Genomic DNA, 64,667 nt, shown 5'->3' with positions numbered 1-64,667 from the left:
CATAAACCATTCGTCACTTGTCTCTAAGGTTGAAAATGGTATGCTCGGAACTTTGTGAGAAAAATAAAATAAAATGTCTGTTCACATGGATTTATTCCAAGTATAATTTCTTGTTGGTGTGTGTGTGTGCGTGTGTGTGTGTGTGTGGGTATTTTCAAAACCTGAACATTTGAGCTGGAGTTCTCTTAAAGAGCCTTGAATACTGTTGCACGCAGAAATCTTACCCAGGTCTCCAAATGCTACTAACCACCTGTGCACGTGTGTCTTTCTAAACAAGACAAAGTTGATCAGCCAAGCATGGGTGGCAAGGATGCCACCGAAGTGTTTTACCATTGTAGAGCCCTTTTGTGTAGGGATAAGTGTCGGTTTGTAGCTTCATATCATGAGCTTTTAATGAAAAGACTGGCTACAGTGCCTTCTCATAACCCTATTCCTGGCCCTACCTCACCTTAACCCAAACCCAAATTAAGCCTCAACCTCACCTTAAAAACATGTCCTCTCTGTAAAATGTAATTATTTATGCAAAATGAGCCTGCCGTGTATTAGGTGTGCTGTGTATGGAAGAAAATGGAAGAACTTTTGAAATCTTTTTCAGCACCACAAATCATCTTCCATTCAAACAATCTAAACACCACATTGTAATCTGGCATGCAAGCAGTTTACATTAAAATGATTGTGTGCTAGAGTTAATAGTTTTTAACTTAATCAAATTAGGTCTACATTAAGCAGGGCAACTTGAGTGTTAACCAGTATTAATGTGAAAAAGAAAGCACGCTTTCTATCAATTTTAAGGTTTTACGTATCAGGACATAATAAAAAAAAATCATCTGGTGCTGAACAGGTTCCAAAATTATTTAAACATAACCGGAGATTGGCAACAACACTGTCTCATCATTTATGTAACAAAACCAAAACTACAACACAGAAACTGTGTGCTTGAAAATTATGCACACCCTGTAATTCAATAGCTTGCAGAACCACCTTTGGCGGAAATAACATGAAGTAATTGCTTTCTGTATAAGTCTCTCACATTGTTGTGGAGGGATTTTCTTCACAATGTTGCTTCATTTAATTGAAGTTTGCATTGTATGCACAATTCTCTCGAGGTCCCTCCCCAGCATTTCAGTCATGGTTGAGGTTTGCACTTTGTCTGGTTCATTGCAGAAACTTCATTCTTTCCTTTGTTTTTTCAGCCATTCAGTTGTAGATTTGTTGCTGTGCTTGGGCTCATTGTCTTGTTGCATGACCCAATTTCAAGCAAGCTTCAGCTGTTGGAGAGATGGCCTCATTTTTGACTCTAGAATACTTTGATACACAGAGGGGTTCAAGCTGACTGCAAGGTGCCCAGGCCCTGTGGCTGTAAAACAAACCCAAATAATCACCCCTCCACCAACGTGCTTGTATGAAGTGTTTGTGTCAATATGCAGTGTCTGGTTTGTGTTGTATTGTTGTTGGACCTGCTAGGGACCAGATGATTTTTTTTATTATGTTCTGATATTTAAACCTCAGGACTGAAAGAGAGGGTACTTTCTTTATCACATGACTGTATTTTTACACTCATGTTGGTCAAAATTTTGAGACTGCGGGAAATCAACCAGATTACGAAAATCCAGTTATCACTTTATTGAACCTGTGATTAATAATGGATCTAAACCAAGATGAAAAATGAGAGATAACTTCTCAGTTCATGGCTGCAGATTGATTTCAGATTTTACGGAAAGCCAGTAAATAAAATAATCTAAGCAAATTATGTAAGGCAAAAATGGGTGTCACGTGATCTTTTATTCACTAATACAAATTATATTTGCCCCTTTCTGCTTTACTGCTTTCTCCTTTTGTTTTGGCTCCTTGCCTTCCCTGCAAATTTGCCTGGAGCTGGAGCGACTGCAGCAGCCAAAGGAATTACAGCAACAGCTCCTTTATCCAGCAGCACCCCCAAGGAGCGTGAGATCATAACCTATATGTGTCTGTGTGTATCCCAGTGAATTAGATGAAGAGACTGTAATCACACCTCATTCATTATCTGCGGGCAAGTGTGAAATAAAGTGGACATTATGGCGTAATCCTGTGTCACCCTGTAATTCATGCTGAGTGGTCCAGTCACAATTTAACTTAATATATGGAGAGAGATCTGACAAGGGAGGCAACAAAAGAGCAATAAAGGGGAAGAGAAGGCGAGCAATCAAAGAAGAATTCTTCTAGGAGACCGGAGTCCTTCAGGCGTTCACACGCTTAATACCCTTGGTGTGTGTGTGTGTGTGTGTGTGTGTGTGTGTGTGTGTGTGTGTGTGTGTGTGTGTGTGTGTGTGTGTGTGTGTGTGTGTGTGTGTGTGTGTGTGTGTAAACACCCTTTCACAGGTGCCTGCTGTAAGGGGCTTTGACCGCAGGCTTGAGTTTCCAAAACATGGACTTACGCTAATGTGCGAGGGAGGTTATGCATATTCCTGCCAGCCCTTCACCATTTTGTAAGCATCTTCTCCACCAGTCACTATTGTGAATTATTGTAATAGAAACACAACTGTGTGTATGTGTGTGTGTTATTGTGAAAGTAGTCAGACAAGATGGCCTTGAAGCAGAGATAATATTCAGAGGAGCAAATGCTCCAGGTTTGTTTTAGGGCACAGCAGCTACTGAACAACATACTCACATGCATACACACACACACACACACACACACACACACACACACACACTGGGTAAACACCTCAGCTTAATTATAACTGAATGTGTAAAGGGTGTAGCACTAAGGCCTCTTTTATCTCTGTGTATCTATATAAATGGTCAATTGTAAAAGTAAATTGCTCTGTTTGAAGTGGATAACTGCTGTAATAGGTGATAAGATACATATTATCATAATGGTGCATAGCATTATCAGAATGACGGTGCTTATTTAGAGGCTTGGAGTTGTAAATGTTTGATGTTTAAATAAATTGTCAAACATATCAATTATAAGTCAGGTTATACAACGTTTTGTTACTCACTTCCACCTTTGGCTCTGCAGTTTATCTGAGCTCAGTCTCACCATCAGACCTCCCAGTGAATAAAAGTATGAGTCAAAGGTTTGGACGCAACTATTTATTTTAGGGTTTTCTACTACTTCAACTTTCTACATTGTATAAAAACATTGAGCATGCTGAAAGTGTAAAAAGCTTTTTAGATTGGTGTTAAGTGGCTTGAAGTGTGCTAAGAAAATATCACCCGCAACATTACACCAGCAACAGCAGCAGCAGCCTGAACAAGTGATAGAAGACAGGGTGGACCCATGTTTTCATTTTGTTTAGGCCAAATACTGACCCTAACATCCTCTGGTGTCTTCAGAGATGCTCTCCTGTATACCTTGGCTGTAACAAATGATTATCTACTTAGACACTGTTCCCTTCCCATCAGCTTGAAGTAGTCTGGCCATTCTCCACTGACATCAATAAGGGATTTTCACCCAGAGAACTGCCTTAAGCACTTACTTTTTCCTTAACACCTTTGCCCAACTCATCTCAGTCCACCATCACCTGGGTTTAGGTTAGGTGAAAGTCCAGCAAAGTCCATCTTCCCACTATTGCACCTCCTTCGCCACACTTTATGATGGAAACCACATATGGAAATACCACCAATTCTCTCTCTCTGTCTCATCTGAACACAGTGGTTAGAACCAAATAAGGACCAACTGGTCTCATTTCTATTTTTTGTGTTGTCTCTTGTTCTTATTGGTCTCTTATTGGACTGCTTTCTTTGCAAGTTTGACCACAGAGGCCTGAAGATGTAGTGTCCTCTTAACAACTGATGTTATATGTGTCTGCCAATTAAACTCTAGGGCCAATCTGAGGCGCCATTAAATGCTAATATGACACTGTAGTTAACTTAATTTCTGTAATAGAGGTAATTCTTTTTTCTTTTCTTTTTTTTTGTATTTCTCATGTTTAAAATGATGATGGGCTGCTGTTCTGTTTACGTAGTTGCTGTTCTTGTCATAATTTGGATTGCAACACAACTCACGGTGTCAACCAGAATTGCTGAAACACAATCTCAAATTCTCAATGATCTAAATTAATATAGTGAATAAGTTCATTTTTTGGCAAAAATGTTAACCAGCTTTCATCTAGTTAGACATAACTTGCAGCTCTTTGCAAAACTCTAAGAACATATTCAGTCACTAAAACACATTTTCGCACAGTGATTCATTTGCAGTGCCGAAGGAGGCAGAATTTAAACGGCTCATTAATTAAACACAACAGCTCATAATTCTTCACACTTGTTGCTAACAATGTGATGACACCAATATAAGCCAGTTCAGAGTGCTTAGGCTGGAAGGGTGCGTTGAAAGTTGGTACCAACAGTGGATGGAGAGGCAGAGGAGGAAGACGAGGAAGAGCAAGAAGATCGAGAACTGTAATTTCAGATGAAATTTGAGCAAGTGCTGTGATAATGTGCGGTAATGTTTTTTTTTCTGTTTGTAATGACAGACCACATGAAAAGAAACTGAAGAAAAGTAGAGCATGAGACAATTGATAAGGATCAGTCAATTGAGTGTATTTGATAAGCATAATCTGGCCGCTTATACATTCTCCTAATTTTTATAGAAACAGCAAGAGTGTACTTAATTTTTCACAGGACTGCACAGAGTCCAAGAAACTTTGTTTTTCACATGACTATATATTGTGTGATTTTATTTATTTATTTATGAGTGTGTTTCAATATACTGTATCTTTGCATTTAATTAATTGACTGAGTACAACAAAATAAACAAACATATTAAAGCTGTGTTCCAACAAAGCGACCCAGCCAGCTTTAACAAAATCAGGGCTCTCCAACTGGCACATGTACTGTCCTGTTTCCACATATTATTCAGACATGTAATGGATTGATGTCATATTACGTTGCATAAAGCGTAGTCTCATAATCCCTTTATCTTCACTGAAGTGCACATGTGCACACACAAATATAGTAAGAAAGAGACGGGCAAATGACCAGACTAAATAGTTTACTCCTCTCAGACTGCTGAGATTTGGAAGAGACATGCGTATTCACACACAGAGAAGGAAGGCGATACAAGTACACCATTCTAACAGGATAAACTATGACAGACCACACATACTGTACACTGTACATGCATGCAGACATGGTGGGAGAGAGCAAGCAACAGAAACAGTTCGTTAACACTCCCTGTTTGAACAGGTGTCTGCCTCACCAGCATGTTTGTGTGTGTGTGTGTGCGTGTGTGGAGACTGAGGTGGGAGAGCTGTCACTCATCACCAAGTGCTAAGTCATCTACTCTAAAACTCATGTGTCCAAATGGTGCATTCTAACTAAAGGATTTTGGTGTTTATGTTGCGGTTGTTTCATATCTGTTAAAAAGAGCAACAATGGAAGCATGTCAAGCACTGTTACATCAAAAGACTGCCTATCATTGCTCTGACCTACAGGAAGTCTGCACATGTAAGTAAAATATCAGTTTATAAGTTCACAGCTTCTTCCAGGTGCAGTCATGCAACTCCGTCACATTCAATAACGCAACATTTTACCCTGCTTGATCAATAACAAAGTTGTAGATGCTAGCTGTTTTGATATGACTAAATTCAACTGATGCTATGTTGTGCTGTCAAACTGACACTTCTAAACAGATCTCAAGAAACACGTCAATAGATAATATATGAGCCGTATTTTGGTATTGGTAAGTGTCCATGAGTTATTCACATGAATGAATGCGCTCACATGCCTTCGTGCTTGAACAAGCATAAATTATGTGAAACCACATGAAGTATCAACAAGATGAATTAATAATAAATCATGCACGCATCAGTGCAAAAACAAATGAATTAATGCAACAAATAAGGCATTTCAAACATTATGATTTATGAGTTATAAAACATGTTTATTTCGTTCTTTTAGTTGTCTATGTTTCATGAGAAAACGGAGCAGAACTGGTGGGGAATTTGTGTTCTTTTGAATTCCAAACATAATCATGATCCCCTTAAGATAACGAAAGTTTATATTCATATACATTTAATATAAGTGTTAATATTCAACAAACAAATTCAGTCAAATGAAACTCAAAAGGAAATATTATCTAAATAATCTACTTTTGGACATTCTTCAAAAGCACTTTTCTCATTTTCTTTGTTGTTTGTATTGTCTCAGTATTGCCAACCCATTTCAATAATGCTGAATCATTTATTAATCAGTCCTAAAAGTATCTCAGGGATGTAGAAGTCATGCAAATGTCATGGTTAGTTTTTTTAAGTTTGACAGGATACACAGTCACTGCCATTACTCCAGATTGTTTTTTTTCTTGCCCGCTGCATGAACTGCAGACTTGACATTGAAGAAATGAACATTAATATGATGCATGACTCATGACTGACATACCCTTGTTGCATTAATAAATATGCCTGTCTTGCAGCACAACATGCATGACTTATGGTTATTTATTGATTTTTTTTTTTTTTTTACATGGATGTCATTTATGGTAATTTAAATTTACATTAAAACTGTTTCTTCTTGCAAATATTAACCAAAAATCATAACCATAATCCATCTTTGAGGTCTTCACTGTCTTTCCTTTTTTTAGTTAGCTGCTAAATTCTAAACCTTCACTCTTCCAGCAGTTTGTATCCAGCCTGTGTGTTCACAAGTTCAAGTTGCGCTTTCAGTCTTGCAGGTCAAAGTTGAAATGTGCACCTGTGCTCAAGACAAAACAACTGTACCTGCCTTGAATGAAAAGTAAATACCAGCAAACACACACAAACTCACCGTGTGTTTCTGACAGCACAGCTGTGGCTCCAGGCATCGCCTCCTTTTGATCCACCCCATCCTTTGCTTTCTGTTCCACAGGGAAACAAACACTTTGGATCTTTTATAAAGAATAAAAAACGACAATTGTTACTTTTTGACTGAATTTACGAGAACATTTTAAAGCCTGGGGTGTCAAACATACCACCCAAAGGCCAGAAATGTCCGATTTGGCCCACCAGATGGCTGCACAAAGTGTGAAAACTTCAGGGTGGGGTGATGGTGGGGGGGGTTACTTTTGCACCATGAAGAATTGTATCACAAGTTGTTAAGAATACATCATGAGAGCATTACAGTTACTTATGAGTTCTTACTGATAAGGACATTACAAAGGGCTGCCAAACCACATTAAAGTGCATGGAGCACTGTCACCATGTTCTCCTTTTTGTTTTGTTAATGGATGCTTCATTTATTGGTGTTCATGCAAAGGCTTCCAGCCCACTTGGCATAAAAGTGGGCTGTGTGTGGTCCATAAACTAATAAGGCTAACAAAGCGTCACACCTTAGTATTAAGTTATTCTCTTGCGGTGTACACACACACACACACACACACACACACACACACACACACACACACACACACACACACACACACACACACACACACACACACACACACACACACAAAAAGAAAAAAAAAATAATCAGAAACATTTAAAGAAAGTTGGGCTCTCCACCTTTTAATAGCAGTGAATAGAGCCCTTCTGCTGGGTCTTTATTTCACAAGTGCAATTCAGTGCCAGAAACAATCAGACATCAATCTATAAGAATGACAGCTTCCATTTAAGTGTGGGTACAGATGCAGAAGTAGGCTCTTGAGAGTCTTTTGGATACAGTATAATATACACAGCCTTTGCTGTTGAATGCAAACAATGAAACTCTGTTGTTTACAAGCTGAAAACAGACTGTTAGTGACAGCTGATGCACACAAAGGCCTGTTTTTTGTTTTTGTTTTTTTTTTTAAGCTGTCCTTGTCTCCTGTGCCAAAGGGGTTAACTGTGACTAATCACAGAAGTAGGGAAAAAGTAACATTTTATGGACATAAAATATGATTTAAGGAATCAAAATCAAGAAAAATTAATTAAACACTTAACTCAGATACCTGGGAGTATCTAAAAATTGGTAGTTTTCTGCCTTATTACATCATAGATAACTGTCTTAAACATGGGCATTTGAAAAACAAAAAGTAGGTTAATCATATTTATTTACTTTGCCTGCAAAGCAAAAGGGAAGCCTCAATCAGTTTAAACTAAGATGTTCTTTCTTAATCTGAAGTCGTCAATGTTTCAAGTTTAATTATATATAAAACCAAAAAAACTAGACTTTCTCTCAACTTGAGTTGCGGTGTTGACCAAGTTTGATTTTTTGTCTAAAGATTTCTGGACAGTGACACATTTCAGGAAATAAATGTAGATATTCTCTATTCAAGTTGATTCCTTAAAGATACCAAATTAAGGACTGAATGCTCCATCTGTCATGAGGGATCTGGATAAGGAGTCAGCTATTTGCAAACTCAAACTTTGGATGGGAAAAAATAAAAATCTGGTCCTGGGACAGTAAAGCTACAAAACTACAATAGTTAACAAAGTAACACTACTGCCCTCTGCTGGCTACTTTTACAGCTTAAAACTTCTTACAGCTTCAGCTTGAAAAAAACGGAGGTCAACTAGTTCTATAATGCTGCATCAATGTGTTGTCCTATGACTTAAACCATATCTATTCTTGAATGGTAAAGAAATATATCTACTCAAACTGCCTTCGAGGACATCTTTCTTATCTGCCATGTCTGACAGGGATTGGGACAGCTGAAGTGGATTTTAGTCAGATACTATGTGCACATTAATTTCGCAGGAAGAGCCGAGAGTGGATTAAACTAAGAAGACACCTACATCTCAGCCTCCATTTTTTGTGTTCTCCTCTTGCTGTGCTGGTGCTTGGTGAGTCCATACTTGAAGAACTCATAGACTGACCAGCTGATGGCTGTTGAGGGCATCTGGTAGATGACCCTCGCTTGGACTCCCTTGAAGAAGCCCCGCAGGCCGCCCAGCCTGTATACTGTCCGGAAGGCATGGGCCAGGCCTGAGATATGTCTGTGGGCTCCTTGACCAGAAGACAGGGAGCTGAGAGTGAGAGACTCCTGGGTGTTGAGCAGGGTCTTGCAGACATCCAGAGGTGTGGTGGCCGCGGCTGCAATCGCTCCGGCCAAAGCCCCGGACAACATGTGCGATGAGGGATTGTACTGTCTGTGTGGGTTTAACAGCTCCTGAAGGTACTCGTAGGTCATGAAGTGGAGAGCCTGGAAGGGCACGTTCATGGTGAGCTGGGTGGTGTAGCTGCGGTAGAATGCAGAAGGGCCCTCTTTCTGCCACACTGCACGTACACAGTCCAACACGCCACGATAGGGCGAGTTATACATCTGCATTCGCTGCTTCACAACTGAGGGAGACATGGGTAGATGTATTGATGCAGGACACGGCCAAAAGTGTCCAAGTGCAAAGGTGGAAGAACATGGAAGAAAAAAAAAATTAGTAAACCATCACCTGCAGTAAAGCCGTCCTTAGAATAAAGAATAAACACATAGAAAGATATAGCATGTCTTTGCTCAAACAGCTGCACTCCATCTAACAGCTGCACACGAGGACTCAGACCAGTGTCCTTCTACTGACATGTTTGGGCAGGTGGACCAGAGACAGCTGTGAAAGTAAGTATGTGAGGCTACAATGTTGAGGCCGACATGTGAAGATAGTTGGCCCAGGTGTGACACCTGTAGGTTTCTTCACTGAAACCCAAAACTACTGTTTTGAAGAAAAAAAAAAAAATGTGCATCTTTTTTCTGTGGCACTGCACGGCAAAATGCTGCCCTTACCTTCAGCTGGGTTCATGGCTGCATCGTGAAGCAGTGTGGCCACACACCCAGCTGCTCCTGAAACAAACACACCTCGGAAGTCACTACACATTCAGATAATTACAGCGAATCAGGAAACTAGAAGAGACTGCAGAAGAGAATCTTTCACTTGCAACAGAACCCATTTGACCTCGGCACAGCCTACGCAGTCTTTTTTCTTTTTTTTTTAAAGTCAAGTTCAAAACAGCAATTCACAGCAGAATTTCTGGAAATTCAATGAACTGTTGGTGTAAAGCGAAGGATATTTCTGACCACGTCTGGAACCTAAGCAAAGAGAGACACCTAGTGGATAAACCCTGTTTGTTGTGGATTGAAAATCAAAATCCTAAGCTTAACAGAAGAGGACAAATAGGGAAAAAGAGTGGATGAGATGGGAGAAAGCGGACTTACCCAGCCTCCCACTAAACTGAAACAGAAGAAAAAGAGAGGGTAGGGAGAACAAGGAATAATAAATGGCTGACAACAAGAGCAAAGTGAATCTGATTTTTTTTTTAAGCTGTGGTGGTTTTGCTATACTTCAGTCACTATTTAACTTTCCTTGAAGCCAGTGAGAAGCCAGCAGCTGTCCCTGGCTTTTCTTTACAGTGTACAACTGTAGCTATGAAAAGCGTTATCCGATTTGATGTCCTGCCAGGGGGTTTTCTGGACTGGTCAGGCAACACAGAGATTAGGCTGATTCAGCAGCTTCACAGAGGAGGGCATTTGGCAACAGGATTTGAGCTGGGAAAGTCCTAAATATCAACCTGCTGTAGTGATCTCATGGTTAAGATTGCTATACATGATCTAGTCATTTAAAATATAAACTGTGTATGGGTGTTTTATGGTACCATTAGCCAAATGGCTGTTAGCCCCTGGATGAATCACATCACTTAGAGTCTTTTTGATTTTCTCATAGCTGGCAAAATAGAGGGCATGGGCAGGTCCTGCCCCAATGGCTGTTGCATTCAGGCCTCTCAATGGCCGCCAGATTCCCTCTGTGGCTACAATCCGGCGAAGAGCATCCATCACATTCCTGTAACGGGCCGCGGGGTCGGGCTGGAGACTCTGCATTCGTGTCTGGAAAAAAGAGGACACTGGAATGTAAAAAAATAATCAGCAGAGTGTGCCCATCTTACCCACTATTAGAACTAAGTACTACATTTGCTCTATTTGACCTGATTTTGAGCTAAAAATAGGATGTAATGCATAATTTAACTTGTTCCATATGTTTGCCTATCAAGACAATGAAGAGGGCTCGGAATAGAATGCATTGTGAATCATGGGTTAAATGAGGGAAATGAGGTATTTGGCATTGTGTGGGGTGTATCTTGGTGTACATGCATAAATGAATACAAGGAAGTGTGCAATTACAAGCTCCAGGGTCACAAAGGGACATAAGCTGACTTCCTCTAAGCTTCTTTTCCCACTGACCCTGAAGCACACCTCTCTTTTCCTCCTAGCACACGCTCAAACACACACATAGGGGTGAATGATATAGATTATATATATATATATATGCACACTAAAAGACAAGTGCAAGCGATTGGTGTATCAGTCACCTGGTATTTGATATTTAGAGAGGGTTGCATGGGTGGACTGTATGAGTATGTCTGTCTCTAAGGAACCAGCAGCAACATAATCCCCTAAATACCAAACTTCCAGCTGAATGGACAAACTTAAACCCCACTGTGTGCATGCACGCCCTAAAAATTGCAGGCACGACCTTGTGTCAATCTATGCTACAGCTGTGGGACAATGGTATGAGCATAGTGTACACAAAGTCACTGCGCACATTTGCACTATTTGCATGAGAGTGGCTTTAATATCACTACACAGCTCCTCATTCAATCATGGTCATGATACATACACGTGTGGTGTCCGCACCAGCTGTAGGTGTGCTCTGTTTATCTATAGTCCATGGTTATATAACAATGACCTTTTTAATGTAATGCTGTAAATACTTCCTCTATTCTTTAAGTTAAAAAAAAAAGGAAAAAAAAAGGAACTGTTATGGGTTTTATATTTTTATTGACTAGAGAGTCAAACACTGCAAAGAGTAGACTCTGACAGACTTACAATTAGAGCACACTTCTTTAGAGCCGTAACAAATTACTGGGATTTACGATACAAGAATGACTAAACGCCAGCCTATTCAGAACTATATTTACACAACATCCTCGTAAGAGAAAAGCTCATCGTGCAGGAAGCTTATCGAGGAGGAAACTACTTCTTTTGCCACAGCTACTCTGCACAAATAAAAATATAATGCTAAATGAATTTAAATGGTAGCCAGGATTTGGTGTGCAGGTATTCCCTGATTGCACTTTGCCATTCCCGAAATCTCCTGTGCGGCTTGCCTGGAAAGATGGTGAGCTACACAAGTTATGTAGCAGAAACTTTACACAAATTTAAAAAATTGGCATTGTCCAGATTCAGGCCTGCAACCGGCATACGTGCACTACAGGTGTAAGAGACATGGATAAAGCAAGAGTGCAGATTTTCAGCCTGACAAGCACAGCTGACCGCTCTAAACCTCCCTGTCACTTGCCCTATCTCTGTGGTCTTCTTCCTGTTATACAATTACACAGTAATAATCACCAGGGCACGGCTGCAACCACTGACCTCCGCGGGGTTAAAAGGACACGCCACCCTACAAACTTTAGGACGCACAAAATTAAAAACTCCGGTCCACTAAAGATGCATGATTCATGTAATAAAAAAAAAAACTTTGCAAAGTTATGGTGGGTGAGGCAGTTTCTCTGCTGCTCCATGCTACTTCTACGTTGGGATTTTGGGAAAGTAGCAACAGCTGCTCCACTGTGGGGCGGAGGGGGGAAATTGCCTCCAATCTTGTAATAGTCGGAGCCGGAAGGGCGGACGTTGCAAGAAAAAACAACTTGTTTTTGTAAACAGGGAATACACATTTCCCCCATTGTTAGTTTTGGAATTATTAGGCAGTTTAATTTAGTAAAGCATTTTTGTATTTGCTCGCACAAAAGGTGCACAGTTACGTAACGCTGCATCCGCTCAAACTCTTGACAGCAGACTGATTTGGTAATGAAGTTATTAGTTATATGTAGCTACTCCTCTTTGGATTGAACGGCAGCTAAACAGCTACCTGGCACACAATGATATTCGCACGCGGGCTGACGCTGTAATAGCATGCTAAGAAGTAAGCTAATAAAGCTGTTAAACGCTAACTGAGCCGACTGACCTTGTCCTCATAGCAGCCAGCTCTGCAGCGTGTTTGGGTTAGCGAGCAAGCTAATAAGCTATGCTAACATACGTGCACGATAGCTACATGAATAACAACACCAGACCGTGGCAGAGACCACCCAGACGAAGCATTTAACATTCACAGAACGCGGTGGGTCCGCTGGTTAGCCAGTGAGCCGCGCTACCTTAACACAGTCGATGGGGAACATGAGGCAGTGCTCCATGATCCCGGCCACAGCTCCAGCCAACATGTGGGTGCTAGTGGAGGCTCCCTGTGGCAAACCCTCATAGTCCGGTTCACAGTCCTCTGATTGTGCATCTTGGGCACTGCGGAGTAAATCAACAGTCTGTAGTTCGGTTTCCCCTCCGATCCGGGGTGTCAGGCTTGCCACAATACTTTCCGAAACTCCCCAAAATCTGCCCCCCAGCCATCGAACTTCTGCCCCGGCAGAGGCTCCTGCAACCCCGGGATCATTGCCTGTAGTCTCCGCTGTCATCCGACGCCTCCTCACAAATCCATCTGCTTCCATGAGAAACAAGGGGATGTGTTAAGTCTTGTGGCTCGCGTGCGCGGCTGATCGTAGACCTCAGCCTTAAACTTTTACATTCCCCTGGGGAGCTTTCACGGTTTCTTCCCTGCTACACCATTCCCTCCCCTCCTCTACCCCTGACAGCCGCGGGAGCCAGGCTAGGGAGGCCGTGACGGACAAACACAGCGAGTCCTACCACAGGCCGCGACGAAGTAACAATCTCTGATTGGTTACAATAGCCAAGTCCTCCTCACACCATTGGGTGGTATGCATGTCCCTCTTGATTGCATTTTGGGGAGCGTTTCAAATCCGGTCATGTGGCATTTGACTTGAGGCATTGCTACATGGTGGCTCATCTGTGAAAGCCATCAAAAAGACCCGAAGGTCACTTTAGGTCAGCCTAAAAATGTCTTTTAGTAGCTGAGAAGGAAACAAGACGCGTGCGATTATAAGATGAATGGGTCAGATTCACTGTTTGGCAGTTTTTGTTGTCACTCATGTGGCGCTATTCAAGTGTCATTTGTGACGTGTCTAAAATCCAAACTGCAATCAATGTTCATGTGCTCAGCCCACTAATGCATACGATCGGTGTCAAAGTTTATAACTGATTCGCTCATTACAATGCAGTGCTCTGTTGGAAAACTTTATAGTGACAAAGCGACATGCCACTTTGGTGGATGTCACTTTGACATTTAACACCCACCCAAATTGTTGCAGACTAGACACATCCCCCTATGGAAATGACCGTCCTGAGTCATGGCCCTTCCTGCCAAAACTGCTTAAACCCCCCCAGATCTCAGTGTGATTGAGTATCCAAGGGATAAACCCAAAGCACAGAGGCCACATCCTGCAACCTACAGGACCCAGTGGATCAACAAATGTGCCTGTGCTCGACCCCACAATAATACACAGTGGTTTCATGTTCTTTGGCTGATCCATAGGTGATTATTATTTAGAAGTGGCAGGTCAGCCACAATCAAATAGTGAAACTGAGTTTAACTGTAAGTAGATTTTCCAGTAAGTAACATTATTTTATATGAGTTAGTGTTCATATAGGAAGCTGGTCCTAATGATGAAGTTCACGCACGTTTTGATTGTAACCACTGAATTTAAATTGTTGTTTATTTGGCATACAAATGCAAATATCCTCTGAATTATGATGTAACACATTTTACATCATTGATTGTGGAGGAAAGTTTTTAAAAGCTACATGTTTAATGTTTTTCCAGTTTTTATTTTGAAAAAGATAAAAACTTAATACTGATATTTCTACTTCTTCTGCAGACTAGAGTGTGACAAGCAAGGGATTTTTACCTGCTTTCAAGCCATTTTGCAAACACTACACTTTTATCTTATTTATTTATTTGAGCCTTCAGATTTTGTGTTACTTAAAAAAAATTAAATGTGAGGCTTGTAATTATTGAGAAGATCTTTTTATTATATGAATATATTATTTAGAGAATAATGTAAGAAGATCACTTGCCTATAATAAATTGGTATTCAGTAAATGTTGACTTATTGTAGGATGTTGTAGTTAAGTGTTCACAGTAGATGTATCATTTTTCCACGGCACACTGAGAAGGCTCTGCCTGTTGTGCCACAGTTATTCAAATCTATTCATTCACTATAAAATGAAGCATTTTTCATAACCACACTACACCTGACTTTAGTTAGCTTTTTTTTGGTCACATGACAAAAAATTGATAAGAAATCCATTCGGTTTTTCTTATTTAATGAGAATATCTCTCAATTGACACTGAACTTCACCATGAATGCTAAAAGTCTGTAATTTGTTACATCAAGAAAAAGAATCTTATATACTCATTTTACACCCTTTATGGACTGCTGTTGGAGTAGTTTATGATTAAATTATTGCAAATGCTGAGAGGCTTAACATCTTCACTAGTGAACCTCTCCGCCTGGAGGCACAGGATTGCTTTTTTCCAGAAAATGGGCTAATTGTGTTTTGGTGCGGAGCTGTTATAACATAATTGCATTTTCTCCTTTATTGCCGGGGAGAGCCTCCAAAGGCAGTAGTGTTGAATTTCTGCCGACAAAGGGGAATGAAGTGTTAATTTCTGCTTACAAGAAGAAAATCTCTTGCCTCGATCTTCTGATCTAGTTATGGTTGATTGGATGATTTACCACAGACGTTCCTTAAAGGAAAACCAAGAAGACAACATATCAGGATCATTTCTCTTCCCTGAAACTAATGCTACTCTAATACACCAGGGGAGAGGCATGTTAGGTCTATCGGGAAACTCTAGATCACCATAACACCTCATTTCATTTCCTCTACCAAGAGAGTGCACAATCTATATAGACGTCAGGAATTATTTTACACTGTCTAAGCAAAACAGTCAAAAATCAAAATTACATGGACAAGATGAGAAGATAACTTGCTTATATTCTGCTGTGTTTAGATGTTTTTGTACAGATTAACACCCTCCCTTCCATAGAGCCAAGCAGACGAGCTGCTTCTCCTGCTCCACCTACTCCCTGGATGGTTCCACAGCATGGCTCCTTATCTCATTAATACAAGGTGAGTGAACCACTAGGCCAACATGACATCTTCAACAGCAGCACTAGGAAACCATTCTGTGTTAAGAGCTCATCTTAAAGCTCTTAAGGTAGGCCCTTACAGTGAGATGAGCCACAAACCAGACAAGAATGAAGAACACTTCTCGATTATTGTACTTTTTTTAATTCATTTATGTAATTAAACTTTTTTTTTGCATAAACGTCTTTCAGCCTTGTGGGTAAAATTATTCTCTTCACATGCATACTTTAAAAAGATCTGATATTTGCAGATATCCAAATTCTGCCTGTCAATAGGCATTAATTTAGAGATTATTATTATAGCTATTAAATCCTTTATTTAAACAGGTTGTCTCATTGAGATTGAGATCTCTTTTTCAAGAGAGACCTGTGCACAAAAAAAAAACATATACAAAATTGAAACAGACACATAATAAAGCAACACAACATGATCACAAATTAAGAAAAACAAGCAAGAGTAATTTAAAATGTTCCAGTGAAATCAGAGAATGCAGCTTCATAGTTTGTTTTGTTTTGTTTTTGTAGCTCATTCCATTTATAGGCAGCCAAGTATTTGAAACCATTTTTTCCACGTTCAGTGAGAATAAAAGGTAATGCTAATGAAAATAAAGTGTCCTGTGACCTGGCATTGTAAGTGGCGTCTTTAAATCCAAGCAAGCAGCAGAGGTAAGCAGGCAGTCTTTGCAGAATAGCTTTGCAAATAAACATCACGCAATGCTGCTCTCTTTTGCTGCTCTCGGTTCGGTAGGAGGACCCACCCCACTTTTCAGTGTACACACAGTTTGATTGACGTTCCTGACTCACTGTGGCATTAGTGTTTGCGGGAACACGTCAGCTCGTGAACTTGATATTAATGGAACAACTCTGCCCCCAACTGTTCACCTTCAGAATAACAGCATGAGGCGCTTGGTTGTCACTTTTCCCACCGTCTTTTTGACGAAGCTACGAGCTTCGTGTCATTTTGTGTCTCTAAATTGGATAAATATCCGATTTACAATTTGCTTTGAGTTGCCAGCAGCAGGGCAGAAGAAAGACGTGACCACCGAGTATAGACACTACCACACTGTAAAGCTTGAACTTGTTGCAGTGTAAACTGAAACAGCCCATAAATATCTCAGCGCTGATGTACAGTATGTGGTAGAAATGCCACATTTGTTATCTAGCACAGCCGATGTGCCATTTCACTACCTCTGTAGTCAAGAGATCAAAACTGGACCACTTCCACTGCACTTTATGAACACGCAGGCTACATTATATAACTTCTATGTGTCTGCCATATTTCTGGATCTGTTTCCAGAACTCAAGAGGTCAATGGGATGCAGTCTGGGCCCCAGAAGGAAAACCCGGATCTACTTTACAATAAAAGAGGGAGGGATTGAAGTGGAAGAACACTCCAAACTCTTGCCATGGCTGCAGCAGCGTGGATTAACCGAGGGCGAAGCGCTGTCACTCTTGCGGGGACAGTGACTGGCTCCAGATCGAGTCACACTGCTTTAAAATCCAATTATGATGCATTGATCATCGGCGGAGGTGAGATCTGTGGCCTATTGTTAAAAAAAAAAAAAAAAAAAAATGCAGAGAGCGAGCTATGCTGTAAAAATGGGCGACGCATTTTGCAAAATCGATAGAACGTTTCAGCAAAGTTTGCTGAAGAGAAATATAAATTCCCGGGATTCTCCGTAATAAAAGCCTTCAAAGAGAAGTGAGTTGGCTCAAAGTTTAATTTTAATTGTTCAGCTATGGAATCATTCGACTGGAAGGCAAAGATTTCTGCAGAGCGCAGTGCATGTACAAAATATTTAAAAACTTTTAATTACAGCACAATTATACTGATTTAGTATCTTAAACAGTTTCGGGTAAGCAAACTGGAATATTTTTATATTTCTTTGCAGGACACAATGGACTTGTGGCAGTGAGTTTATGTACTTGTCTTTAAACATCCCCCTTTACAATAAGCTAAAACCAAAGGGTTCAGCAACACGGTCAAGGTGATGTGTGCTTTGTGTGCGTGTAGGCTGCCTATCTTCAGAAGGGAGGACTGAAGGCAGCGGTGCTGGAACGCAGACATGTGCTGGGAGGTGCAGCTGTTTCAGAGGAGATCTTCCCTGGTAGGATGGACTTTATTGGGAAAAAAATCCTGGCTCAAATCAAGTTAATAGTTATTACATGTTTGTAGTGTTATACACTGTCCGGTGAGTTTTATTCTTCTAAGAGAAAAGACACTCTGTATGCAGGCTTCCGTTTCTCCAGGTGCTCCTACTTGCTCAGTTTGTTGAGGCCGCACATATACAGAGACCTGGAGCTCAAGGTACACAAATCCAGCTCACAAAGAAACATTTTAGACAAATTTAGATGATATCAGGGCTGGGCCTTGTTGCAGTTTTATTTCTTTCATTTTGCATTGTCTTTTTCTAAAAATTCAGAAACATGGGCTGAAGGTGTATATGAGAGATCCCCATGCGTTCACCCCCATGCTGGAGGAAGGGGTGAGAGGTGCTCCCCCGCGGTCTCTGACTCTGGGCTCAGATCTCTCCACCAACCAGATGGAGATCGGCAAGTTCTCACAGAAGGATGCTAAGGTGATTTAAGTATTAAGATAGCTGATAAATAGCTGTCTGCACTGAGGCTGACTCAGCATCTTACACGTATGCGTTTTAAGCTCTTGTTACATTAGTATGAACTAAAAAAAGTTGTTTACTTCTTTTTGATGCAATCCCACATACCTATGCTCACCCACATCTTCATCTATTTTTTGACATATATACAGGCTTATCCTGAATTTGTTGCACACCTTGAGAAGCTAGCAGATGCTATCCACCCTCTTCTGGATGCTCCACCTGTAGATATTCCAGGTATCACTTCTGGATCCCTGAGGAGGAGGCTGGCTGCAGCCAAAACACTGATACCTATTTTCCAATGCGGTGGGTTGGTGGAATTTTAAAATATTTTTTATTTTACAATATGAGATTATTCTGCAAGTATTTAATTTGCATACGACAGTAACTGAGTCATGGTTATTTTTGGGCTTTTAATTTAAAGGTCTGAAACTGGGCAGAAATGTTCCAGACTTTTATGAAATCATAACTGCTCCAATAATGAAGGTTGGTGACAGATTACACAAAAGTCATTAGTTGCTGTTATTTATAGATTACATGGCTAACTTGTGTTTTGCGTGAAAGATTCTCACTCAGTGGTTCGATTCAGAGCCACTGAGAGCCACGCTGGCTACTGATGGTGTGATAGGAGCCATGACCAGTCCCAGTAACCCTGGCAGTGGGTGAGACACATGTTACAGCATCCTATGGCATGCAAACACTCATGATTTTAGATGCAACTGGGCATATTTAAAACTGAGTTAATGTTTTTGACTTGCAGGTATGTACTCTTGCACCATGTGATGGGAGAGGTGGAGAAGGAGAAAGGTGCTTGGGGTTATGTAGAAGGAGGTATGGGGGGGTTGTCTCAGGCTATTGCTAATGCTGCTCAATCTTATGGTGTAGACATCTTTACTGAGAAGGTAATCATATTGATTTGGTGCTGTTTATTTCATGGATTCATGGAAATTATATTCTAGCATCCCCAATTTTATGTATGTATAACATTAATCCTTGGCAGGGTGTAGAGCAGATCCTGGTTGGTTCAGATGGTGCTGCTAAGGGGGTGGTGTTCAAGGACGGCACAGAAATCCACAGTAAAGTTGTTTTATCAAGTGCTACCCCATATGTCACCTTCAAGAACCTGACACCACAGGTAGCCAAGAAAACTGAACACCACATGTAAGCAAACTGGATCATGTCATTTATTCTGGCCTCTGTTTATCTCTGCAGTCTGCCCTTTCTCCAGAATTCATCAAAGCAGTAGATCAGATCGATTACACTTCACCTGTTACCAAGATCAATGGTGAGTCTGTCACGCCAACTGTAAATAAACTAGAAACTGAATGTTAAAACTGCCAATATAATATAAACATAATCAGCCCAAAATATAATAGAGATCATTTTCTCTTTAAAGCTCCTGTGGAGCATGGTAAGCTTCAAAAGAAGCCGAATTTTAAAGAATCTCCTCCTAAGACTCATATCCATTGGCCTCATTGTCTTATAGGCATTTTTTCACCCATATATATATATATATATATATATATATATATATATATATATATATATATATAGAGAGAGAGAGAGAGAGAGAGAGAGAGAGAGAGAGAGAGAGAGAGAGAGGTGAAAACCTTCATCCTTCAATCATATTTGGAGAAATGGTCTGTTTTATGTGTTTTTAACAACTCTTTGAATCATACATTTAAATCATGAAGAAATGGGGAGGTGTAGCAGCATAACACTTACTGCAGCATCTTATGTTATTAAGATTAGGTCGCTCCCTAAACTCTTGATAATTTTGCATGTTGTGATCTGTTTTGTTTTTTTTACAGTGGCTGTAGACAAGTTGCCAAACTTCTTAGCATCTCCCACACCAGGTGATAAACCTGGACCACACCATCAGTGCTCAATTCATCTAAACTGTGAAAGCGTGGATGTGCTGGAGACGGCATATAAAGAGGCCAAAAATGGACGTCCCTCAGCAAAGTAAACATGTCTCCGCACTAAGTGATCATTTAAACATGTCAGATTTGTGCATACTAAATCATACTGCTGCTTATCTGACCAACCATATGCAAAAGATGCTGCTGAAAGAAGTGTTTGTTCTGGAAAATCCAGGTTCAGTTAATGTTCAAGCACAGACTTAGACTACACACAAGTACTAGTCACACATTTCTTACTGAACTAGAAAATGCAGGGCAAAGGTTTAGGTGCTTGTTAATGTAGATAAGGGATTAACTGTCCAGTTGCAAAAGGTTGAATGAATTATAGCGAGCAGTGAAATGTTGCGCACTTAAACCATAAAACCTTAGAGATCATTAGTATATGTAATACAATAAAATGTCCTTTCTCATGTTTCTTTGTGGTATGTATTTTCTCCAGATAATTTTCCAGCTTACTTACATAGGTAGTTCATATACAGTATCCTTATCTCATAGATAATACTTACCCTTCAATCAACATGTGTGTCTCTCCACTGGACGTTCAATCTTTATCTTGGAGTGTCTGTACATAAATTAACGTGTACTGAGTACTTGAGGCTAAAAGAATTCACAATCAGCACTTACTTTATCACCTAAATTTATCTTTAAAAAATTAATTTTTTTACGTGTTTTATTTAAAATTTCTTGTCAACCCATCATCTCATTACATCACGTTCCTCTGTTTTTGTAGACCTATGGTGGAAATGACCATTCCCTCTGTGCTGGATCCTACTCTGGCTCCACCTGGCTGCCACGTTGTGTCACTTTTTACCCAGTTCACCCCCTACCACATAGAAGAGAGGGAGTGGACGGACCAGGACCGGGAGGCCTTTGCAGACAGTGGTAAGAAATATAAATAGTCCAGGACTTCTTATAGTTTTGGGTGTGCCAAATGTCTTCATCGCTAGTAAATTTAGTTCTAGCTTACTATGATATGCTTGCATGTCAGAAAATGACATGGAAGTTTACTGACTATTTTAATGGAACCATGAATCATATTTACATGTTGAGTGGTGAAAATTAGGAGGTATAGTTTTCAAAATTAGTAAAGTATTCAAATGAATTGCACTGTTTAAATGTACTGTATCTTGATTAACATGTTTGAGTGAAAAGCATGTGTGTTTCTGCCTCTTCAGTGTTTGACTGGGTGGAGGAATATGCCCCTGGGTTTAAAAAATCTGTGGTGGGCAGGGACATCCTGGCCCCGCCTGACCTGGAGAGGATCTTTGGGCTCACTGGAGGGGTACATACTGTACAGTGCTGACACTGAAACACTCTGCAGCACTTTGAATGTTGACAAGCACCTTATTTGCTTCACACAGTGAGCTGTTCACCAGATGAGGAAGTCATTTGCATCCTTTTCTATGCTCAGTCATTAACTGCCTAATTTGGGACAGAACTGTTGTATCAGCAGTTAATGGTTACAGACAGTTTTACTATAACATGAGCCAAAATCAAAGTTCACTTTAGCTGTGTGACACTTACTCGCTGAACTGCATTTGCTTCTTGTTTCCTTTGTATTAAGAAAGCAGTAATTAAACAAAGGCAGACTACTTTTCTACTAATAACATCATCACAAAAAACAAAAGGGAAATTTTAAACATTTGGTCTTGTTTTTACAGAATATCTTCCATGGATCAATGTCACTGGACCAGCTCTACCTAACACGACCTTTGCCCTCTCTCTCAGATTACCGCTCACCAATTAAAGGGCTCTATTTGTGTGGCAGTGGCTGTCATCCAGGTTTGCTTTTAATGCTCAGCTGAATGCAGAATTGTAACTAAGGCTGATTGTTGTGTAGTGCAGTAATAATAATAATGTTAGCTGGTGTTGGAGAGCACACTAAATGAACATTTGAACTTCAGATGCACTCTTGCCTTCACTGCTGATGATAAATGATAGCTGGAGATGGCTCTGGCTAATTTTTTTCAATCAATATGTTTGATCATTTTTAGGTGGGGGTGTGATGGGTTCCCCTGGCTGGAATGCGGCACGTACCGTCATTGCTGACCTGAAACATCACTGAGACACACTATCAGTGTGTGGTTTGCTCACCTGTGGGCTGTCCTTCTTCAGTGTGTGACTGGTGTGAAGAATAAATGCCAAATCACAGCTAAAACCAACTACTTATTTGATTGATTGTCTCTACCCTGTATTATGTTTTAATAGTTTCATTGACTAACCTAATAATACAAAAGATATGGGATGAAAGAGACAAGTAGAGTGCAATAAAACAGGCCTGGACAGGCCAGCCATGTGAAAAGTTTCCCAGTGGAAAAACACAAAATCAACATCAACCTTAGATCCAGTGGAAAATTACTGAGACCAACAAAACAAGTTGAAGGCAAATGTATTTTTAGAAAAACTAATGCTTGTGTTAATCAAATGAACTAAAACTGTGACTTGAGAGAAATGATGCACAAAGGAACATTTTATTCTATTTCAGTAAATTAAAATTAATTGAAGTCATTATGTTTGATTTTCTTTAAACCGTGAATGATTATTAGTTTCAAATGTATTAGCAAATGTATTTGTAAATGTATTAGCACTATTAGGGTCATTGTCACTACTGGTATCACGAGGTGATACCTGGACCCTACAGAGGTTGCACAGGTAGTGCAACTCCTCCAGGATGTCATATCAAGACGTGCCATAGCCAGAAGATTAGCTGTCTCTCCCAGCACATTATTAGGAGCATGGAGGAGATTCCAGGAGACAGGCAGTTACTCTAGGAGAGATAGACAGGGCCGTAGAAGGTCCTTAACCAAACAGCAGAACAGTTATCTGCTCCTTTGTGGAAGAAGGAACAGGATGAGCACTGCCAGGATCCTACAAAATGATCTACAGAAAGTCACTGGTTTGAATTTCTCTAACCAAACAATCAGAAACAGATTTCATAAGGGTGGTCTGACCTAAATCCAAACTAATACCTCTGGGACATTATGTTTTGGTTCATCCATCACCACCGGGTTGCAGATAGCTCATTGATGCCCTGGTACAGGTCTGGGAGGAGATCCTACAGGACACCATCCGTCATCTCATTGGAGCATGCCCGGACATCCTTGTTGAGTTGATTTTCAAGTTGCCTTTGAATTCAGCCCTCTATAGGTCGATAATTTTCATCTCCATCTAACAATGTGGCATCCTTTCATTCCTAACACATTACCCAGTCCACATCAGTATAGATAACCAGCATGATTTTGTTTTCTATTGAAATGTGAGGTAATGTGTTTCTTTAACTTTTTTTGAGCAGTGTATTTGTCAAAAATGTACCTTGAAGCATGTACATTTTACACATGTATACACACATACATATATTATTATATTTTAATAATTCCACTTTTTCTATTGTGACAAATGCCCTGTCCTGTCCAGAAATGAACAGTAAATAACTCACAGAATGACCTGATGGATTTTAATTTTAATCATTTACTATGTATCTTTTATTGATAAAGTCAAACAGTATAGAATAGAATAGAATGCCTTTATTGTCATTATACAGGATGTACAATGAGATTGGAGGGCCACTCCTGTTCAGTGCCATGTAACAGAAAATCAAACTCTCTAAAATAAAAATATTATGAAAATATTATAATCTAGTATGATCAATATAATCAAGAGATATACAGAAATAAACAATGTGTAAAATATACAAAAAATAGCATGTATAAAAATATATACATACATTGGTGCATCTGTACATTGTAAGAAAGTAAATATGTGTATACATATAATAATGAAGATGATGAATATTGCACTTGGTGAATGAATATTGCACTAGTGAATGAATACTGGATATTACACAATATAGGAATGTCAGATATTGTTCAGTATGAATAATATAATATTGCACAGTTACAGTGGGTGAGTGTGTGAGTTCAGGGTGGTGATTGCTCTGGCGAAGAAACTGTTCTTGAGTCTGTTTGTTCTGGCTTTGATAACTGTGCCTAAAAATATTTTGAAACCTTATTGAGCACCTCTTAAAGTTCATTTTTCTATCCCACAACCTGATATAGACTATATTAAGATATTCTTGCATTTTTGTTAGACATCTAACAGAGCTGATATTATATTAGTGCAGGGGTGTGCAATTTTCCCATGGGGCCACATGAACCTGTGCTCAATAATAATAATAATACGCTCAATCAGATTACAAAGGGGTAAAATAAATTAATTGAACAGAACTGAATTTACTCAGGCCTTCCAGAAGGCCTGAGTAAATTCTCTCTGTGTGGAGTTTGCATGTTCTCCACGTGTCTGCGTGGGTTTTCTCCGGGTACTCCGGTTTCCTCCCACAGTCCAAAGACATGAACTTACTGGGTTTAGGTTAATTGGAAACTCTAAATTGCCCATAGGTGTGAATGAGAGCATGAATGTGAGTGTGGATGGTTGTCTGTCTCTCTGTGTTGGCCCTGCAACATGCTGGCGACCTGTACAGGGTGTACCCTGCCTCTCGCCCTATGTCAGCTGGGATAGGCTCCATCCCCCCACCCCACCCCCGCGACCCTGAACAGGATAAGCGGAAGTGAATGAATGGATGGATCGATGAATTTAGCTTATTAGCAGGACCCTCCACAAGAGTCCCAGTTTCTCATGTGGCCCCTTGGAAAAATTGTGTTAGAGTATATTAGTGTATATTATTTAATACACTTTATTTCAGTTTATAATGGTATTAACACTAATGCTATTAATTTATTATCTAATTATTTATTAGTTTGAGATAATTAGGAATATGCAGTAAACACATGATCCCCTTATAGTACTCACTTTGATAAGATCTCAGCCGTTTAAAAATCGATAGCAGTGTCCTGTGCCTTTAAGACGCCACTCTGGGTGGATCCAGCGTCGGCGTTTGACGCTCAGGAAGTGGATTAAACCACCAAAGATTCCCGCAGATTCGATACCGACTGTGCCAATGTTAAAGACGTGTTCATGCTAAGCTGAACGTTTGGCTGAACACATTTATGGGATATTAAGGACGATAATGCTGCTGGATGGTTGCGCTCATGAAATTCACCAGAGATATATGCAGGCTGTTGGGACTCGGGAGCGGTAAGAATTCTCCCACTTCTCGAAACTTTCTAAACTGGCCGCAAGTTAGATCGATCTCGGACGTGATAACGAAACGCTTGTGACAAGGCAAATTTGGAGGATAGCTAACGCCTAAGTTATATAAACGGCGTGATTGTGTTATTGCTTCCCATTTGTGTTGTCGTGTGGATCAAACTCAGCTCTTGGTCAAACAATGAAAGTTATCCTCTTGGCAGTTACACCCTCACTTGCACTGCTTCCAAGTTTGCGCAGTAAAAAAAAAAAAAAAAAAAAAAAACTGAAAAAGGGGGAAAAAAAAAAAGAAAGAAAAAACTTTTTTTCCACTCACGAAGAAGACCACTATAACATTTACAAGCTGAAGTATGCCATATGTAGTTGTGCTATGAAAGCCAGAACTATGATAAATGCATTCTTCGGTGCGTGTTAAAATGATAACAATGTCTCACGTAGGTGGCACAAGCCCTATAGCACAGAACGAGTTTATGCTTGCGAATCAAACTTTAGCTGTGATTTGATGAGCTTAAAGGCACGTGTCTTTAAATAATGTTATGTGCCAACAACTTGTTCCTCTTCTTGGCTGTCCCTGCATATTTAACATCCTAACATTACAGCCTATAGAGCAGGTGAATATATACAATCCACATTAAGCTGTACAATGGCTTAAAACATGAGTACAGAAATGTGCATGAGTCTAATAGTGCAATATACATAAACAAATAGATAACTATCAGTGCAGAGATGGCCTTGCGGCCAGTTGTTATCCTTCAGTCCTCTACCAGAGGCCTGGGAGCTTGAGGGTCCTCCACAACATCTTAGCTGTTCCAAACACTCCCAGTTTGAGGGTCACTGCCCCCAAGTTTTCCGATTACCACGGGGACCACCGTTACCTTCACCTTGCATCTTCTCTAGCTCTTCTCTCAGCCCTTCTCGAGCTTCTCATCTTCCTTCTTCTTGATGTTGCTATAGCTTGGTATTGCTACATCTGTCACTGCGGCTTTCTTCCTCTGCTTGTCCACCACTAAGCTGGGTTGGTTAGCCGACCGGCTGTATCTGGAAGTCCCACAGGATCTTAGCTTGATCAGTCTCAATCACTTCCATGACTTCAGGCCATACTCTGCACAGATGTTCCTGTATCCTGTGCCAGCCACTTGGTTATAGCATTCCATGTATCTCTGCCTGCGATCATCTTGCTCACTGCCTCAGGGGCATCGCTGCACAGCCTGCACCTGGAGTCTTGCCTGGTGTGGTAGACCCCAGCCTCTAATTAATGCCTCTGCACTGTCTTTCAGCCCAGCTTTGTCCAGCCATTGGGAGGATTTTTTTTTGTTTAGTACCAGCAACTAGGGTTGTGTGATATTAACAACAACAACAACAACAAAAACAAAAAAAAAACCTCAATATTTTCTGTAATTTTGTCGATAACGATAAGAAATGATATTTTGATTATTTATATTTTATTTAAAAATGTGTTCGTAAAAGTCTTATAAGACTTTTAAGACATAAGGGTATTAACATCCAGCCATCCTTTTTTATCGAATGAGTCCGCTAAAGTTTGCTGAGTGTGTGTTTTGCCAGACACCTTAGCTGATGTAGGTTTGTCTTGGACAGCGGGCTCCCGAAACTTCTCATAGTCCTCATACTCTGTGCGGTGGTTTGTTCTGAGATAATGGAATAGGTTAGTTGTCGAGCTATCTTTAACGCCAACCATTTTATTACAAAGTCTGCAAACTGCCGTCTTTTGAGCAATGTCAGTCTTTTCAAATCCAAATCACCCCCATGCGAGAGAAGATGATCCTCGCTTAGAAATTAAATCTAAGGCTGTAGACTGCGAGGCTGGCGATGTCTGAATTTTTTTCCCTGGCGTAGTGTGTGCTATGCTAGCACACAGTATGGGCAATTTCAATGCGCACACGCAGCAACCTTTCCTAAAGTAGGAAGTAGTGAACGCGTGGAGTCAAGGCGTTTTGTTTTTTTCCAGTTAGTAGCATACTGGATAATGGCAGCTCGCACATTGTTAACACGGCAATTAAGATGTTATGGTAGACGATATATATCGCACACCCCTACCAGACGCTTTTTCTGTCTGTCAGTGGTATATCCTGTGCAGGGGCCTGTCCTCCCCTGATGGTTCCCGTTCTTGCTCCTTTTTCTTTTTTGGGTTTCTGCTGCCTGAGCCATTCACTAAGCACATTGTCAGCTGTGGCCATCTCCATGATGTATTCACGGATCTTTGTTTTTTTCATAGAGGAGAGTGGTTCTGAAACTTACCAATCCTGGGCCTCCTTCCTTCCACTTAGCATACCATCTCAGGGTGCTGGATTTGGGGTGAAACATCCATGTATAATAATAAGAGCTTTCTTGTCTTGATGTCAGTGGCTTTTATCTCCTCCTTTGGCCAGCTCATTATCTCAGCAGGGTACCTGATGACTGTCAGGGCGTAGCTGTTGATTGCCCAGATCTTCCTCTTCCCATTCAGCTGACTCCTCAGGACTTGCCTTGCTCTCTGCAGGTACTTTGTTGCAGCTTTCCTAGGGGCCTCTTCATGGTTCCCATTTGCCTGTGGGATTCCAAGGTACTTACAGCTATCCTCGGTGTCTGCAGTGTTGCCTTCTAGTAGTGCAAGCCCCTCAGTTCTGACTACCTTCCCTCTCTTTGTTACCATACAACTACAATTCTCCAGTCTGAGAAGTGTAGTCTCCTTCACTCCTTGTCATCCATGTAGACGTGGCTGATGTTTGCTCCATTCTGTGGTCGATATCCGTAGCAAGTAATAAAGATCTGGCTGACGGGGTTCAGGCCTATGCAGAACAGCAGTGGGGACAGAGCACCTTCTTGGTAAATCCTACACTTGATGGTGACTTGTGCAATTAGCTTGAAGTTGGCCTCTAGTTTTCATCCCCATTGAGTTCCAGATGAACACTTTTAGGGTCCTCTTGATTATGTTCAACTCTACACATTCCAGGATCCATGTGTGTATCACTGAGTCATAGGCTTTCTTGTAATCAATCCACGTAGTGCACAGGTTGGTCAGTCTAGTCTTACAGTCTCTAGTGACTGCTCTTATCTACCAGAAGCTGGTGTTTTTCTCCTCTAGAGTTTCTGCCAGTTCCTTTCTGGGCCCTGCTCGAATGTATTGAGCCATGTGCCTGTTCATCTTAGCCACTATGATGCCTGACAGGAGCTTCCATATTGTTCTGAGGCAGGTCATTGACCGGTAGTTGGATGGGACTGGTGCCTTCTGGGGATCCTTGAGGATCAGGCTGTTCAGATCATTCGGTTAGCTGTTCTGGGTGTGTCTCATCAATTAGCAGCTGGTTCATTTGTGCTACCAGGTTGTCATGGAGTGCAATTAGCTTCTTTATCCAGTAAGTGTGAATCATGTCAGGTCCTGGTGCTGTCCAACTCTTCATATATGAGACTTTTGTCTCTTGTCTGTGGTGGTTACTGGAGCCTGTTCAGGGAGGTGAGTATTCTAAAGGAGGCAGCACTCAATCAGTCCATCTTATTTTATTTTTTGTAACAGAAGAAGAGTCAAATAACATGTGGTATGTCCATTTTTTCTATGTGTGTATACAAAATCTGCTAAGGCTGGGCTGCTAGGCTAACAAAATAAGATAACATCTGTTGTGATATGTTGACTCTTATTCAGGGTCAAGGTTATGTTGAGCCCCCTAATGCAAAGAAAGTGTGTCAGACTAGCTTTGTAGTGTACCTCCTCTTAGATCTGTTGCTTTCCAAAGTTTTTGAGCAAATATATTTTTTTTTTTTCCATGCCGTGTTAAACTTTTTACTGACTCATTTTCATACAGAACAGTTGTGCCTCAGCCATGTCCTTCGCAAAGAAAAAAAAAGCAAAAAAAAAGTGATTTGTTTCTATTTTTAGTATTGTTTAAATGTCTCTGCCTTTAGTGTGTTAACAGAACAACTTAAAACCACTGGCATATGATTTAAGTAGTGCCTGTCTGAACAATAAGGATATGTTTTCTCTTTCTCTTTCTGTAATGCTGTGTTGAAGAACAGTGTGGGGCTGTTAAGTTTATTTCCTTGTGAGTGCTCCAGCTTATGATGATGCATTATTTTGCATTCCTGTGTAAAGAGCTCACCTTTCAGCTCAACATAAATTTAGGAAATTTCCTTGAAGTGAAGAAACAGAGCCTCTTTTGTTGCTTGTCTACCAATTTTGTATCATTTGTGTTTGAAGGACATTCCATTATCGTAAAGATTTACCAAAAGCCTGATTCCAATAAGCAAATGGAGTTGTTAACAGCGCTTATTTCTTGACATTTGTGCAGCGAGTCAGACATAAACTGAAATTCTTTGCTGTCACTATGTATCTTTGGAGACACATTGTAATGATAGACTGGCTCTTTACCAAAGCCACTGAGAGCCATTTAGATGTGAAGACATGTTGAATGTAAAGGGAGGGAAGAATGTACTGGGATTTGTATGGATGGGTGTCTGTCTGTAGGGTAGAATTTAACTTTTATCTTTTGTGCATATTGTTTAAAATGCAGACCACAGCACTAAAGAATTTCCATACAAAGAAAGAGGAAGTCCAGTAGCTACTTGGTGTCTGTTTTTCTAGTATGAAATGTATAGCACTTAAACGTGAAGTGTGAAACTGCATCGAGCTGTCCTGTCAGTGCTTCACAAGTCACAACATGAGTCAGAGACCAAGTATGGGATTTGTCACTCTCTGGAAATCTTTGCTGATCGAATGGAAATATGACACCAAACGCAAATCCAGATTTTTTTTTTTTGCTTCCTTTTGACTTGCCATGTGTCTGCTGCAGTTTTACCTAAACAACGCTGCACAGTTTTGGCTTGATCAGATAGGCTGCCCCCTCCCCCCAGACGTATGTACACACAGTGCAGTGGCTTTTTTTTTTTTTTTTTTTTTTTTTTTCTTTTGTTCAGTACTTCTTTTTCTCAGACAGCAGTGCTTTGGGCTGCTGTATGTGTTCTGTGGTGAGCTTGTGGCAGTGCTAAAGATTAGTAGACTTAAAACAAACAACCTCATTTGGCATCTCTGGGCAACTTTGTTTCATGTCCATTATTTATTTATTTTCTTCACATGCTTTTCTTGGGACTTGATATGAAAAAAGGATTGCATAATATTTTCTTTCCCCGCCCAGCGTTGTTTAAAAAAAATGGCACATTATCACTGGTCAAGGTGGTTAGACCTGAATATAAATGAGAAACTAACCTGATGCACACACATTTCTGTAATGTAACACATTAAGGCATTTTGAAATGCTGAACAAAACTTTTTGTGCCTTCTTTGCTTTTGCTATGAGGGTTGGTTTCTTTTTTTTTTTTTTTTTTTTTTTTAAATCTTTTTTGGTTGAAGGTGAAATAAGTAAAAGGAAGGAGAAATGTTTGTACCTTCATGTAAATGATGGTGCTGCCCAGCTCAGCTCATATTACAGTATGCATTTTCATAGTGTTAGAGTTTTTCCCCTTTCCTCTGACAAGGAAGGAAATTTAATTGGTGTGCTTGTCGAGCTATGTTGCTGACTGTGGGTGGGGGGAGAACAGCGTGTCCTTATCTAGCTACACTGTGCTTTTTCTTTATTCAGTATGGCTTATAGGAACAAGAGCATAGCTGTTTGACATGGTGGTTTAAGTCTGTGTATTTCCAAAGGTCCTGCGGCCCAGGAGGAGCAGATGGACTGTGGTGCCGCAAACCCTGACCCGAGTGCCACCTTGTCACAGGTAAACAAGTGGTATCAGACTGACAGGACATAGTGAGGACTGAAAGGGTAAGGTCATTAATGATTCACTTCTCTGTATGTTTGGGTTTTTTATTTTATTTTATTTTATTTTTAGGATGCATTAAATGGAGAGGAGGAGTTGAGTGAAGAGGAGAAAGTGAGACAGAAGGCAGAGCGACGCAAAGCCAAGAGGAAGGTGAGAGTAACTGTAAAAGTCTTTTATGCTCTAAATCTATGCGCCAAAGAAGTCATCCGTTTTCTAAAGTGTACTCGTGCATTCATTTCAGCGCCGTCGGAAGCGTAAGAAGCAGGAACAAAATAAGCAAAATGACAATGCTGAACAGGTAAAATTAGAATATTCCCCCTAGGAAAGCAGCCTACTTCAGCCTCTGTAATGTGAAAATCTAAATATTCAATTGTTTCTTCACATTAGGATGACGAAGAGGATGGAGGTGTGGAGTCTGAACTAGATGAGAGTGATTCAGAAGCAGAAGTTGGGGCTGAAGAGGAGAAACAAAGGGCTCAAAAAGAAGAGAGAGAGGAGAAATCAGAGGCCTGTTCCAAAGATGTTGCCAATCCTGCTATTGCTCCTTCAGGATATCAGAAGACTCAAGCCAGATCTGCTGAGGAGGTTGAGGCACTATACTAGTTCATTATCCTTGTTTTTATTTTTAGTCATTAGCCAACAGGCCTCAAGACTATGAATTAACAGAAGTGTTTGCAATGAAAGCCTGTGTGCCTGCAGGCTTGGATGGCACATGATTTAACATCAGTGTTTGACTTTCTGTCCCACAGGAGCCCGAGTGGGATGTGAGCAGTGCCTTCTTTGCTAATGCTGCTAGCCATATCAAACCCAAAGGATCAAGTCGCAAGTCCAAAGAAAACAAGGAGAATGAAGCAAAGAGAGAGGTGACTGAATGCTAACAGATCATGTAAGATGAGCAGCTATAGCAAAAGCTCCAGTACATAATTGTTGCTGAGGGAGTGTGCGCCTATGTTAGTTCAAAGTCTGATAAGTGGGACAAGTGGACCCTGGACCATGAAAGATTTGACAGAAGTTGTGCGTGTGTGTCCAGTGTGAGAACACATACATTTTCATGAATATAAAGTGATGAAAGTAATGTCTTTCTTGCAGACAAATGGAACTGATACCGTGACCAAGAAAAGTGCATCACTGACAGGTAAAGAATGATTTCTGCACAGCAGCCTCGCTTTAAAAGTTATTCACTGAAAAAGAAACAAAGCCTTTGAGGAGATTATTGATTACATATTCATTTGGAAAGCATGCCAGCGTACAACACTGCTGTGAGTGGAGCCTTTGGTAATGTTCACAATATTTATGTCCCATAGAGAAAGGGATAAAGCTGGTGCAAGAAGGGCAGTATGCACAAGCAGTCAGTATGTTTACAGAAGCCATCAAATGTGATCCCAAAGATTACAGGTACAGCTTCTGTGGTCATGATTTGGTCATTACAAAAGAAATGCATACCTTTCAGACACATGCAGCATAATATGTATTTTTTATTTTGCAATATCATGTAGGTTCTTTGGCAATCGTTCGTATTGCTATTACTGCTTGGAGCAATATCCTCAGGCCCTGGCAGACGCTGAACGCTCAATTCAGCTGGCCCCAGAGTGGCCCAAAGGATACTTCCGCAAGGGCAGTGCTCTAATGGGCTTGAATGTAGGTACAGGCTCCTGTAGTGTAAATCGCTTGTAATCAAGTAAATAATCTACTGAAAAGCATTATGGTTAACTCACTCACTGTTTGTGTGTTGTAGCGGTACAGTGAGGCAGAAAAGGCTATGGAGCAGGTGCTGAAACTGGACAAAGACTGCGAGGAGGCTGTCAATAATTTACTTAACTGCAAAGTACTGCAGTTAATGGTAATATCGACACACAAACACTTTGTAGATTTAGTTATTAATTTGTATGCCTTTTTTTTCCAGTGACAGCTGTGACCTGAGGCTGTGTGTGTGTGTTTTTTTTTTTTTTTTTTATATCCCTCTTTCCTGTTGTCGTACACACATAATCTCCTGAACTATTACAGGTCTTTGGCACAAACTGTTTTGTCCAACCTGTTTTCATGGATGAGTGGATCACAATTTTGGTGTCCAAGTCACTGTGAACTAACATCTGTCTACCTCTTGTAACCTCACGAAACACATTTTTTTTTTTTTTTTTTTTTTTGCAATAACTAAGAAATGAATCTGTATGCTAATTATGTATCACAAATTACAAATAGAGGATAAAATAAGGATCTTTAACTTTGTTTTGTTTTTAATACCCGGAAGGTCAAAGATCAAGTGCAACCAGCCATGGATATGAGTCCCTTTCAAATGGCAGACGGATGGCACACACCCTTGTGGTGGTAATTTGAGTTTCTCTATTCCTTCCTCAGGAACTTGGCTTTGAAGAAATGCAGAGTGTCTTACTGCTGGACAGATTTTCAACAGTGCAGGGTGTTCTGGCATATTATTCTGAAGCTGCCAAAGGTAAGGCCACAAAAAGGGACCAGAGTCTTTCCTTTGTACCACTGGGAGAAGCATACAGCTGGTTTTCTATGTATTCTAATGGTGACACTTTGTTTCTTCAGCAGCTGGAAGCACAGATTCATCAGTCGTGCAACCAGGGTGGGTGACCATGATTGAGCAATCAAATTTAGGAGTCAAAGGGGCCAAAATAGTGTTGTTGATGATGTGATGATGAATTGTATATCCAAACAGGATTTTTATTTATTTATTTATTTTAACTGCTTTAAGTCACATTCTCTTTCTTGCAGAACTCCATGTCCATCTCTCTGGGTGGGAAATGTGACAACTGAATTAACTGAGAAACACTTGAGGGACCTTTTTAAAATGTAGGCTCCTATTCTGTTACTGCATTTATATGGTAACATTGTATCCCTATACAGACACATGGGAAGCTGATATTTAACAAAGGTGGATACTGACTGGTCTGCTGATTGTTTTGCTTTCTAGGTATGGTGAAATTGAGAGTATCCGTGTGCTGCATGAGAGATTCTGTGCCTTTGTTAACTTCAGGGATGCAGGCATGGCAGCTCGTGCCATGGAGAAACTAAATGTAAGTGTTGTTTTAAATGTTGTTACCCCTTTGTCAGAGATATATATATATATATATATATATAATATAATATTTATTTTAGTTATAACAGTCATTGCTGTTGGCTTAGATGTGCATGTGTGCTTGCTGTCACAGGGTTATTGTATTGAGAACACACGTTTAGTGGTGCGCTATCCTGATCGCCGCACTCAGAGGGCCCTTCCCATTCCACTCAAGACTTGTCTCCCTGTCACACAGCAGGGAGGCACAGCTGCTGGGTGAGAAGCAAACTGGCTGCACTTTAAAAACTCTTGTTCACTAAAAATCCTACAACAGCACTGCAGTTTTATGTGGTTTTGTTTATGACTGGCTGTGTGTCTCTGCCCAGACCTCGAAGACGTGGCCCGGTTAACGGAGATGAGTGTTACTTCTGGAGAACCACTGGCTGCCATTTTGGGGAGAAATGTCGCTATAAACACATTCCTGATCAGAAAGGCAAGGACCGGAAACCCTGGCAGCCTTGAACACAGTTTACACTCTGACTCAGTACTGAGAAGGAAACAGGGATACACCGACTGTGCCAATGGGACTGGCACTTGTCAAACCAGGTTCTCTGGGCTAAAAATATTTACTGTGGCAGAATGGATGAGAATATTCAAAGGATCAGAGCCAGCATTCAGGTTCTAATGGAGGGGTACGTGTGTGCCACAAAGGACTTGGACCATGAAGGTTTGTATTTTGACCAAAGCTCAGACTAGATGATCTTTTATTACTAAGAAATATTATCTAAAGGAGGGCAACAAAAGCAGCTGGTATAGTTTTTGAATGAAAACCTTCATATTCACAGCCCTTCATGGCACATGGAAATTGATTCTGTCTTTTAAGGGGAAGAACCCAACACCTCAAGCAAAGAACATAAAGAGGAAGTGAAACTGCTTTGGTCCGCGATTTGAAGAAAATTGAAACCTCTGCCATGTACGGTAGTAATGAAAGGAATACATGTGGATATTGATATCTTTGGGACTTTCCTTCTATAGAAATTCCATCACAAACCAGTATTCCTTCCCATTTTTAAAGTAAAATGTAATTAACCTGATTCTAACTATTGAGATGTACCCGTTACCAAAAACAGCTCACATGGGTCTGCAGTTATCACTGGGGTTTCATTCCTACTTGTTCATATTCCAGTGTTGAAACATTGTCCACCAGACCAAAGACTTAAAATTAAACTTGACGTTTAAGTACCTCACCTATGCCGATGAGGATTTTTGTCTTGCCAATAATCTACAGAGACCTAGAAGGATGCCTTTTTTGTGCTATGTAGCCTTACAAATGATCTTATGTGGGTAAGTGGACATAAGAGCCACAATTGGACTTGAAGGACTGAAAAATTCTATGCATTAGTGCATGGATTAGGTTTATAAGTAACTTTATTCACCACTTGGCTGTCTGTCTCTTCTGTTGTTTTTGTTGTTTTTCTCTTCAGTTGTTAATGTTAGTGGAGACTCACTGTCCATGAGTGCTCTGGGAATGGAAGAAGCAATAGCAACACCTGACAACGTAATGTAAATGCTGCTTTTATAAAGGCTGTAGTGTTCGGTTTTTGGTGAATCTGTCTCTAAAATGTATTTTGTTAACTTCTTGACAGTTTTAAGGCCCAAAAATTTGTTGTCCTTGATTGAATGACACTTGTTATGAAGTGCTTAAGTTCTGCAGACTCATCCCTGCTTTTTGAACTGTGGGAGAGCTGGTTTGTATACCCAATTCAAATGTCAAACTTTTGTTGTTTTATTTTTTTTTTTAAATCTCTGCAGGAGAATGTTCTGTTTGCTCTGTTGGTGCAGTTGCATTGTAAGCATCAAAGTTCTTCATCTATGCAAAAAGTCCTGAATCGCTGGTCAGTTTTGTGTCAGAAATGCATTCCACCACTTGCAGAAATTTTAATATGCACGCACAGATGTTTAAAGTCATACACTTAATTTTTGAACCTTGAAAAGCAGTGTTTTTAAACTTTCAGTATTTCAGTGAACTGAAGAATCTGATGGCTCTGCATGAAAACGGCCTCATTTTTTGAATAGTTTTAACACTAGACCGAGCATTAAAGCCAATTGGCATCTGTATCATTTAGTAGAAAACAGATCTGGTTAAAGTCCACACTACGTTAACTTGTAAACTATGCATAGCAGTATTTATTTTTCTATTTATACATACATAGTTTCCTGTTGGTGAACCTTTTTCTGAAGTTATAGAATCAGAAGGTCTCTGCTGCTTAGTTCTGGCTTTAAGAGCAAACATTAAAAAAAATATTTGGTGCAAACACTGTCACATGCTGCACTTCTGCTTTTATTGTATTGCTTTCTGTCTTGTGGCTGGAAATTGTGAAAAAGGAATTGGGCACCACATGTTAAGAGTGCTCTTGTCTATTTGACCCACTTGCTCAGTGCTTTTTGTAATCTGTGCTGTTAATTGTGGTTGTACATTGCATTTAATTTTGTAGACTTTTTTTTTTTTTTTTTTTTTTTTAACCATAGAATATTTTTAATTGCATTGTATAACTATTTCATATTGAATTTTTCTTCCAATGCTTTATTTTTTTTTTGTTTTGTTTTTTAAAAAAAGTCTCTTTACCTTGTTTCAAACTATTTCAGGAAAATGTGTTTCTGATTATACTATACACATTTATGACCAGAGCACTGCAACCCAGCTAATTACTACAATATTTGTATTATTACTGCACAGCCCCCCCCCCCCCCCCCCCCCCCCCCCCCCCCCCAAAAAAAAAGTCTTTTATATTTAATAAATCAATTTGAAACACCTTCTTTCTTTGAGTGTCTACATGAATAATGGCATAAATGGTAGGGGTGGAGGGAGGAATGCCTATATGTATGTGAGGTATGCTGGTATGTACTTATCACCTTCCACAAGGGGGCAGAGTTGCACTTGAAAGATGTGCACTGAAGTACCGTCATATACGTAACCATCCTTTTACCCCACTTTGAGCTCCAGAAACCAAGATATCACTTTAGGTCATTCCTGTTGCTTGAAACCATGACATGGTAAATCAAATCAGGCCAGCCTGGTGTGGGGAGACTATGATAACCCTCTCATAACTAGTAGGAGACATTTGTATGGCGAACATTAGATTTATTAGGGAACTTATAACCTCCCAGACCAGTGGGAGATAGGAACTGCACTAAGGAAGTGTGGGGATAGCAACCATTATGTAATTTATGACCTTTTTAATGGAGGAACTGAGGCCATGAATGTTATAAATTGCAAAGTTAAAATTACTTGTGTCCAAATGTTATTAGAATGACATCAGACAACATCAGAGGGATTATATCAGCTTTAGCCAAAGACATTTTCAGGGAAATCCTGTCACAAGCAGAATGGAAATGTACCCACTGTATTTGGAACTTCATTCACACTAGGATCCTAAGTGAAGTGAACCACAAGTATCTACAAACCAGCCATTGTAAAAGTTCTAAATACTTGAAAAGAAATGTCACTGTTTTCTTTCTTACCTCCTTTATTACAGGACACAAGAGCCCATAGTGACACACCATTACAAAAACAAATGTGTAAGGTCATGTAACGCACAGCAGCATTTTCCATCTTAAGCCATAAGATGATAAGATCATAATTTGCTAATACAGGATATGTGTTTGACTTTAAACAATTTGTTGAACCCACAGGTGAAATATGAACATTACAGCACTTTAATAAGGTCTGCTTGTTATGAAGTTGTTGCCCTGTGTGAAGCACTTTGTAATGTGGGTGTAGAAAAGTGCTCTGTATATAAAAATAATTTGGTCTATTAAAATTATCAATGTGCAGGTTGTCTTAGAACTCAGTTTGCACTGGATATGCACTCATTTAAGAAACTGCTGTATTCCCAGTCTTCAGGATTGTTAATGATTTTTTTTAGAGATGTGCTAATTTTTAATAAATACTTAATTAAAGTGGATTGCTTCTGTTGGAAGATTAAATATGTTTCTCATATTTCACATTGAAATGTGCTTTCTTTTGGCCATCTTTGGGATCCACATCAGCAATATCTGTCATTATGTAGCCTAGAACAAGACAAGTTGGATTTCCTAAGTCCTTATGAATTCTCTTTTGCATCTTTTCTTGACCTCATGATTTCCTTTGAGGTCAAGAAAAAGTTATCAGGAAATGACACATAAGGTAATGTTTGGATAATTCAACTGCAGCCTAAGTTAAGGATATGATGATCATTTTTAATTCCCCTGATTATATGAGTGTGCAGAACTAAATGTGTGCAGTACCCCATTTAAATTGCCTTTTTTTGGCTGTATGAATATCTGAATATCAGATTTAACCAGTACCTATCCAGCATCAAATTTGACCTGCTTTTAAATCATCATACTTAACATTTGTCAGTTCTATAACAGTCTTAACAGTTGTCTTTCTATTCAATGCAAACATTTGGCTTTCTGCACCCCCCCCCCCCCCCCAACCTGTGCAGCCTATCCTCTGTACATTATGAGCATAGGTCTACATGCGTCTGTCGCTAGCTAAAAGAAAAAGCATTATGAAAGCCTGCAGAGACGGCAGTGGGGGTGAGGAGGTGCTGTCATTTGAAAAGGCACTTGTTTATTGTTGGAGAGCATGTATTTATTTCATGCCTCCACAGATTGTGGGTAAGGGCAGAGCCAGCTCGGTCGGTGTAATTAGAGAGGTGAAGAGAGCGAGAGAGTGCTCTGCCACAGAGACCTGCTTTGCTCAAATATTCATAGTCCTATGAGAGCCTTGTAACACACTCTCACTAGCACACTATGTGCCAATGAAAGTATTGGCAAATAGGGAGGGACACCTGTCTAGTCTAGCTTAATTAGTCTGATATGCAATCTTGCATCATAAATTATGATGAAAGGATGTTGCACACAGCAGCAAGTTTTATTTTTTAACTTAAGCAGCCCCCATTTCCCTTTGCTTTTCTTCTTTTACGTCTCTCTTTCCGCTCCCTGTTAGCCTTGGAGATCCCTCTGATTTGGCCCCGCTAATAGGGGGTCTGCTCTTCCTGTTCGGGTTTACCAGCCAGGGAGGGACCTCCATTTTGCCACCCAGTCACACCATCTCCAGCACACACAAACATCTCAATTATAGCTTCAATGGTTACATGCACACTGTATGGAATGTGTGAATCCTTTTGGCCTTGCTGGAACTCTGCATATGGCTAAGTGCTTTTTACAGTTGCACTTGATGTTTTGGTTTCTGTTATAACTGAAATTTTTCATGTCTATGAATAAACCTAGCTGCCTTAAAAAACATGCCCACCAACGTTTACTTGAAAACTGAAATAGGGTTTAGCAACAAAATACATCAAGGCTAAAAATTTCCATATGCCTAAATTTATCCCAATCTTCCCAAAATGACTCAAGAAACAAATAAACAGGTTTCAGACATGTAGACCTATAGTGGACATCTGGAAGAAACCTAAACCCAGATCAGGACGTAGCATGAACTGCTTAAAAGCCATAAACTGAACACTTTTCCTTTTTTTTTACTAGATCTACATTGATGAGTTAAAGCGTTATGCTTTCTACACCATGATGATAGGTTAGACTATACTAACATACTCCTGGGCAGGGGTGGTATGGCATATTCTCATCAGTCACGTTCACCATGGCTACGGTGGGGCTGGGCAATTTTTAGATTTGGTGGTTTGCGGCCATCTCAACAAGGAAATATCTACCCTGTGGGATAGGGAGCTTCTTTAAGACACTTGGAACTTGATGTTTGAAACTATTCTGGAACAAGAGTCTTTCCTGTTGGTTACATTTACACACGTTCACCCTAAACTTGTGTAATGTTGTGAGGGTAAAGCTGTGTAAAGCACCTTCAGATAGTACATAATCCCCCCCCCCCCCCCCCCCCCCCCCCCCCCCCCAAAAAAAAAGAAAAGAAAAAAAGAAATAATGAAAATAGGATTCAGGGTATATAAAGTCAATTTAAAGCATTAAACGATGTGTCGTGAAATTAATGACACTTGTGGTTGTTGGTGACAAATTTCAGAAATATTTACCTACAGATTCATTTATCTATGAGCAACATAATGTTTTATCTCAGCGCTTATTCAGCAGTGCTGGAGAGCATTCACTCACAGTTATATACAAATGTCAGCGATGAGAAATCAAGAAGAGGGGAGCCCAGTTTTATAGGAATTGTTTGTTGAATGGTATGCAGACACATAGGTCCCAATCAAATAAACTAGCTTTACATTTTACAAGTCCACACTTTTGTATCAAAGAATGAAACCCAGACAGAAATGTGCACAGGAGGAGGGAGGCAGGGAGGGATATAGGGAGGAGGGAAGAAACGAGGACTGAGGAAAGCCTTTAGTAGACACACTCAGTCACTCAGTCACTCTCTCCTTGCAAGTGACACCCACCACTAGATTTGCTGCCTGCCAGGTGAGTGATCCTTCATTTTACTTTCTCCTTTTATTTATTTATATATTATTTTTCAGTTGTACATAATTTCTCACTTGTTAATTTCTTTTTAATTCAGGCACATCTGACAGCAAGTGTAACAGGTGTTTTAAGGGGCAAAACTTAGGCACAGGTAGCTTTACTCTATCTGAATTTCTTTAACATAAAGTGGATACATTTTGTGTCATTTAGCTTCAGAATTATAAAATTTTTAACATTCCTAAGTGCATTTTCTGTGTTTTTATTGGGCAGTGTTTTGTTATTATATATATAAACTGCATGCTTTCATGCCATACAATGTACTGAGGTTTGCAATCCTCAGCACACAAACATTTTTTGTGTATTTCGTGTTTACCACTTTCCTGTGGCCTTCAGTGATTTAGTGCTTCACTTCCCCCCCTACTGTGCTCTTGTTTGGCTTTGACACATGTTAACCTCCAGTTAAAAGCTGTCTCATGTTTCTGTCTGGTTAGTTAGCCTTTGGGGAAAGTTTATTTACGTGAACTGTCATACAAAAGTGCATTTCTAATTATACGCCTGTGTTTGACATGAGTGCAGAGTATTCGTTTATGTACTCTGGCTTCCATTGCATCACTGTAAGATTTATGTAGTGACTAAAATCAAATGTGGAATGCCAAAACAAGATCAGTCTGTATCTCCTTTCTGATTGTTACCAGATAAGTTACCACTGCAATGTTAACTGTCTCAGCGCGTAGTTCATTTCTTGACATGATAACAGCAAAGAACACACTGCTAGCATCCGAGAGTAAACTACCTAAAAGATTTTGTCCAGAGGATGTCACCGTTGGTCTATTTAATATGCAGGCCTCCCATACTATCCTCTGACTGGCTATGTGACTTGTGTCTAAGGAAATTACTCAGTATCCTATACGCAGTAATACCTTAGTATTAAAAAACAAAAACAAAAAAAACACAAATAATTAAATTTTATTAATTTCAAGGTGAGCTTAAACTACTGATAAGCGTTACTCATTCCACTGGCCTTTGGCTTTCTATTAACTGGCAGTTAAATTTGTTTGGGGCAATTCGAATAGTGCAATTAAAAAAAAAAGCAGAATAAAATAAATCACGTTTTTCAATTTTAATCTACAGACCTCCTCCGAGTCAGTGATGGCTTGCAGTATCTTGTTGAGCCTCTTCTTCCTCGTGCTCCTGTCCGCTTCCTGTCCCGCTCGTGCTGAACCTCGGAGGACCACTGCGTCTCAGCGCAGAGTGTCTCGCGCGCCAGCCCTCAAGGTGCGCTTGGGGGGCAACTTCGCGCGACAAGCACACGAAGGGCGCGTGGAAGTGCTGCACAACAACACCTGGGGGACCGTCTGCGACGACGAGGTGGACATCAAGCTCGCCAACGTAGTGTGCCGTGAGCTGGGTTTCGAGGGTGGCATAACGTGGGCTCACAGCGCACAGTATGGAGAAGGAACGGGTGAGAGCGCTCCCAGTATCAAGTTACCATCGAGTCTTCTTTTTAGTCAGACTTTTTCCGAAGAAACGTGAACGGTTATTTTTATCTTGTAAGCCAAATCCAAACTGTATGTGACAGGCCTTTTGACAAGTCATGAAGGAAAACAGGTCTAATTAATTTAAACAGGTACAACTGTTAGTATTACACAGAACTTTCAGCGTTTATGCCAGCTAACTTACTGTCACACTTCACTGGAACTATGTTAATTATATTAATTACACCTGTGCTTTTTTCAATAATTCAGAAGGTCCATTAGGTTAATATACACTCACCAGCCACTTTGTTAGGTATGCCTTTTCAGCTGCTGTGAACTCAGATATCTAATCAGGAACTCAATGCATGTAGGTATGCAGACATAGTCAAGATGACCTGCTGAAGTTCAAACTGAGTCAGAATAGGAAGGAGAGATGATTTAAGTGGCTTTGAACGTGTCATCGTTGCTGGTCTGGGTATTTAAGAAACTGGGTTTTCCCACACAACTATCTCTGGGGTTTGCAGAGAGTGGTCCACAAAAGAGAAAATATCCAGTAAGCAGCAGATGCCTTGCTGATACTAGAGGCTAGAAGACAATGTCTAGACTGCTTCAAGCTGATAGGAAGGCAACAGAAACTCAAATAGCCACTTGTTACAACCAAGGTATGCAGAAGAGCACCTCTGAACCCACAACATCTTGTGCCATGAAGTAGATGGGCTAAAGCAGCAGAAGACCACACTGGATGCCAGTCCAGGAAACTGAGGCTACAGTTACATAGGCTCACCAAAATTGAGCAATAGAAAAGTGTTGCCTGGTTTGATGAGTCTCGATTTCTGCTGCAACATTTGTTAGTGGTTGGAATTTGGTATAAGGAACATGAAAGCATTAATCCATCCTGCCATGTATCAATAGTTCAGCCTGGTGGTAGTGTAATGATGTGAGACATGTTTTCTTGGCACACTTTGTATTAATTGAGTATCACAGAAATGCCACAGCCTACCTGAGTATTGTCGCTGACCACGTCCAACTCTTTATGACCACAGTGTGTCCATCTCCTCATACCTGCATCCACAAGATAACACGCCATGTCACAAAGCTCAAATGACCTCAAACTGGTTTCTTGAACATGACAGTGAGTTCACTGTACTGGCCTCCACAGTCACCAGATCTCAATCCAATAGACCACCTTTGGGATGTGGTAGAACAGGAGATTCACATCATGTACGTGCAGCCAGCAAGTCTACAGCAACTATGTGATGCTATCATGTCAATATGGACCAAAATATCAGAGGAATGTTTGCAGCACCTTTTTGAATCTATACCAAGAGTAATTAGGGCAGTTCAAAAGTTGGTCCAACCCAGTACTGGCAAAGTGTTCCTAACAATGTGGCTGGTGAGTGTAGATTACCTTTAAAATATCTTGGAGTGGCAGGCAGCCATCTTGAACCAATTTAACATAACCTGTCTCCTTCAGAACTTCCATACTACAGTGTGCTTGGCTCACAACTGTTTGCCTTTATGAAAAGTCCACCAATTAAGACATCCAAAATAACTAACATCATAAAGTGACAAAGATAACTTGTTGTGGGATTGGAGTCTACATCTCGTTAAGGTTGCCTGGCAGGCCGGCAGAGCAAATATATGGGCTCAAAAAGGGCATTTGTTTTAGAATAATGACAGCATTCGCTTGCCAGAGTTGTGCAACACTTGCCATGGTTTATGGACATTCTTTACTGCTGCTTTTAAATCCAAATTAAAGAGTTGAGTGGATCCAGGGAGCAGGATCTACAGCACTCTGCCTTGTAAAATACTGTGTATCTACTGCTAAACACGCCACTAAGGTGCAACCCTAAATCAGCATAGCAGTAAAAGTCAGGTGTTAGGTTTTTAAGAACTGATATTGGCTGGTGTGTAGATGCATTGCCCAGTCCATCACTTGATCAATGAAAATCACAGTGAATCAAGTTTTGTATTGTTTATTCTTTTCCAAGGTCCGATATGGATGGATAATGTACGCTGTGACGGCTCAGAGAAGTCCCTGAAGGACTGCAAACACAACGGGTGGGGGGTTAATGACTGCAAACACTCTGAAGATTTGGGGGTTGTGTGCACCCCTGAGCGCAGGGGGGTGAGTCAGCCAGCCAGCAGAGGCCACACCACTGCTGCAAGGCCTAATGGTAACACTGCACCCCAGTGGCAGGGGTTTGTGGACACCCGCGGGCAACCAGGGTACGGATATTATGGAAACGGACATCCATATGAGGTCCCCAGGTTCCAAAGACCCCACCACCACCACCACCACTATCAGGTATAGCAGTTAACATTTGGCAAATTTCTGTATTATTGATAGAAAAAAATATGTAATAGGAGTTGTGACATTTGTTTGACCCAAGAGGCAAAGTAAGGTGCGAATTGAGGAGGTCCGTCTTCGTCCCATCCTTATGGCTACCAAGAGGAAGAGCCTTATAACAGAGGGTGTGGTGGAAGTGAAGCATGCTGGGAGATGGAGGCAAGTTTGTGACAAGGGCTGGAGTCTCAATAGCAGCCGGGTTGTGTGTGGGATGCTTGGCTTTCCAGAGGCTACTCAGCACAATGTCAGAACATACAAGTGAGTATGAATCTTTCTCACTAGCTGCACTGACAGCAATACAATTCACTTTTATGAGGCCAGGTTATTAGATTGCAAAACACTGGGCTGTTGACTGTGGTTCAGAAGGGCAACATGCTATGTCATTCATCTGATTGTTAAATGACTTAAAAAAACAAAGTGTGAAGAATTGGGGGGGCAGCATCAGCACCGCAGTTAGAGGGCTTGCGTTGGGCTTATCTTCGTCCCCCAGCCACCTCTTCCCTATGTCCCTCAGTAACCCCCTCCCCCACCCTTCCTCAGCCTCAGGATGATGATAAAGGGGATCCCTCTCTCTTCTCTACTGCCCTTTCTCTACCCCTCTCTCTAGGCAAATCACCTCTGCACACCTCATTGCCTCTCCCTTACTCCTTCTGATGCTATCTTCAGGCTGCAGCTCACAGACAAACAGCTCTACTTTAACTTTTAGATTCCAATGCAGAGGTGCAATATCACTGCTGATTGTGCTCTTATTGTCCCATCGATACTATGTGTGAGACAGAGTTCGCTTTTGGAGAACAGGATTGAGGGTATGTGTGATGTGAGTTGTCTTACTGGCAAGGGAACTTCTATGGGCTCGAGTAAGCCATGCATTTCTTTACTTTTACAAGCCACCACAGGAAAAGCATGTGTGACTTGCTGCCAATGTGTGTGAGTATGTATGTGTGTGGACTGTGGGTATAATCACATATTTTTGATACACTTCCCACTGAAAGTTTGGTACATCTACCAAAAACAATGCCTCTTTCAGTGCATTACTCCAGAAGCATGTACAAAATAAACATTCATCTGCATTTAATTTCATTTAAGTAATGCTACAAGAATACTTTCTAAATAGAACTCACTCTAAAATAAGGAAAAATATAATAGAGCTCTGAAAATAACTTATTAAAGCATAAATAAACAAGACAATTAGTCCTGTTGCTGCACATCAAGAAGGTCCTGGTCTGGGTTTGAATCCGCCGGCAGCTGGAGCCTCCCCGTGTGGAGTCTGCATGTTCTTCCTGTGCCTGCATAGGCTCTCTCTGGTTACTTTGGCTTCCACCCACAATCCAAAAGCCATAGGGTGTGAATGTGAATAGCTCTCTGTCTCTATGTGGTATGTGTATGTGTTAACCCTCTGATAAACTGTAAACCTGTCCAGGGTGTACCTTGGTCTATGGCAGCTGGGATAGGCTCCAGCCCCCCAAACACCTTTAACTTGACAAGTTGTTGAGAAAATGGATGGGTTGGAGATTGCATTTCTTTGTCACTGACCAACAGAGACAACTTTTTTAATGTGTACCATGCTGCTTTTGATTTCAAGTCAGTGCTTAAACTTTTCATTTTACTTTGTTTTGTCAACATTTCTTCTGTCATTGAGAAATCAAACAAAGTACTGGCAGGCATGGTCTTTTTGCCCCTGTGGCACACTTCCTCTTTGTTGGAAAAAACTCAACACTGGTTTTTGGGATGTTTCGCATCATAAACCACAGGAGGACCACACATTAGCAGAGGATTTCTTCAATGCTATTTTAAGAGTGAATAGTGCATGACCCTTTGCGGAAGGTGGATCCAGGTGGATCTTGCTCATGGAGCCCTGCCATCTATAGGTGATTCCCAGTTTAGCTGTTCTGCCCCTCTATTGGCTCGGGCTACTCTGACTCAACTGGCGACAGACCACAACATCTGCTCTGTGCTGTAGGTACTACATTTTTCTTTCTTCTGAAAGGCTGTAACTGTTAAAGGGAAGCTTATTTGTTTTATAGACTTTTCTGAGTTTTTATTGACTTTACAAACTACTGGAGTGCAGTTGCTCTGAAAGTATTTCTGCATTGCCCTTGAATTACGCTATCTCTGATGAACTTGTGTGTTATTGGGAACACAGTGAAGCTATAACCACATTCTGCTGTTAGGGGAGGAGATCATATGGCATCATATCTTCAGTAATAAAAGCCCCTTCGAATAAGCTGTTGTTTAACAGCCCATCCTGACTCTACACGGTCTGTACAGGATCATTTATTAGACCACAGCTTCCCCGCATTGCAGGTGTGGTGCTTTTCATGCCTCTGCTTGATTTTCTCTTGCAGCATAGTTTCACAGTACAGGTACAAAACACTGAAGATGAGTAGTACAAGTCCTTGTTTAGGGGAATTAGATTGATAGATTCGTATGGTTGCAACAGAGGTGAATTAGCTGCTTATCAAGAAAAGTGATATGCTGGAGGAGGACAGGGCTGTTGTAGCTTGAAGGGCTTGTATTGAAATCTTCAGGGGAATATACTTACTGGCTTTCTGAAGATTTTATTTTTAAATCCTCTAAGGTCAAGTAAAAGGAGCTTAAAAAACAGGACTCCTGTTCTTTTAGTATCTGCCCAAAGCCACAACAGAGGGGACAGTACTGTTCATCTAAATGTTCAGGTTAAAGTTAGATAACTGTAAGCCAATATCTTGAATTCTTTTATTGTGTGTGGAAATTATAAGGCTCTGGCATGGAAGTGGCTGTGATACATCTGGGTTTGTCTTTCCTGGGTATGACCAGGGGTTTTGCTAAAGCCTCAGGAGCTATACTAGTCTGAACCATGATGATGTGTTTGTTTCCAAATCTGTACCTGTTTTCTGTCTCCACAGAAGCATATTTGTTCCCTCTTAACATGTGTTTTTGAATTCAGGCTGTTTCAAGTCCATTTGCCTGAATGCCTTTGCTGCCAGTCATATATAAAAGTCATTTAACAGATTTGGTTTCTAAAATCTTAATGTGTTAAATGTGAAGTTACAAAATAACAACCAGAAGAACACTGGAAAAAGTTCATTCTCTTTCAGGCTGGACTTATGGGTAAATGTAAGGTTGCACTTTTGACTTGACTTAAATTGCCACTTTGTACTCTAATTATAATTATAATAGTTAGAAGAGTCATGGCGAAACAATTGGGTTGTGTTCATGTAGTGTTCATGTAACATCTTCCACTTGCCAAAAAAGCTTTGGCTTGTACTCCATTGTTTGACCAAAGCCAAGTCTTCTTGCCCAAGTCTCTCTGTCCATTCTTAGAAATTCCGGACCCTGCCATGACTCCCAGCTCCTTGTGTCACTTGGATAAAACTCTGAAGATGCTGTAATTACAAGTTGGTCAGGACCAAAGCTCTCCAGGGATTCTGCCGAGGGTGAAAAAACACCCCCAATTATAGCTGTGTGTGTGTGTGTGTGTGTGAGAGAGGGAGAGAGAAAGACAGATATGGTGAGGATAGAGAAAGAGACTAACAAGAGAAGAGGAGATGGAGAGAAAGACGGAGAGCAGCAGTCAGACGAGCCAGATTTTCGCTTGCTCGTGTGAAATATAGCCAATTACAGCTGCAGTTTGCAGTGCTGCCTGCTGTGTCAGCAGCTGTCTGTCTTCCTCTGTCACCTTAGTGATTTGGGGACTTAACTGGCATTTTATGTTTAATTATGTTTCAGCTTAAAATTTGTTATGATGAATGTATCATTTTCAGGCTTATGGGTGACATTTTGGGTGACCAAATTTGGTCTTCCTGTCTGATGTCTGTGTGATCTTCTTCAGTGCGCTTCTCTTTAATTTATTTTCCCATCTTTTTATTTCTGTGTGCATGCCAGTGGCTATTTTGTGGCTTGGAACAAACTGTGGAAGGAGGCTTTTAAAATGGACTTGGAGGGAAAAAAAAAAAAAAAAAAATATATATATATATATATATATATATATATATATATATATATATATATATATATATATATATATATATATATATTTGGACATAGCATCAGAAGATGTAGGAATGACCCAATGTCACTGCTGAGTGACAGTGTGAGGCTGATAAAACCCAAACAATGATGTAATGCATGTCTTTTAACAAGTAGGTGTAGACTGCCTATCATTAGCTTCTGTTCTTTTCCACCAGTGCTGGACACACTGCCTGATGAATGCTGTTAAGGTGAAAAATAAATGAATACTGGGGCTTTCATGCAACTCCTATCAGCTCATATTTTAGCTACATTTCATCATTTGTTTCTATGTATTTAACAGTGTACTTTTGGGTTTCATTGTTCTTGATTTTAACATAGCAAACAGTGCTGTAATTCAGTCAAATGAATTACCTGAAGGTATCATTTATAGACTAAGTAGTAGTCCTGTTGGCTTCTGAAGAGGGTAAATGGTTAGCTGATTTGTCTGTGGTGAGGTCACAAACAAGTCACAGACATGTTTGCCTCATGGGAAAATGAGTGTGTATGTGTTCCTTGCCAACTATCTTATGGTACTACAAAGCCACATGGTAGACACATTTAAAATGTTTTACAAGTGTAATTTAAGACACTGTAAAGTTTAAGTGTTAAATTTCAATGCAGTGAGCCAGTTGCAAGTTACAGCAAGATACATAATATCTAGGGCTTTATTTTGAGTTGTGCACATTAATTAAAACAATGTCTTTATGGGGTTTTGTTTGATATATATTTTTAATATGATGTAGTTGTGTATCAGGGTAAGGCTATTTATGCAACTGAAAAATTGTTTACAGATGTTTATCATTTAAGCCCTACGTTTAGCTTTTCAGGTTTGCATTTATGCTTCAAATGGGCCATAGAAATAGACTGGTTTAATATTTAGATATATCTGCACTTTTCAAAACACACACTGAATGACTGCTGAAATATAAACATATCATTAATACTGAAATACCTTTTGACGCATTGCTTATATTTTTAGCCTAAGTGCAAGGAGGTCTTATTGCCTACTGACTAGTCATAGCATCAGGAAACAAGTTATTATGAGATTCTGGAAAGTGTAAAGTCAGCAACCCATGACTTCACTCAACCATCAGCATAAAATCACCTCACTGACAATGACTTTCTTCATTCCAACGTCCTCAGTTTTTTTTTTATGTTTGTGTCTCATAACTTTCCAGGAATGCCTAGCTTCATTTCAGAAATAAAAATACTGACCTGCCTTTACTTCCATATAGATATCCCTAGATCTTAGATGTGTCTGTTTTAGTTTCTTCAGTTTGAGTATCAAAAAAAACAAAAAACAAAAAAATGGAGACCTTTTAAGCTTTTCACATTTGTGTGTCTTGCTGATTTCTATAATATTTAAATCTGATATTGACACTGTGTGAGTTTTTCCACTGTATAAGGTGTTTTGATGAAAGCTGGCTCTAAACATGTGCGTGCCGAAGCCCAACAAATAGGCCTTTTATCCTGACTGAAGAATTTTACAGCATTAGTCTCTAAATTACTTTTTTAAGCCATTTGTCCTGATTTATAAATTGCACTTATTTGCCTATGAGCCAGCGTATATAAAAACTGTTAGTAATTATCTATCTGTTATGTACCATTGTTGGTGCAAGGAAATGTCTGTCTGGTTGAACCGTGTATATCTGTGAGTGTTATGGTGTAATTGATGTGAATGTTGGTAATGGTGCATGCACTTTGCAGTGGTTGGAGGATGTCCTGGTGTGGTCTGTTTGGCATGTGTGCACTGTGTGTCTGCCAAGAGAAAAGAAGGCTTTCCTCTCCACTGCTCTCCCAAGTCAGCCAGCCTAGTTGGAGCAGAAATCTCTGCATTTTGGACATTCAGTGTGGTGTAGTGCCAGAGTTTTTGTTTGTGTACTGTGTTTGGTCAAACCCTGTTTTTTTTTTTTTTTTCAGAAAATGTTCTTCACAGATGTTGGATGGCATGGCATTTTTTTCTCTGTGCGGTTTTGGAGATTAACGGCATAGATCAAAATATCACTTTTTAAAAAAAATCTCTTTATACTGTAGCTTACATCTTGGAGTCATTGCTGTTAGCGGAATTTCCTGTTGCAAAAGATCTTTTATTCAGAAAGTCTGTGTTAGTTTATTTACTGTAAAAGTGTGTAATTTAAATTAAAAATTACCCAGCACATTCTTGTTGAACACACATTTATGTTGGTGGCTGCAGAACATACTATTACACAGGCACTAAACATAAACATAGTACATAATAAATAGCAAACAGCCCACATTCGCGATAGAAATACATGCTACTGAATATATACAGAGAGATGGAAAGTGAGGTTGCTGAAAAAGGACAAGGATTGTGCATTCTTAAACTGGACTAGTCATTACTATCAATATATGTAACTTTACACTCGCCGCAAAGCCACATGCAAAACTCATTCTGGATTTATATGCAGAAGTTATATTTGACGTTTCAGGATTCATTTGAAGTAGCCCAGTGAGACTACTTCTCTAGTAAAAAGGAAGTTGGTGTCTAAGTGTTTGTTACTGCTCACTGAGCTAGAAACACTTGTATCTAATCAGTTTACATAGAAACACAAAACAGCAGATTATAAACAAATTGGCCACTCAGGCCAGGTGTGTGTATGTGAGTGTGTGTGTGTGTCTGCAACCATAGAAAATAGACAGTCCCTGTTAATGTTTAGGTCTATTTCTGTTCTGTTCTCTTACAGAAAAATTTGGGATACCAAGGTTACAGATCCTTCAACAAGGTAATAAAAGCACAGCTATTCTCATTCCATGTTGCTTATCTAGAAACTGGCAATTTTATAACCACATTCCTGATAAAGCAGATTAGCTTTATTAAATTTTGACTGTCAAACTACAGTATATAAAACATTGATTGTTGATGATTATGTTTTAAATATTTAATATAATTTAATAGAATACAATAATATAATTAAGAAAACAAAATAAACCAAGTTGTTAGTATCTTAAAGAATATATTACCTACAGTTTACTTTCTGTTCTTTCCAGACTGAGCCTCATGGCAAAAAAGAAAGGATTTTGGGTAGAAAAAGTTCACTGTGTGGGCAGTGAGAACAGTTTGTCAGAGTGCCATGCTCAGTTGTCAATCCCCCGTAGCCCGACCCCTTGTAAGAATGGGAGACATGCGGTGGTCAAGTGTGTACCAGGACCTCAGTTTGCTCGCATCTCTTCAGGAAGACCTCAAGCCCCCTATCCAGTTGTGGTAAGGTTAATAAAGTTGTATCTACATCAGCACAATCATGCAGTTGCGTTTGTAAACTCACTTTTATTCCCTTTGTTGCCATGGACAGCCTGTGCGCCTCAAGGCAGGCCCCAGACTGGGAGAGGGGCGTGTGGAGGTGCTCCGAGATGGAAAATGGGGGACTATCGTAGATCACTTGTGGGACAGAACAGCAGGCAGTGTTGTGTGCAGGGAACTGGGCTTTGGTACTGCCAAAGATGCCCTGCATGGAGCCTTTATGGGTCAAGGTAAGACCAGAAATTGCTGTTGCTCAAAGCACAGACTTTTCATTAAAGATTCTGGAAAACACATTTAATGTAGTCATTTTGACCGTGTAATTTGGATGCTTGAATACGTTTATCATGCGTCATGGTATTCCAGAGAAGACAGGGAGACTTTTCAGCCTTTTTGCTTATCTTTTGTTTACCGTAGACGCCGCACCCGTCTGCCCTGACTGATCAGATAATGTGTGGGCATGTGTGTTTGTCTGGCTGTGTATGTTACCTTGTGAAGCTGCAAATGTGTTGATTGTAGTATCTCCAGCTGTGATTATGTGAGTCCTGTGCCAGGGCTTCCAGCTGCCCAAACACCATACGCATGTGTGCATACAGACACACACACACTCATGCACAAAATGAAATGCTATAAGCCATAGTGGTTTATATTGGCATTTGATACTAAAGCCAGAGACATAATCTTACTAGATTCAAGCAAGCTTTTCATTCACTTACTTAGAGCTGTGGTCTTTGCTTCAATTTCAAATGTCCAGCTTTGATGACACACACAGACTCTGTCAGTATCCAGCTGCGCCAGTGGTGTCTCCACCCTTACGAGATGTGAGAACAGCTTCCCTATGCCACAGGCTAGGGTGTAGTCTCTAATCTTGCTGATGGAGATTAAATGTGGGATGATGTTGCGCTGGTCTAGCTGTTCAGTTGATCACAAAAACCATTTTTATGTTCTGTATTGGTCTCTTTTACCTTTTACCCTCTTAAATGGCCATTTGGCTCTCCTGTGGGTGCTGTTGTGCAGTAGTTTGCATACATATTGTCATCTGGTTTTACTCAGTTATCTGGCCGTGGTTCAGAGTCATATGTCTTGCATAGACAGAGATGTATAATTTCTCAGTTTTTTATCTCAGTGGGGTTTCTTTGATTTAACCACAAATTTACCAGTGTTTCCCCCTAAGCTTCACTGCTTCAGTAACCTGGCGTGATATTCACTTCACCTGCCTCTACTCTGCATTGTACACACACACACACACACACACACACACACACACACACACACACACACACACACACACACACACACACACACACACACACACACACACACACACACACACACAGTAAAACACAGAGCAGAGGAGGGGAGAGAAACTACTGCAGTCATAACTGACTTGAAAACACAATAGCTGAAACAAAATTTGTGTACTTAAATTAGGTAAGTCCCCTAATTTTACATTATATCACTCCTGTGAGTTGATTTCCATAGTTGGTGATTCACTCACACACTTGCAGCCCTGTTTTTTGTGGCTATGCAATGACAAGAGCAGAAAGCTTTACGATGATGAGATATTATCGTGACCTTCAAATTTGCTCTTCTAGAGATGTAAATAGGTAGAAAGTTCATTCTGGAGGCAGCCCAAAGCATGTGCTGGCATTTTGGCACAATATCACAAAAGAAGCCATGTATCTTTCTGGGATCTCAGCTGCCACCTTGGAGTATCTGCTATCATCAGCAAATTATTATAACTACAATGCTACTAGACTTTTACCAAATGTACATGTAGTGTGAGAAATTCAAATAAAAAAACTTGCAGTTAAATTGGTATCAAAGAATAATGTTTTGTGTGAACAAGCCAGAGCATCAATAAATTAATGTCAGAGATTCTTAAAACCCTGTAGTCATTTGAAAATAACATGATAAATCTGAAGCAATCATTCTCAGACATGCTACACTACAGTACAGTTACGCTCTGCTGTTCACTGTTTTAACCTCGAATAAAGTACATCCAAAAGGCACCAGGCTACTACAGAAAAACCACACTTCTTTTATATGCATCAGGCCAATTGTCTGACATCATGTTTAGCTCACTCGGCTGTTTCAGAATAACACCAGTGTTATTCTGGCTTAGAGTGCATTTTAAATCAGCATACCCCACATCTATATTCATCTCATTCATACTGCGCCTTGCTACACATATATGATATATATTATAACAGGACCCATAAACAGACTTAATGCTATGAACTAAACTATACATATTTGCATACATATACTTATGTACATGAGAGAAAGAGAGACTGGACTTCAAAGTCCCCTCTCACCTTCCTTTTGACAACATTAAGCTTTGCAGTTAATTTGCCATGTGCTCAAATACACACAGGCCTAGATGTCACTGGAAAAGGCCTAATAAGACTCTTTGATGGAACAAACCCTCACAGGAGAAATGCATCCTGGAAGAGTTCATTGCTTGCAATGTAAATTTGTGTAAAGTTTTTTTTTTCTGCAAACATACCTATATGTATACGTCTTCAACGTGCACACAAAAAAATTCTCATATTTCTGTCATATCTTTTAGTCAGTAGGACCCCACAGAAGAGCACTACTTTATTTATGATGATCAAATGTGATAATGTGATAAAGTCTGTGGTCAAGTGGCTGGTTGACTGCAGTGTGTGGTGCACCAGTCAGAGGTTCTGCCTCTGAATGTGGCCTCTCTTATCAGATTTGTTGAAACGCTTGCTTGCACATATTTAGTTGCCTTTATGGTATATAGACATATCCCGCTGCGATAAGTGAAATGCCATCTTCTAGCTAACTTTGAAATCCCAGTGACAAAGAAAACATGGTGATCTTAGGTGCAGGTTGGCTTTTGCCATCTCAGTTTTAACTCTGAAGTTTAAACAGTTGTTGCAGTTTACTGGGGAAAAAAAAAAAAAAAAAAAAATATATATATATATATATATGCATTGCCGGGGAAAGCAAGAGAGACATTCCATGGAAAGAAAAACATTACACACATTTAACTGTTCCTGAAATGGAGTTTAATTTCAGAGAGGAGAAGAACAGGGTTTCCCTTGTAACCACTAACCAACTATTTGTGCTATTCTCAACAAGAATGTAATTGATATAATGTTCTTTCCATCCCCTAAAGTCAATTTTCTAATCTCTCCAAATGATCTGTAGCGTGCGCCAATTCTAATTACATATACTAAATGCTAAGTTTAAGATACCGCATTTATGTCTCATTATTGCTCTCAAAGATGTATTTGCTCTAAAGCTTAGATATTTTATACTTGTGTTCATGATTTCATTATTTGGGAAACTGTCGTCAGTCAGAGTAAAAGTGAAGAAAATATTTAGTTCTGTTCAGACTCCACCCGCAAACTCATTAACTCCCATCGTCATTACATTTATTGTCACCATCAGTGAGTTAAATTACAGGGACAATGTTTCATTTCCTTTCTTGACCAACATTGTTATTTTTACTGTGTAATTTTACCCGTGAAGTACATATACAGCCATTTTGTTGCCCTAGGGAAGATTAGGATTTGGTCCCATTTAACCTCTAAAAACTGTGACAGCTCAGCCGCTCTCGGTGTAGAAAAGTAATAACTGTGATTTGTCGTAACATCTTGATCAGTCTCTGTGTCAGGAATAATTCATACTTATAATCAGTAATGAATTCACAGCTGTTTTGCCAAATGTGTAAACCTGTGCGTGTCTCTGTGTGTGTGCTAGCACGTAAATGGGTTATTTTGGGGCTGCAATATTTTTGTTATTTGTACCTTATATTGACTACAAAGATGATGATGATGATGCCTGTTGTTGTGCTTCATCTTAAATTTAGATGATTTCAGATGCTTCAGTCTGATTATAGTTGATGATCCCTAAACAGTTTTGTGGCGCCCTCTTGCACTTGGTACCCTACACACAGCGCATAATGTTTGTATACCATAGTTTACTTTGCATGCACAAAGAATTTTGTAACACCCTCGGTGGCTGTGTGCATTTGTGTGGATGCAGTATGCATGTGGCTTTCTTGGAATTTATTTTGAGCTCTTGTGGATTTCCCAAACTAAGGTTTAAATAGATCTTGTCAGTTTTCATTTTGCCTTGAAGGGGCCCCCTGTGTTTGTCTTCATACATTAAACAGTGGGATTTTGGCTCTAGTTTGTGGCCTTTACCATGCAGATAGAGGTAGAAGTGGTTTAGATATGTCCTTTTCATCCATATGAACCCACGCATGGTGACCAGTATGGAAGCAGGCCTTCAATCTACCAAAACCAACACAGAGACAGATTTGGTTGGGCTGCAATCTGGTCCCAACTATCTTCTTCTACGCCCTTTTTCTTGGTTTTGTTTTTCCCATAGTTTTTGTGGTTTGGTTGTGTTTATTTCAATGCTACTTCATTTCTCAGTTTACAGTTTCTGCCTTTTGTTTTAGAAAAACACAGAAGCCATAGTTTGTTCAGTGTTTTCATATCCAGCATCATTATAGCACCAGCTGTTTGCTTTCATAAAACCTTTAGCATTTTCCCTGTTTTCTTCTGTGTTGTTTAGAAATTATCTGGGTTTAAATGGCAAACGAATGCTAGTCAAAAACCTTTATTATGCTGACACAGATCCTGACGGTTTTTTTTGCTCACCCAGGGTGGTGGACTACACACAATGTGGTAGTTGTTGTTGTTTCTAAATCAAAAGCATGGTAGTAATGAGGTGTGACAGATGCCCAAAGTAGATGTTGGTGCTGCTGCTGCTTGGCTTGCAGGAAGGTTTGTCATGACTGATAGGAACTTTTCATTGTTGGTTTGATGCTAAGGTAGAGAAAGCTTATCATGTGAAAGGAATAGTGAGCCTTGGTTTTATGTGTTTGTGCTCTATTGCATGACAGAGTCTTGTAATGCCATTGCATCTGTGGTGGGTGGCCTCAGACAGTCACAAAGGATATTGGCTTTCAGTTCTGTCCGTGCTCTTTGGGTTTCCATTTATTCCCACTTTTTTGTGGCCTCAGTTTTTTAAATCTAATACAACTTTTTCTTCATGCTCAGGTACAGGGCCTATCCATTTGAACAATGTACAGTGTACTGGGCTGGAACGCTCTATCCTAGACTGCTACTTCCAGGAAGTCCAACCATGGACATTCAAACACAGCCAGGATGCCTCAGTACGCTGCAATGTTCCTAAAACAGGCACAGAAAAAACGGTATGAAAATAACACCATCATAGTTCATGCACTTATTAGTTCACACGCATCATCCACTTAATCACTTTGATCGAATGGATTTCAAGGTGCGGCTTGCTGGTGGTAGAGTCCGATCAGAAGGCCGTGTGGAGGTGTTGATGGACGTTGGGGGTCGTAAGCGCTGGGGCTCTGTCTGTAGTGAGAACTGGGGTATCACTGAGGCCATGGTGGTTTGCAGACAGCTGGGCCTGGGCTTCGCTGCCAGTGCTCATCAGGTAAGTGCCCCCTTGAAAAACATAACAGGTCTCGTTTTGTAGTACAACCAACTTTTCTCAAAGTCTTGTCATCAGCATCTGAAATGTTCTAAAAGGATAATGAAGCCCTCCCACTCCTAACCCCATTAGTTTCATTTTGAAAATGTCAGAGTACAGTGGTCAGAGGCATCTTTCCCCTAAGATTTATCAAAATCTAATCAGCAGTGTCTTAAGGTATTGATGAGAAACAAATGAACACATAGAGACCGATCCATAGTCACAGCCCCTTTATTAACTTAAACAATGACTGAGCAGTGATGACTGTGATAGTGTTTACTGATAGAAAACTCCATGCCCTTCCTTTGACAGGAGACCTGGTACTGGCCTGGTGACCCCAGTGCTGGCGATGTGATTCTCAGTGGAACTCACTGCATGGGCACAGAGCTTTCAATTCAACAGTGTCGTCGTAACAACTATGTCCATTGTCCTCGTGGAGGTGGAGCAAAGGCTGCCGGGGTCAGCTGTTCAGACAGTAAGTTTCGGTATTTCCCTATTGTCTTCTGCTCTGATTCAGTTTGAATTTTAACACAATATATTACATCTGCTTCAGCGGCACCTGATCTTGTGGTGGATGCCCAATTGGTCCAGGAGACAGCTTATCTGGAAGACCGTCCTCTCCACCTTCTGACCTGTGCCAATGAGGAGAACTGTTTGTCATCTTCTGCTGCCAGGATGAACTGGCCTTATGGCCACCGACGCCTGCTGCGGTTCTCCTCCCGCATCATGAACTTGGGTCGGTCGGATTTCAGACCCAGAGCATCAAAAGATAGCTGGACATGGCACCAGTGTCACAGGTATGTTATCCCTGAAAAGAGGTAAAGGGAGGTTTTACAGTGGCTATTGCTTAGGAGTGTGGGTTGATGCAGTGGAAAGAACATTTTAAATGTTGTTGCCCTTATGGTCATTTTTAGGTGTTTTGGGTTTTCAGGAGCTGTCAGACACATTCAGACAAACACCTATTCTTTATTCAACATACGAATGTGGAGTAATGCTCCTTATACACTGAGTAATTTGAGTTATATTTATTTTAATTGCGTTCAGTTGCTACCAGGAAAGAAAACATGCTGATGTGTGACCTCAGTGCCAGTAGACATGCATGTGATTTGACAAGGGCCCCCAGAGGTAGCATGCAATATGACCATTAGACTTAAGCGCCTTTGTCCTTCACTAGGCCTGTGCAGTTAGCTTATTTTCAGGTTTGAAAGTGCCCAGGAACAGAGCACTTTCAACCCTGTCATGATGAATGGAGAGGGTGACATAGTGCCGACTGCGTGAGATGTCTCTTGATATGGAATGAAGTGGGCTGAAACAGTGTCGTCTTATATCCCGAATCACGAGCCATTCTACAAACCGTGTTTGTGGAAATGATGGTTGCATCAGTCCAGCTACCACAAGTCAGGTGTAATACAAAGGACCACGTAGCCTACGTGCAGTCAAGTCTGCCTCAGTTTATTACAACATATCAGAGCTATGGATGTGCGTTTCAAAGCCCTCCATTCACTTAGAATGAGTAAACAACTCAACCAAGCTAGAACTAAAATAAGCTTCTGTGAGTGGTGTTACAGTGACACCCTCTTTCATGTTCAACCAGTGAGGTCATTAGGATGTAAGCCATAGGGAGCTAGTGTTCAGTAAGTGTAAATGCACACACTCAGACAAGCAGACACACACACACACATTTTCACCTGGACTTTCCCGTCTGTCGTCACAGGCACTACCACAGCATTGAGGTGTTCACGCATTACGATCTGCTGACTCTGAATGGCACGAGAGTTGCAGAGGGACACAAGGCCAGTTTCTGTCTGGAGGACACATATTGCCCTGATGGTAATTTTCAGCACTATTCACAACTCCCCCCAAAAAATACTGTTTCCCATTAGTGACAGAAAATTAATATCAATATTTCAGCTACAGCTGTTCAGATTTTTACTTTGTGGTTAATGTATTAGATCGCTGCTGTTGTTGTTTGTTCACTCTCCATTTACTTGTTAGATCATGGATGAAATAACTCATATGAAAAAGGCCATTGTTCATACAGTATGCAGTCTAACACAATTCAGAAAGCTAAAGGCTCTTAAAAATAACTGGGAGTGCCAAGCATTAAATGAGCTTTGAGACTGTGATTGATAATGTTGTTGGTGTGTGTTTTAGGCCTCCAGAAACGCTTCTCCTGCTATAACATGGGCGATCAAGGCATCTCCGTGGGCTGCTGGGATACATATCGCCATGACATTGACTGTCAATGGGTTGATATGACTGATGTACGGCCAGGAGACTACATATTCCAGGTCAGAAGTTTATATGTGTCCCTTCTTCCTTTTCCAATTTGGGAACATTTTATTGCCACAAAAATGAAAAAATCAGCAACTTTGTTCTTAAGGAAAACTTTAACATAAAGGGAAGTATGCTTATTTTGACTTTCACCAGTAGTTGGATGAAGAGGTCTGTTTGGCTAAAATAAAGCTACTGTCAGCACAAACTGAAAATGACTCCTGAGCCAACTTTCTGGTCACCAGCGAGAAATCTCTGGCAGAAATCCTCATACAACAATGATATTTTTACACACATTCTTCTGATTAAACAAACACGATACTGTATAATATGCTCATTAGTGAGCTTTCTGTTTTCAAAGCTAAGCTAACTGATTCTAGGCTGCATTACATATGACAGGTAAAATACTGTGTAAAAGTCTTGACAATTGTTCTTGTCATTTTTTTAAAGTGGTCTTGAGCAAGCAAGTTTTTTTGTTTGTTTGTTTGGTTTTTTGTTTGTTTATACAGCCACTTAACACTGACCTCTGAGTCATTCAAGGATAATAAAGGTACCTAACTAGTGTTGTCTGCACATACCAGACAACAAGTGGACAAGTGGAGGAGAGAAGAAAAAATGGCAGGCCTAAAAAAAAAAAAAAGGACAGTAAATAAACAGTATCTGAATGTCATGTCCCTAAGAAACAGAAAAAAAATTTAGCGAAGACCTGACACAGGCCCTGAGAAATGCAAATGAGAGATGAGGCCCTTCAGCTGAGCCATCTACTGTTTGCTGAATCCTCATCAGAAATGGTCTCAGTGGAGGGGTCGCTGTCAAGAAGCCATTCCCAAGGAAGGGCAACAAGGACAAAAGGCTGTGGTATTCCAAATTACACAAAAAGTGGACTAAAAATCAGTGGCAATAGGTCTTGTGGAATGAAGAGTGCAAATTTGAAACTTTTGGATAAAATTGTCAAACTGTATGGAGGAGGTCAGGAGAACAACCATCTGCAAAACACGGTGGAGAGGCTCTGTCATGGTTTGGGACTGCATTTCAGCCTTTGGGGTTAGGGATCTTGCCAAAATACCATCATATTTTGATTCACCATGCAATACCATCTAGAAGCGTCTGATTGGAAATAGCTTCTTTTTTTTTTTTGGCATGCCAGTTAACCCAAACACACTGCCAATGTAGTAAAAGCAAACCTGGATTGAAAAACAATCAATCCAGGTTGGCCACCCTGGAGTCTGGACTTCAACATTATTGAAGTCATGTGGGCATCATCTTGACATCATCTTGACAGAGAACAGAACAAAAGACAGCCAACATTCAAAGAAGAACTTTGAATGTTCTTCAAGAAGCCTGGAGAACTATTCCTGCAGACTACTTAAAGAAATGACAAGAAAGCTGCCTCAGAGAGTTCAGGCTGTGTTGAATAATAAAGGTGGTCACACATAATATGGACTTTCAAGTTTGTTAGAATTGCACAAACTCTGTTTATGCCTTATATACTGTATTTCCATTATTGTTTGCATATGTTTCAATAAACTGCTGCACATATTTCCCATTTTCCTAGCAGAATACGAGGAAATAAGGGCTGGCTCAAGACTTTCGCACATTGCTTTATGAGCTCAATATTAACCTTCTCATTTAAGTTTCAACACAAGATCCCATTTATTTCTCAAAGTGTTCAACTTTCATCAAGATTAGAGGTTCTTTTATTAACAAAGAGGTTCACAGACTCTTAAGGTGGACTGGTTGTGGTTTCTGTCTATTTCAGTAAAACCTACTGACCTTCTATAAACAGTCATCACCTCAACCATTCCTATATCTCTCATTTCTTTGTCGAATTAAGTCATTGTGGCTACTAGACTAAAACAGATCAAGCACTCCGTATCTCATTATCCTCCTTTTCCAGTACAGACCTCTGATCTACCAGTCTTCAGATCTTAGCATGCTCCCAATTACCTCCTCGATGTGGTAGACTGGTTACAGTATAGCTCACTGTTTGATAATTATTGCTGTTACTCAGTTTGTCTGAGAGGTCGCACTCAGTCTTTGTAATTAACACTCTTCTACTGTCTGTTGAGGATGGGTTTATCTAATTTTGTCATGATTGATGTGCCATACACATATATAAAGGCATTTGCTAACTGTATGTATTTTAAGTAAGATGAGTAGGGTATAATTATGAAGTGGTACATTGCTATAGCATAGTGTGGAGGCAGCTCAAAGGCAAATACATGATAGGACAGAATAGAAACTGAGCTATATCAAATGACAGCAGTTGGAATCTCTGAAAGTGCAAAGGTCACCATGAAAGGGTGTGAACCAGTTTAATTGAGAGAAACAAAAAGAGAAAGTAAAAGCAGTTACTAACAGCTCTTATAGCAGCGCTCCTCTGTGCTGTGTCCCTTCATTTATCTAGTAAAGTGCAGATGATGCCTGACTTTTCTGATCCTGGGCTTTACAGAAGGGTTCAGCAGACCTGCCCTTGAGCCACCCTGTACTAATGAAATACACAATTTACCCAAATTAACTAGTGCCTCCCTTTAGTCAAACAGCATCTAGTTCCCTTCTTCCATTAGGAACGGCTAATTTGCTACCAAGGAATTTCTCCTGCCCTGTTTTTATTTTTATAGCTGCTTTCTCACTGAGCACCGCATTCTGTCACTGAACCAACCCTCTGCAAAAGCCTCATGCACTCTGGTCCAACACTGTAATTTACACTGAAAAATTAAGAGACAGTTTTTGTGCATTCACTGTGTTTTTAAGATGTTTTCTCCCTCTTTTAGTATAGTTAGCTTTCTTGCTTGCTTGAAGCTGTTTGTAACCTGTACTTAAAGTGGGTGCAGCAGTTTGCCAAGCAACCATTATAGTAAATGGTGTCTCAGTATTATCACCAGACCAGATTAGGAGAATGGTTGTATCAGCAGTTACAGAGTTGCTCTGCAAATGACAGACCAGGCTATTAGAAGAGTGCATGGCAATGCTCATAATAAGACTAATTTCAGACATATAAACATTCTTATGCACAACTACTCTTTTGACTTCAATTTCAGGCTAATTTCAAGCCCTTGTTGTACTCCAATGTTAGTATGAGAAGCAGAGAAGATTTTTTTTTTTTCCCGCTGCAGGCGCTTGGGGCTCCTGTAAAGTTGTAAAGCCTCTTATGCAGCCAGTTGCCACAATTTGTGTGAGCAGGAGTGTCTTTGTTAAATCTTTTTGTACAAGTTGTAAAAGCAAAATACAAGAGGATTCCCTTAATGATTAAACAATATGTTTCGTGCTCTGCGCAACACAAACGTGTTACTGCCTCATGTTATTCAGTTCATATCTCCAGCACTGCCAAGTGAACATCGTTCCAGCATTAAGTCCGTGTGAAAATACTACATAGTGTATTTATCCTTACAATAGTAATACTGTATGGTAAAGTCATACAGCTTTTTATAGATGAGAAACAGACTGACTATAAAAACAATACCAGCTACAAGTGCAGTTTAATAACAGGCCCTCTTACAATTTTACATCCAACTGCTCTTTATTTAAATGGCTTTCCCATGTGTAGAGAGAAGAGACTCGTTCCTTCTTTATCCATAAACCTGGTCTACTGGGGTTACAGTACTGGACAAAAGTGTGCGTCCTGTTTCCTAATAAATGAGGTCCTATGTGATTGTTTTATTTTGCAGGTCGAAGTCAACCCCTCATTGGACATGGCTGAGTCTGACTTTATGAACAATGTTATGAGATGTCGGTGCAAATATGATGGCCACAGAGCTTACATGTATGGATGCCATTCAGGTGAGGATACTAAAAGTCTTTCTCTCTTTCTTACTTCATCTTAATTTTCACTTCTCAACTCATAATAATGACCTTCGTCCTTTACAGGTGATGCATATAGTGCGGAAACTGAAGACCTATTTGAGCATCAGAGGCAAATCACCAACAACTTTCTGTAGCCTGTCCCAGGGTCCAGAGGAGGCCTTCTCATGTGGCCCAGAGATCACTGAGCGTGGGCTCACGCTGATGGCCTCAGGCCCTTGGGATATTAGGACCCAAAATAATATGCAACAGAGTGCCTGCTCATCTCCTTGGAAGATGTGGACATACTAATATTAAGCACATCATATCACAGCAGCGACCATTGCAGAGACACTACTCTCAACTCAGACACCAAATACAAGAGTCGTCAGGTGCAAGACGGCTCAACATGTTTTTTTTTTGTTTTTTGTTTTTTTTAACTCTAGTTAAGTAAGAGTTTTGTTATATAGATTCTAATCATACTGTTTTTGTGAATGTGGACTACTAGTAACTTAAATTAGGTGTTAAAAACACATACAGATGAAAGACCTTGATGTCACTGTAACTAACCTGCCACAAAGACAACAGGGAATGCGGTGCTGTATGGAAAACACAACCCCACACTTGAAGACTAAAAATGGGTGTGCTAGAATTACTTTCCACAAAGTCATGATAGAAATTTAGGATTGGATCAATTGTAATTGTTATGCTTTCACATTACTTGCATTATTGGTGCTTTTTAACAATACTGTATGTCATTATATTAACCTCCGTATATTTCGGGTGAACGGTACATCTTGGGTAGTTTTCCTTTTAGTTTACTTTTACTTTGGTTTTAAGAAAAACAGCATTTAATAGGAGTCATCTAGAATAGATGTCAGATTATTTTTATGGAACAAAGCACTTTATCTTTTAAACATCAGTATTCTAGTTTTTGTCCCCATTCCTGTGTCAGTAAGCATCAAGGGTTTTTATCATTTTACATTTTACACTTCAAAAAGTGAAATACAAGGTTTTCGTTTAGTTTTCACATTCACTGTACTATTTATGCTGTACTTTATTTCTTTATTTATTCATGAAATTCACACTTAAACAGCATGCTCAGTGAAGAGCTTGTTAGCTTTGTTGCATTTATATATATATATAATTTTTTTTATCCAGGGATAAAACCAGTAGTTTACACAGTTGTTAGAGGATTTGGCATTTGAATGACCCCATGATGCAAGTGAATAATTGTA

The 64,667-nt window shown here is 40.2% G+C and overlaps 4 protein-coding genes across 6 annotated transcripts; 3 read left to right on the top strand and 1 right to left on the bottom strand.

Moving 5' to 3' along the window:
• Nucleotides 1–7,442: 7,442 nt before the first annotated feature.
• slc25a28 (solute carrier family 25 member 28) lies at nt 7,443–13,592 on the bottom strand. The gene is made up of 4 exons (XM_030747724.1): nt 13,069–13,592; nt 10,516–10,744; nt 9,650–9,706; nt 7,443–9,219 (listed from the first exon to the last, which is right to left on the bottom strand). Exons 1-4 carry the CDS (start codon nt 13,411–13,413, stop codon nt 8,669–8,671), a joined length of 1,182 nt encoding a protein of 393 aa, XP_030603584.1. The 5' UTR covers nt 13,414–13,592; the 3' UTR covers nt 7,443–8,668.
• Nucleotides 13,593–17,352: 3,760 nt separating this feature from the next.
• pyroxd2 (pyridine nucleotide-disulphide oxidoreductase domain 2) lies at nt 17,353–24,084 on the top strand. 2 transcript variants are annotated; one of them, XM_030748305.1, is made up of 16 exons: nt 17,353–17,502; nt 17,865–17,884; nt 17,987–18,080; nt 18,207–18,280; nt 18,396–18,551; nt 18,740–18,893; nt 19,012–19,073; nt 19,152–19,249; nt 19,348–19,489; nt 19,588–19,722; nt 19,800–19,872; nt 20,399–20,552; nt 21,240–21,391; nt 21,685–21,791; nt 22,171–22,291; nt 22,504–24,084. In XM_030748305.1, exons 1-16 carry the CDS (start codon nt 17,379–17,381, stop codon nt 22,572–22,574), a joined length of 1,737 nt encoding a protein of 578 aa, XP_030604165.1. In that variant the 5' UTR covers nt 17,353–17,378; the 3' UTR covers nt 22,575–24,084. The 2 variants fall into 2 exon arrangements, with proteins under 2 accessions (XP_030604165.1, XP_030604167.1); XM_030748307.1 differs by lacking the exon at nt 17,353–17,502 and adding an exon at nt 17,637–17,674.
• A 1,318-nt stretch (nt 24,085–25,402) lies between these two features.
• On the top strand, nt 25,403–37,115 carry LOC115792817 (stress-induced-phosphoprotein 1). 2 transcript variants are annotated; one of them, XM_030747364.1, is made up of 16 exons: nt 25,403–25,600; nt 31,245–31,315; nt 31,430–31,510; nt 31,602–31,658; nt 31,748–31,945; nt 32,110–32,223; nt 32,450–32,495; nt 32,665–32,755; nt 32,857–32,998; nt 33,096–33,200; nt 33,716–33,809; nt 33,914–33,947; nt 34,097–34,174; nt 34,296–34,398; nt 34,534–34,655; nt 34,766–37,115. In XM_030747364.1, exons 1-16 carry the CDS (start codon nt 25,543–25,545, stop codon nt 34,899–34,901), a joined length of 1,530 nt encoding a protein of 509 aa, XP_030603224.1. In that variant the 5' UTR covers nt 25,403–25,542; the 3' UTR covers nt 34,902–37,115. The 2 variants fall into 2 exon arrangements, with proteins under 2 accessions (XP_030603224.1, XP_030603223.1); XM_030747363.1 differs by having other exon boundaries at nt 33,911–33,947.
• A 4,848-nt stretch (nt 37,116–41,963) lies between these two features.
• loxl4 (lysyl oxidase-like 4) lies at nt 41,964–63,893 on the top strand. Its single transcript, XM_030748142.1, has 14 exons — nt 41,964–42,276; nt 44,281–44,597; nt 44,683–44,897; nt 51,335–51,373; nt 51,639–51,852; nt 51,941–52,118; nt 56,931–57,085; nt 57,172–57,339; nt 57,688–57,850; nt 57,929–58,172; nt 59,090–59,205; nt 59,530–59,666; nt 63,318–63,429; nt 63,517–63,893. The coding sequence occupies exons 1-14, from the start codon at nt 41,964–41,966 to the stop codon at nt 63,585–63,587; spliced, it is 2,442 nt and encodes an 813-aa protein (XP_030604002.1). The 3' UTR covers nt 63,588–63,893.
• The last annotated feature ends 774 nt before the right edge of the window (nt 63,894–64,667 follow it).

This window comes from Archocentrus centrarchus, chromosome 15 (genome assembly GCF_007364275.1).
Source record: "Archocentrus centrarchus isolate MPI-CPG fArcCen1 chromosome 15, fArcCen1, whole genome shotgun sequence".
NCBI classification, from domain to species: domain Eukaryota; kingdom Metazoa; phylum Chordata; class Actinopteri; order Cichliformes; family Cichlidae; genus Archocentrus; species Archocentrus centrarchus.
The sequence above is the reverse complement of the archived record's forward strand: the minus strand, read 5'-3'. Positions and strand labels throughout refer to the sequence as shown.

What these genes read in the sequence shown, in the direction of transcription:
- slc25a28 (XM_030747724.1), bottom strand. Translation starts at nt 13,413, where the DNA reads ATGGAAGCAGATGGATTTGTGAGGAGGCGTCGGATGACAGCGGAGACT. An exon ending in TCCCCATCGACTGTGTTAAG is followed by an intron (nt 10,745 to 13,068) that starts GTAGCGCGGCTC and finishes TCTTTTTTCCAG; the next exon opens with ACACGAATGCAGAGTCTCCA. An exon ending in AGCCATGAACCCAGCTGAAG is followed by an intron (nt 9,220 to 9,649) that starts GTAAGGGCAGCA and finishes TGTCTCCCTCAG; the next exon opens with TTGTGAAGCAGCGAATGCAG.
- pyroxd2 (XM_030748305.1), top strand. Translation starts at nt 17,379, where the DNA reads ATGGCTGCAGCAGCGTGGATTAACCGAGGGCGAAGCGCTGTCACTCTT. An exon ending in GATACCTATTTTCCAATGCG is followed by an intron (nt 18,894 to 19,011) that starts GTGGGTTGGTGG and finishes TTTAATTTAAAG; the next exon opens with GTCTGAAACTGGGCAGAAAT. An exon ending in TCAAGAACCTGACACCACAG is followed by an intron (nt 19,723 to 19,799) that starts GTAGCCAAGAAA and finishes TTATCTCTGCAG; the next exon opens with TCTGCCCTTTCTCCAGAATT.
- LOC115792817 (XM_030747363.1), top strand. Translation starts at nt 25,543, where the DNA reads ATGGTTGCGCTCATGAAATTCACCAGAGATATATGCAGGCTGTTGGGA. An exon ending in AGAATGAAGCAAAGAGAGAG is followed by an intron (nt 32,224 to 32,449) that starts GTGACTGAATGC and finishes TCTTTCTTGCAG; the next exon opens with ACAAATGGAACTGATACCGT. An exon ending in CAGGGAGGCACAGCTGCTGG is followed by an intron (nt 34,656 to 34,765) that starts GTGAGAAGCAAA and finishes GTCTCTGCCCAG; the next exon opens with ACCTCGAAGACGTGGCCCGG.
- loxl4 (XM_030748142.1), top strand. Translation starts at nt 41,964, where the DNA reads ATGGCTTGCAGTATCTTGTTGAGCCTCTTCTTCCTCGTGCTCCTGTCC. An exon ending in GGACACATATTGCCCTGATG is followed by an intron (nt 59,206 to 59,529) that starts GTAATTTTCAGC and finishes TGTGTGTTTTAG; the next exon opens with GCCTCCAGAAACGCTTCTCC. An exon ending in CAGGAGACTACATATTCCAG is followed by an intron (nt 59,667 to 63,317) that starts GTCAGAAGTTTA and finishes TTTATTTTGCAG; the next exon opens with GTCGAAGTCAACCCCTCATT.